The sequence below is a fragment of the Capsicum annuum genome, chromosome 1 (assembly GCF_002878395.1).
Source record: "Capsicum annuum cultivar UCD-10X-F1 chromosome 1, UCD10Xv1.1, whole genome shotgun sequence".
NCBI lineage: Eukaryota > Viridiplantae > Streptophyta > Magnoliopsida > Solanales > Solanaceae > Capsicum > Capsicum annuum.
This window is the reverse complement of record NC_061111.1, coordinates 160,360,264-160,432,352: the sequence shown is the minus strand read 5'-3', so window position 1 is coordinate 160,432,352 and position 72,089 is coordinate 160,360,264. Positions and strand designations below refer to the sequence as shown.

General features: G+C 35.8%; 2 protein-coding genes across 2 annotated transcripts; one reads left to right on the top strand and one right to left on the bottom strand.

Annotated features, from left to right (window-relative positions):
• Window positions 1–13,433: 13,433 nt before the first annotated feature.
• LOC107840826 (vacuolar protein sorting-associated protein 51 homolog) lies at window positions 13,434–41,255 on the bottom strand. Its single transcript, XM_016684762.2, has 20 exons — window positions 40,910–41,255; window positions 38,831–38,970; window positions 38,410–38,464; window positions 38,163–38,270; window positions 36,339–36,437; window positions 36,172–36,249; window positions 35,855–35,932; window positions 34,870–34,965; window positions 34,414–34,514; window positions 34,205–34,272; window positions 24,654–24,727; window positions 24,480–24,546; window positions 23,818–23,936; window positions 22,747–23,013; window positions 22,555–22,668; window positions 15,188–15,259; window positions 15,037–15,087; window positions 14,611–14,841; window positions 14,356–14,532; window positions 13,434–14,056 (listed from the first exon to the last, which is right to left on the bottom strand). The coding sequence occupies exons 1-20, from the start codon at window positions 41,087–41,089 to the stop codon at window positions 13,943–13,945; spliced, it is 2,289 nt and encodes a 762-aa protein (XP_016540248.1). The 5' UTR covers window positions 41,090–41,255; the 3' UTR covers window positions 13,434–13,942.
• Window positions 41,256–70,269: 29,014 nt separating this feature from the next.
• Window positions 70,270–72,054, top strand: LOC107840817 (bZIP transcription factor 53). The gene is made up of 2 exons (XM_016684750.2): window positions 70,270–70,398; window positions 70,967–72,054. Exon 2 carries the CDS (start codon window positions 71,314–71,316, stop codon window positions 71,746–71,748), a length of 435 nt encoding a protein of 144 aa, XP_016540236.2. The 5' UTR covers window positions 70,270–70,398; window positions 70,967–71,313; the 3' UTR covers window positions 71,749–72,054.
• The last annotated feature ends 35 nt before the right edge of the window (window positions 72,055–72,089 follow it).

The following is a 72,089-nucleotide window of genomic DNA, read 5'->3' as shown; positions in this document are numbered from 1 at the left end:
AGTATGGAGTTGCTTGGGTCGGTGTACGGTAAGTTGTCCTATACGCCTATAAATCTTCTTCCATTCGCTCATGTCAGTCTCGTTTGGATTTGGAGACGACTTTCTTCAGCAAGTTGCATAAAGTCTTATTGAACGCTTCGGCTAGACCATTGGTGGCAGCATGGTGCATAGAAGACTTGCTTCTTGAAACCAGAGAGATCGCAGATTTTGTTCATCAGCTATTATCAAATGGCTTTTTATTATCAGTTATTATTTACTGAGGAATTCCAAAGCGGTAGATGATATTCACTCGGATGAAGTTTGCAATATTTTCTTTCGTTACTTCCTTGAGAGCAACAATTTCAGCCCATTTCGAGAAGTAATCTGTTGCGGCCAAGATGTATAGGTGTCCACCAGAAGATTTTGGTAGTGGACCAACAACATCTATTCCCCAAGCATTGAATGGCCAAGATGCTACAGTTGGGTGTAGTACCTCTGGAGGTTGATATATAAAATTTACATGGAATTGGTAAGCTTTCTATCTTCTAGCATAGTCCAAGCAATCTTTCACCATCGTTGGCCAATAATATCCCATCCTTTTAATGTGAAAATGGAGCTTTGGTCCAGACTGATGCGATCCACAAACTCCCGAGTGCGCTTCTTGCAAGGCTTGGATTGCTTCTTCCTCTGCCAAACACCGTAAGAGTACTCCTTCAAATAATCTTCGGTATAGTGTGTCTTTGTAGTAAAGGAAGCGAGGTGCATGACGACAAATGTCAGTCTTTCTCCTTGGATCTTTTGGAAGTATCCCATAACACAGGTAGTAGATGATAGGTTGTCGCCAATCTTCCTTTACAACTTTGGAAACGGTGACGAGGTATTCAACCTTACCTTTTATGTCCTTATCCTCATTTGATGGTGGTACTACCCATTCTTGGCGGATAGTAACTCGTGTCTGATTTGGAAGAGTTGGAGTTGAGGCCAAAGCAGCTAGGGCATCAGCTTGCTTATTTTCTTTCCTTGGCACATGCTGGAAGGTTGCTTCTTCAAGCCATCCCATCAACTTCCGTGCATAATCATGATATGGTCTCAACTCAGGCTTTCTGACTTCATAACTTCCCAATAACTGCTTTATCACCATTGGGAGTCACCAAGAACTTGTAATTGCAGTTGCTTCATGTCGACAGCCATCTCTAGCCCGAGTATGAGCGCTTGATACTCAGCAACATTATTGGAGAAATGATTCGTCAAGGTAAAAGAGTAGGGGATGACCTCTTCTTGTGGAGTGATAAACACTACGCCAGCACCAGCTCCGTCCCGATGTGCAGCACCATCAAAGTACATCTTCCATGGGGATCTAACTTTAATATCCATTTCATCTTCATCAGGGAGTTCATCGCTCAGCTCCCGGTCATCAGGTATTGGGTGATCTGCCAAGAAGTCAGCCAATGTTTGTCCTTTTACAGCTTTTTGAGGAACGTACACAATCTTAAACTGTTGAAATTGAAGGTACCACCTTGCAAGTCGGTCACTTAGGACTGGTTTTGACATCACAAACTTGATGGGATTTTCCCTAGACATGAGACGTACAACATGAGCTTGAAAGTAGTGTTTCATCTTTTGGATAGAGAAAGTCAATGCCAAACATAACTTTTCAATTGAAGAATAGTTCATATTATTTGGTGTCATCATTCTGCTCAGATAGTAAAGTAAGTTTTCTTTGCCTTCACTATTTTCTTGAGCGGGTAGTGCTCCAACTTACCTCTTTTGTGCCGCGATGTAGTGTATCAATAGTTTCCCAGGTATGGGTGCCGCAAGAACTGGTAGCTTCATTAAGTATGATTTGATACTCTCAAAGGCGTTACTATAAGCTTGGTCCCATTCAAAGGGAGTATCCTTCTTCATGACACGACTAAATAGTTGACATTTTTCAACCAAGTTTGAGATGAACCTCCTTAAATATGCTAGCCTTCCTTGAAGGCTTTTTAACTCATAAATGTTGCGAGGCTTGGGCATCTTTAAAATTGCATCAATTTTAATTCCTCAGTGTCGCATAATAAAGCGAAGAAAATTTCCGAAAGTAACTCTGAAGGCACACTTCAATGGATTCATCCTAAGTTAATATCTTCGAAGTAACTCGAATACCATTTTTAGATCTTTTAAGTGGCCATCTCTCTTTCTTGACTTCACCACTAGATCATCCATGTAGCATTCAATATTCTTATGGAGTAGGCCGTCAAAGATGTTTTGCATAGCCCGTTGATAAGTGGCGCCAGCGTTCTTCAAATCAAAAGGCATCACCTTGTAGCAATAAATACCTTTGGGCGTACGAAATGCAGTAAGCTCTTCATCTTTTGGCGACATGCGGATTTGGTTGTAACCGGATGAACCATCCATGAAGGACATTCCTTCATAACCAGTGGTGGCATCAATCATCAGCTCTGGTATAGGGATTGGGAAATCATCCTTAGGACATGCATTGTTGAGATCTCAAAAGTCGGTACAAACTCGAATTTGGCCATTCTTCTTCTGTACTGGAACAATACTTAAAATCCACATGGGATATTTGACTTTACAAATAAAGCCAGCTTCAATGAGTTTGTTAACTTCGTTTTCAATCAGTGGAACTAACTTTGCCCTAAAGCGTCTTTGAGCTTGCTTAACAGGACGAGCACCATTCTTGACCACCAACTGATGGACCGCTACTTTCGGATCTAAGCCAGGCATTTCCTTATAACTCCAAGCAAAGACATCCATATATTCTTTGAGTATATTTATATACGCGACTTCTTCCTCCATCTTTAGAAAAGCACTCAAGTAAGTTGGTCTTGGGTCTTCAATAGTTCCAAGGTTAAATTCTTTCAAGGGATCTATTGTGGCCTTCACTCCTTATTTAAGTTGAGATGGAGAATCTCCAGCATCTTCCTCTTCTTGAGGATCATCGCCGTTGATGGATATGTGGTGACACCAGAAAATATCTTCCATCTCTTCATCAACCTTCATTTAAGATGAGGCCTCATTTTTATTCTGGGCCGTAACATGATATGAGGATCCAACACTTTCTTCATCTTCCTCACTTTCCTTGGTATAAACCATAGTATGAGCCTTTGCTTTTAACACCTTGTTACATGAAACTACCAGTTTCGTCTGTCACTTCATTCTAGAAGGAATCAAACTTTGGAAATCCTTCTGAATCTTAGGCGAGGAGTGCACTATCGTATTTTGATAACTTCTTCGACGCTTGTTACTTCTCTTCATATTTAGAGGATCCAACCTCTCAAATACAAAAGTTCTTACGGTTGATTCTCCAAGTCGGTCAAAGATAGAAGGCCTTTTGTTGGATGCGGTAGACTCCTCTTCTACAGTGATGTAGTTACTAACCATCCTTCTTATGGAGATGCAAATTAGATGTGGTTGTGTGTATCCTAGGACTTATGTGCCTGCCTTGTTTTACCTTTCGATGGAAGTTTAACTAACCTTGATGGCTCATTAGGATTATATCCAGCCTTTACAAATAACTTGTATGCATTTGGGTCGAAGCCCCCCTTTGTCCGCTTCGTAGGGAGTGTTATATCTTGTGGCAGATTTTGAGCCACAGCTAGCCTTGAGGATGGATTTATCACGTTAATCTTCATAATAGGTAAAGTTAGACCATTTAGCACATTATCTTGGGCATCATACGAGTGATCTTTCTCTTTTTTTACCTTTGGCACATAGCGAAGAACAGGAGTAGCTTTCTTTTTTATAGGAGCGACGCTTTCTTTATTTAAAGTAGAGAGAGGCTTCTTGGTGGCGACCTTTTCAATAGTCACCACGATCTTCTTGTCTGCAAGATCATCACACTTGGTATTGGTGACATCATCAACCCTTTTCTCATCCACAACATGCTTCTTTAAGTAGAATTTTTCATCGACAAAATATGACTCAGCTTCAGTGAATGGCTTATCATCGGCAACTATCTTTCTTTCCACTCCGCCTTTGAGGTACTTCAAGCATTGATGGTAAAAGGACAAGATAATTTTGTTTCCGTGCACCCAAAGCCTATCGAGCAATATATTGTATGAAGTTTTGGCATCGATTATATACATCAATGGGTTTGATTAAAAATCATCCATACGAATCCCCAACTTGATACATCCCATGGCCCTCTGGCCCCTTGGTTGGAGACTTGGATCATTATACAACTTTTGTCCAATTCGTTAGTAGTGATGCCAAGTTCCTTCATCGCGCGGATAGGCAGGATGTTACTCCAGAACCCTCATCTATCAAGATTTTATTGATCTTATTTCCTAGAATTTGACCCACCATGTATAAGGGACGGTTATGTAGGGTCTCACTAAGCATAAGATCATTATTTGTGAATGTGATTTTTGTATCACACACATGTGCCTCTTCGCCAAGAGTTTTAGCAAGCTTTTCGGAATGTGAAGGAACCTCCATGGGTAGATTCTCACCCTTTTCCCCCTCTTTGGCGATATTCAAACAAGACGCCTCAAGGTTGACTTGGGCAGTCTGAAACCAACTCGATAAGAATTCTTCTAAAGTCATCGAACGCCGAGGTTTTTGGTGGTGAAGCTCCGTCACCCTCGTCTTCTTTGGGAATTCAACCAACTTCTATTTCCTTGGTTTCTTTACCATTCTCCTTCTGGTTGGATTCTTAGACGACTCCTTTCGCAGACTCATCCTCCTACGTCTGTGCCTCGTTACCAGAGTCCAACCTTCATCATTACCTTCATCAACTGAAGACCTGTCAGGATCTAATATTTTCTCATTATGCTCTTCGATACATATTTGGACTGGGTCAAGTGAGTCAAAAGTAATAGAGATTTGATGAGAACTGGCCGTCTCATCGTCAAAGAAGATCTTCTTCTCTTTTGCTAGTTGCATGAATTTATCTTTAAAGACAAAGAACTTTTACAGAGAATGACTTACAAGCCTATGATATTTACAATAATTAGGGTCATTGTTCCTTCTAGCTTCGTTGGGATGCTTCATCTCTGGGAGTTCAATGAGCTTATACTCAAGGAGTTCATCGAAAATCTCAACAACATCATAATCAAGGAAGGGATATTCCTTTTCTTGCATTTCCTTTAAAGTTTTCTGATTCGGATGTGCTCCAGAAGTTGTCTTCACACTTTGGTTCTTGCTTACATTTGTGGTGACCTTCACAGAAGACACATCAACATTCATGGACTCCTTGTTTTCATTTTTGGGAACAAACTTGACCCATCTTTTGGGTTCTTGGGTTTTCTTTCCCCTTCGAGGGTCATGAATAGGCGCTCCTTCCTTTCCAGCAGAAGACATGCTCAACTCCATGTCGTGAGCATGAGTATCTAACTCTTCAAAGAATTTTGATTTAATTCCTTGCAAGATATAGAGAAGCCCCCAGTGCATTCCTTGGATGCACATCTCTATTGCAGAAGCTTCACTGAGTCTATCTTTGTAGTTTAGACTCGCATTTCTGCATCGATTGATGAAGTTGATGACTGGATCATCTTTTTTTCTCGAGTATTTATAAGCTCTATCATGCTCACTGTACGCCTTGTGTTAAAAAACCAATTTAGGAACTCGTGTTTCAATTGCTCCCAACTATCGATGGAGTTAGGCTTGAGGTCCGTATACCAATCAAAGGCATTTCCCTTTAGGGAACAAAAAAACTGTTTGACAAGATATTCACCGTAATTTCCAGCATTATTATATGTCTCAGCAAAGTGTGCGACATGTTGTTTTGGATTACCTTTTCCCTCAAATTGTTGAAATTTTAGGGGTTGATAGCCGGCAGGCATTTTGAGGCTATCTATTCTCGCAGTGTAGGGCTTGGCATATGCAAGGGAAGACTTGGTGACAACATCATACTTGTCTTTAAGGGTCCCTTCAATAAATTCCCTCAATTGCCCAATCGGGATCATTCTTTCAGCAGAAACTTGCACCTTTTTAGTCGGTGGTGTTTGTTTCACAGAATTTTCTATCTCATGAACCTCTGGAGATTTTCTTGGTGCATGGATAGATTCTCCATCTATCAAGCCTTCCACCCTATCTACTATCTTATCAATCCTAGCCTTTTGATTTTGAACATAGTTGGTCAGGCCTTCAATTGCCTTTGTCAGATTCGCAAGTTGCTCCTCCATAGATGAGACATCAGTTACCATTACTTGCATGATCACCGGAGACTTCAAAGAGTAACATGGATTATCGCGTAGGTTAATATCTAAAGTGCTTAACTTATGCGGTATAAGTGGAGATGATGCGTTTGTTGAACGACCATCGCTCTTTGTGCTAGAGTATTTGGAACCAGAATTCTCAAGTAGAGAAAGAGTCTTCTTAAGTGATTACACGACACTGCTTCCTCCTTCCGAAGAACTTGTATTGGACTTCATTCCTTTTGGGGTTGAAGATCCAAAAACTAGAGTTGGCGCGGACGACACTAGATGTGTTTGTTGTCCTAGCAAACCTGCCTTGCTCCTTGTGACAGATCCTAAAATTCTGAAAGTAACACCAAGGATACTTTACACTTCGGCAGAGAATCTTGAATCAGCAGCCTTGGAAGCAGTTGATTGAGAGTTGATCTTCTTGGAAGTCATTTCAGCGTTCTTAATCTTCAAAGTCTGAAAAGTTGAGATAAGAGGTAGAGATCGTCCCACTGGGCGTGCCAGAATTTGTTGGACAATAAAATTCTCGAGACCAAAAATAATAATCAAGACAAGAAAATATTGCAATAATCGATTTATTGATTTCAATAAGTGAGTGTTACAATCTCTATGATTTCTCGAATTCACCTTTTCAATTATAAATTCAAGGTCTTCGAGCTTGATCTTGAACTTTAAATTGAACTTGACGGACTTGATCTTGACTTGTTCTTGAATCCAAGGGCTTGGTAGCTTGTTCTTGAATCTTGCGGTCTTGATCTTGAACTTGAACTTGATTTGAAGACTTGATGAACTTGATCTCGACTTGTACTTGAATTCAAGGGCCTTTGAGCTTGTTCTTGAATCTTGAAGTCTAGATTTTGAAGCTTGAACTTTGTTCTTGAATCTTGAACTCTTGATCTTGAAACCTTGAGCTTGTTCTTGAACCTTGAACTCTTGATCTTGATATCTTGAGCTTGTTCTTGAATTTGTAAAGAAATCTGCTGCTTTGATCCACTAGCTCTCTCTTGCTTCTTGTTAAACTTGTTCCTCCTTTTCTGAATTATGAGGCCCCTATTTATAGTTGTAGGAAGTAAAGAATCATGATAAACATGAACTTTCTTTGACCAATCAGATTTAAGTGACATGTCATTTCTTATGGGCTTTTAATTTACTGCATCATTTTGACACGTGGCATGGTCCCATTGTCTCCTTCACTTGACTTAACATGCCACATCATTTGACACGTGGCACCAAATTGGGCCTCTAAAACATTATACATCTTGGGCTTGCTAAAGTGGGCTTAGTCATCTCTAGCCCAAATTAATGGACTAGACCAATAACAATTGGACTTTAATTAAATCCAATCAGATTTAAGTGACATGTCATTTCTTATGGGCTTTTAATTTACTGCATCATTTTGACACGTGGCATGGTCCCATTGTCTCCTTCACTTGACTTAACATGCCACATCATTTGACACGTGGCACCAAATTGGGCCTCTAAAACATTATACATCTTGGGCTTGCTAAAGTGGGCTTAGTCATCTCTAGCCCAAATTAATGGACTAGACCAATAACAATTGGACTTTAATTAAATCCATGCATGTTTGGACTCAAATAATTAATCCAATTATATTAATCTCCAATATTTATTTGAGATTAATATATTTTAATTTTAATATTACCCAAATTTTGTACGGATAATATTTTATTGCTTACAACATTATTTTTTTCTTCCTTTTAATATGTCTAATCTTATGAAATCTGAGTTCATTGTCCTTCAAAATGCGGACAAGAACTACCTCTCATGGATATTGGATGTTGAAATCCATTTGGATGCTATGGGTCTTAGAGACACCATTAAAAATGAAAACAAAGAAACAAATCAAGCTAAGATCGTGGTAAGGCTATTATATTCTTGCGTCTATTATATTCTTGCGTCATATATTGACAAAATTTCAAAACTAGAATATCTTACTATTAAAGATCCACTTATTTTGTGGAATAACCTGAAAGAAAGGTATGCCCACCTGCAGATGATCATCCATCCAAAAACACGATATGATTAGATGCATATGAAATTTCAAGACTATAAGTCTGTTCATGAGTACAACTCTGTAATGTTCAGAATTTTTTCTCAGTTGAGACTATGTGGAGAGACAATTAATGATATTGATATGATGGAAAAACATTCTTCACCTTTCATGCCTCGAATGTGCTCTTGCAGTAATTATATCAAGAGAAAAGTTTCAAGAAATATTATGAATTAAGGTCTCATCTTCTTGTGGCTAAATAAAATAATAATTTGTTAATGAAAAATTAAGAGCTTCAACCAACTAAATCTACATCATTTCCTGAAGTGAATAAGGTGTACCCCTGTCATGCTAGACATGGAAAAGGTCACAAATCTGACCGTGGATGTGGATGTGAACGTGAATGTAATCGTGATCGTGATTATAATCAAGAAAGAAATCATGTTCCCTGATTTCTAAAAATCATGTTGATATCGCACGCTTAGATGTAGCAGATTTCTTCAAGCACTCTGAAGAAAAGATAGATCACCTGATTAGTGATGGTTCTGAGGCTATGAAAGAGTGAACAACTTTTAATATTTGTTAGTAATAGTAGTGTAATGAATAAATGTTCATTTAAAAGTAGTTATTCTAGTCTTTTAATTGGTATTTTTATTTTAGTTATAGTATCGTAAGTTTATTAGTAATTTATTTTTTATTTGATCTTATCACATTTTAATATTGCGATGCACTGTCTACTTATGAAAGAAGAAGAAAATTACTTGTTGAACTATATCATTAAATTATAGTCTTAATTCTTGCATCTTTTTGTGTATCATGAAATATAGTTTACCGGGTTATGTGTATAGAGAAACATTTGATCAAATAACCTGTAAATTTGCTTTTACATGGATTAATTATCAGTATTGTTATTTTTTTCAACAAGTATGTGCAAAAAGAATCTCTGTACTTGTGAGTTTCTAGTTGAACTTAACAATACTTACCGTAGAAGTGGACATTACTTGTTTAATTGCTTAAATTTTTTATACCACTTAGTGTTGACTTTGCAGTTTATTTTATCATCATTAATAGTTAATATATATTTATTTTGTGTATGTCATTTTATTTGAAGATATGGATAATTCTCAAAGCGAGTTATTTAATTATGAAGACATTTGCTTGATTGATTCTAGTACAACACATACAATATTTAAAAATAAAAATATTTTTTTATTTAAATATGGACAAGATAAATGTTATTACAATTTCTGGTGGTACTAATTTGATTGAAGACTTTGGAAGAGTCGTTGTATTTTTGCCTAATGGGGCTAAACTCATCATAAAGAATGCTATATTTTCTCCTAAATTTTTGAGAAATTTGTTGAGATTTAAAGATATATGTGAAAATAGTTATCATATCAGCATAGTGAATGAGTTGAATCTTGAATATCTTGGCATTACCAAACAGACATGTGTTATAGAAAACTTTTTTACTTTATCTTCTGGCTTGTACTGAACAAAGATTAATGCGGTTGAAGCATATTCTATAGTAAATTAGAAGTTTACTAATTTCAATATTTGTTGAATTTTGGCATGATCGAAATGGGACATCCTGATTAATAATGAAGAGATAAATGATAGAAAATTCAAAAGGGCATCCATTAAAGAACTTGAAGGTTCGTTCAAATGATAGATTTTCTTGTACTACTTGTTATGAAGACAAGTTAATTGTGAGGCCATCACCAACTATGATTGAGATTGAGGCCCCTGCGTTCTTATAACGTAAGCAAGGAAATATTTGTCGATCTATTCACCCACCTAGTGGGTCGTTTAGATATTTCATGGTCCTAATAGATGTTTACTTTAGATGGTCTCATGTGTATCTATTTTCATCTCGCAATTTGACATTTACAAAATTATTAGCACAAATAATATGATTGAGGGCACAATTTTTTGATAGTCAAATTAAGTCTATTCGTCTTGATAGTATCACGGAGTTTTAATCTAAGCATTTAATTATTATTGCTTATCGATTGGAATAAAAGTTGAACATCCTTTAGCTCATGTTCACACTCAAAATGTCCTTGCAGAGTCATTAATTAAAATGTCTACAATTGATAGCAAGGCCATTGCTTATGAAAACTAAGTTGTCCGCTTCTGTTTAGGCCATGTGATTATGCATGTTGCAATACTTGTTTGCCTCTGACCAACAAACTATCATAATTTGCTACATTGCAGTTGAATTTCGGTCAAGAACCCAATATATTCATCTAAGAATTTTTGAATACACTGCATATGTGTCCGTAGCACCACCATATCGCCCTAAGATGCCCCCCAAATAAGGTTAGGAATATATGTTGGGTCTGAATTACCTTTCATTATTCGCTAGCTTGAACCATTAACTGGAGATATGTTCACTGTTCGATTTGCAGATTATCGATTTGATGAGCAATTTTTCAAAATTAGAGAGAGAAAATAGTAAAATCAAAAGATAAATTTTATGAAAAAATTCATCACTGTCTCATCTTGATCCACGTGCTTCTGTCTGTGAGTAAGAATTATAAAAGAATATTTACTTGTAGAAAATTAAAAATCAAATGTCAGTCGCATTTACATATTGAAAAGGATTATTAAATCACATATTTCAACAATGAATGTCCCAATTCAAATGAGGTCCATGTAAGATCATCTACTAGTGTCATGACTAATGAGTCCAAAGCACGTCTGAAGCGTGGTAGACCATTAGGTTATAAGGATCGAAATACTAGAAAAAAAGGTCAAGATGACACTATGAAAGAATCTCATATGGAAGTTCAAGATTTGAACAATGTTGATATCCCTGAAGGAATCAATGAGCCTGAAACTAAATAAAATGAGAAACTATCCATAGATTCAAGTGATGTTGAAACTAATTTTAGTCTATCAAAAATAGTGTTGGATTTTGTCTTTGCATATAATGTTGCAACCAATTTGTTACACAATGTCGATAAAGAAATAATTGGCCAAAATGGCATGAAACAATCCAATTAGAGTTGAATTCACTTGTCAAGCATGAAGTTTTCGAACCTAAAGCTCAAACACCAAATAGTGTTAAAGTTGGCTATAAATGATTTTTTGTGCGAAAAAATAAAAAATAAAATACAAAGGTATAAAGCACGCCTTGTTGCACAAGAATTTTCACAAAGGCCTGGTGTCGATTATGAATAGACATATTCACCAGTAATTGATGAAAATATCATTATCTCATTAGTTTCACTGTCTACGAAAGACCTGAAATGCATTTGATGAATATAGTTACAACCTATCTTTATGAATCACGTGATAATGAGATATACATGAAAATTTTTAAAGAATATAAAATTCCTGAAACATATAGTTCAAAGTCTCAGAAAATGTATTGAATTAGATTGCAAAGATCATTATAAGCTTTGAAGCAATTTGACAGCATGTGGTATAACCATCTTAGTGAGCATTTATCTAAAGAAGGTTGTATAAATAATGCAATTTACCCATATGTTTTTATAAAGAAAACAACATCAGAGTTTGTTGTACTTGTTTATATTGATGACATAAATTTTATTGGAACTCCAATAGAGCTTCAAAAAGCAATTGATTATTTAAAGAAAGAGTTCGAGATGAAAGATCTTGGAAGAATATGATTATGTCTTGATTTGTAAATTAAACATTTGACATAATTATCCATCAATTTACCTATACAGTAAAGGTGTTGAAAAGATTTTATATGGATGGAGAGAACATTCATTAAATACTCTGAGGTTGTTTGATCACCTGGTGTGAATAAGAATCCATTCGACCTCAAGAGAAAAATAAGAAAATTCTTGACCATGAAGTATCATATCTTACTGCAGTCGTTGTATTAATGTATCTTACTAATACTATAAGGCCTGATATATTATTTTCTGTTAATTTGTTAGGAAGGTATAATTTTGCTCTTTCTAGAAAACATTAAAATGATATCAAACACAATGCGGTATCTAAAAGGGACTATCGACATGGACTTATTTATTCTAATAATTGCAGTCCCGATTTTGTTGGTACGCTGATTCAGTGTATTTATCTGATCCACATAAGGCTCGATCTTAAATAGGTTGTGTGTTCATATGTGGGTGTACCGGCATATCTTGGAGATCTACAAAACAATCTATCGTGACCACTTCATCAAATCATACTGAGATAATAGCTACTCACGAAGCAAGCTGAGAATATATGTGGTTGAAGTCCATGATACATCTTATTCGAGAAACATATGGTTTGAAATGTAACAAAGTACCCACGATTTTATATGAAGATAATGCAATTAAAGTGAGGATTCATAAAAGGAGATAGAACGAAGCACATTTCGTCAAAACTTTTTTACACACATAAGCTCCAAAAGAATGGTGACATCGATGTGCAACAGATTCACCTAAGTGATAATTTAGCAGACTTGTTCACCAAAGGATCGTCAACCTCAACATTTGAGAAGAATATTCAAGAATGGGATGCAATGTCTCCGAGATGTTAAGTGATGTTTTAATCAAGGAGAATAAATGCACACTGTATTCTTTTTTTTTTCCGTAATCAATATTTTATTTTACTGAATTTTCTTTGATATGGTTTTTAATGAGACGGTTAAAAATGTGTATTACAAGATATGCATTATTAAAGTCTCCCTTTATTTTGTGTTACTTATAGACACATTCTGGACATTCAAGGGGAGTGTTAAGTAAATTTGTGGAGTGAATGTCTTCTCCATTAGCAATATTGCCTTGTTTTTCAATGTAGAACTTTCATGCATAAACCAATCATTTCCATTGGTTGGAGTGATTTGGTTGGAGTGATTGGCGAAATTACCTATAAAGGCATGTCTTTGCTTCCATTTTAAGTAAACCAAAATAACTAAAAGTTTTAGTATCTGTTTCTTATTTATTCTATTCTGTTATTTTATATTATAACGAAAGTTATAAGTTGAGTGACTTTATTGATATATAAAAATTTTAGTGATTTTTTTGATACAAAGCTAAGTTCAGTGACTTCGCTAAATAATTTCACATATTTGAGTGACATTTTAAGATATTTACTCTACATTGTATCAAACGATCCCTAAATGACATTATTATTAGTATTCTGAGATTGGGAAGCCTTTAATTCCTACTTCTGAACCTTTTCATCCACTTTGAAGCAGAGGGAGTATAAATTGTGATTTAACTTAATAGTTGCGAAAAGACAAAATATGTTACGAGTAATTTGATGATTAGAATTGTTAATGTTGATAATGTGAGTCAACCTGAGCAGTCAATTTGGGATTTAGGGAATAAAAAATAAACAAATGAGCCATTGATTATACTTTAAATGAGGTAAATAAAATGAATCCACAAATTACAAAATCCACCGTACCTCATCTTTCATTTTGAAATTTCTGCTCCTCAATAAACTCAGCTGCAATGGGATTGGTTACCAAACAAGAAGAGTTGATTGGCAATGCTTCTATTCTATCAACAAAGAGATGAATATGCTATGGACCTATGATGCATGCATATCTATAGAGGATTCAACTGGTTCAACTGAATCCACTACTTGCAAGTCGAATCACTTATATGTATGTAGATCAAAATTAAAAAATGTGAACATATCACATCCATTATGAACTCGGCGACTCTAAATCATTGAAATCGTCTCTACCTAGAAAGGCCTAAAGCAAGATTTTTCCTCTAATAGGTACCGGGCATTGTGTGTTATGCTTTAGCTATCAAAAAAGCACATTGGGTATTATGCTTTCTGGTTACTGCAAGCTCAGCAGTTGCAGTAGCACGATGTATTATTATTATGTAGAGCCCTGGTCCGAGTTCTTTGCCAACTTTGCTTGGGTAAGCCTGTCCAAGATGGCTGGCTCCAGAGGAATGGGATCAAGACAACGTTCAGCAGCAGCAACAATCACCTGTTCAGCAATAAACACCGTCACATTTTGCTAAATAAAAACGGTTGAAGCATTCACCTTTCAGTATATGCAGTGACAACCAACTGGATGATTTCTACTACAAAGTCAGCTATTAGGGAGAGGGGGAAAAGAGATGGGGAAGAGTCTAGGGAGGAAACAACTGATGGATAGCAACTAAACACAGATGATAGGGAACCTTTTAGGACTGCTTGAAGGCGGTCATTGAAGAGGACAATATAAGTTGAAGCCCATTAACAGAGTAGCTGTTAATTATATAGCTCCGGAGATTCTGTCTTTACCTCATCAAGCAAAAAATCAACAGCTGCTTCATCTTCAGCAGTATCCTTAAGAGTGGTCTTAAGAAATTGAATGTCCAACTGAATTTGTTGAAATCCACTCCGATTAAAAGTCTGAAGTCGGACAAATTCTTGTAAACTCTTCAAGAAAAGTTTTATAATCGTAGTTATGACTGATTCCTGCACATTAAATAATTCTTACTCCACTGTTCTCCAAAATTAGTGCAGATTGTTCAATTACAAGCACTAGAACCAAACCTGTGTGTGTTCAACTTTAGTAAATATTTCCATCTTCTGCTTGAACAATTTTGCTAAATGGGACTCAAGAAGCTGACTCCTAGCCTTTTGGGTATTTGATCGTACCAGTCTATCATCTCTCAATGGATTACTACGAGAAGAATTGGTACTTCCATTGCTGTCTGTACGCCGATGCTTAGGGTGGAGCCCTTCAGGCAATATTTGCTTTACTTCATTACGGATTGTGTCCAGCTGAAAAATGAGATCAAACAAAAAAAGATTAATTTTTTAATGAACTAGTCATATTAACTATTATTGGAGAAGAAACTATATTATATATTATATGAAGTCAAAAGGTGCCATTTTTCTCCCTCTCGGTGCTGCAACTTCCTATTACCAAAACCTCATACTGGAGCAGGAAGAGAAAATGAAAACTGTAGAAGTTACCTCTTGGAGTAGTAGGTCAACAAACATATGAACTTCCCTGGGCTCTTTATGCTACACAAAGAGAATATTAAAAGAAGGTAGGGCAAAATTAGGACAAGCCATCATCTTGATGTTTACAAGTGATTAGTGTTAGCTGACCATGTCTGCTTACCTTAACCCAATTGGGGGTTGTAAACCTCTTCTTCAACACAATCAAGATCTTCTGAGTTTTCAAGCTTATATACTGAAACAGGAGATCGAATTAGAGTTAAAATTCAGTATTTTGATTGAACTCTAACTACTAGTTATCTACCAAGGAAGGTAATAACAGAAAGTATCATAAGTGAACATATGGATAACATTAGTCATAAAGGAAAAACTAGCATTGTATACTCGAGTATTTAGATCCTCCAATATTCACAAGAAAATTGGAGAAAAGCAATCTAAAATCAGACGTGTATTTTTACAACTTCAAAAGCTTCCATAATTAGTTAAATCCAGATTTTTGTTTAACTATCAATGCAAATGTTGTGTTCTCAATGGTGAACAGATCAAGTTCAATGTCCAATCATAACACAGAAATAACATAATCTTTAACTTGAGTGAAGAGAGTTCATCATTGCAAAAAGATAATATGAAATTCAAGAAAGTCAACAAACCTACAACAAGCATAAATGCAAGCCAACAAAAAAATCATCATAAATCCCATATAACTAAACATCAAGAGAAGTATGCTCTCAGACAATAGAAAGACAACAGATGTGTTCTTAACAACCTGCCTGAATAAATAAATAATGGCACTTAGCAGTTCACTACAGATTCCTTTTTTCAAGAAATGCCACGGTTTGTGTATCCGGAGTCAGAATCAAGGAAATAAGGAAACTAACTGAATTAAAGGAGAGGCACAACATCAAACAAGTAGAACTGTATTGATGGCCGAATAAGTAGAATGCTGGTCATAAAGGATAATTTTTAAAAAAAAAAAGGTAATGCAGAACTTGGTTTCATTGAACAATATTCATAATCCTTTTTATCTGGCATTATCTTGAAACCACGTGCATCAAAAGAAGTTTTAGTAAGATCAATGTAGTGGTACATTACAGAATTCCCCCAAATGATAATAAGGACAATCGGCATATGGAATTCAAAGAGATCAAATAGAAAAGGATACTTTGAATCATAGAACTATAATGAAATATATGGTCACATTAACATTTGGAGGTAGACCTATATACTGTATATGTCGCTTGGTTCTTTATTTCATAATATGCAAGTTTCTAATTTATCTATGAATTTAGTTCATTGTTTAAATCACAAGTCGTCCAATGAATCACGCACGTTGACTTTATGATTGCAATCAATTTCTCCTTTTTAATAAGGAAGTAATGTGAAATTGATCGTGTGAGAATTAATGGAGAAAATTATTATTAAATTGTGTGTTTGCATAATTACATCGAGACCCTATTTATAGACAGTATAGTACAATCTTTTTCCGAGTAGGATTTTTATATACTATTCCTATTTCTACTCATATTCTAACATTCCCCCTCAAGCTGGTGCATACAAATCATATGTACCTAGCTTGTTACAAATGTTATTAATACGAGGATCGGTGAAGGACTTGGTGAAGATATCTGCAAGTTGATCACTTGACTTCACAAATTTTGTAACAATATCTCCAAAGAGTATCTTTTCTCTGACAAAGTGACAATCAATCTCTATGTGTTTAGTCCTCTCATGAAATACTGGATTTGATACGGTATGAAAGGCTGCTTGATTATCACACACAAGTTTCATCTTACCGGTTTCTCCAAATTTTAATTCTCTCAGCAACTGTTTGATCCAAATTAGCTCACAAGTTGCTACAGCCATTGCTCGATATTCTGCTTCCGCACTAACTCAAGCAACCACACTCTGTTTCTTACTCTTCCAAGACACTAAATTACCTCCTACTAAAACACAATATCCGGAACTAGAACGTCTGTCAGAGGGTGATCCTGCCCAATCAGCATATGTGTATCCAATGATATGCTCGTGACCTCGATCCTCAAAGAGTAGTCCTTTACCTGGAGCTGACTTTATATATCGCAGAATACAAACAACTGCATCCCAATGACTATCACAGGGGGAAGTCATAAACTGACTTACAACACTCACAGGAAAGGATATGTCAGGTCTTGTCACAGTGAGATAATTCAATTTTCCAACCAACTGCCTATACCTTTCAGGATCACTGAGTGGCTCCCTCTGTCTTGGTAGAAGTTTAGCATTTGGATCCACAGGAGTGTCAATGGGTCTACATCCCATCATTTCTGTCTCCTCAAGAATGTCTAAGGCATACTTGCGTTGAGAAATAACAATACCTGATCTGGACTGAGCAACATTAATACCTAAAAAATATTTCAGTCTGCCGAGGTAGAGATGTTGCTTCAATTTAGTGATACCATCTTGATCATTGCCGGTGATAACAATATCATCAACATAAATGACCAAATAAATACACAGATTTGGTTGAGAATATCGATAAAACACTGAGTGATCAGCTCCACTACGAATCATGCCAAACTGCTGAATTACTGTGCTGAATTTTTCAAACCAAGCTCGAGGGAACTGTTTCAGACCATAAAGTGACCTGCGTACCGACATACAAGGCTACTAGACTCCCCCTAAGCAACAAAACCAGGTGATTGCTCCATATAGACTTCTTCCTCAAGATGCAGAAAAGCATTCTTCATATACAACTGATAAAGAGGTCAATGACGAACGGCAGCAATGGATAGGAAAAGACGGACAGATGCTATTTTAGCCACTGGAAAGAAAGTGTCACTATAATCAAGCCCAAATATTTGCGTGTATCCTTTGGCAACAAGGCGAGCCTTAAGCCGATCAACTTGACCGTCTGGACTAACTTAGACTGCATAAATCCAACGGCAACCAACAATAGATTTACCTGCAGGAAGGGAAACAAGCTCCCAAGTACCACTCGCATGTAAAACAGACATCTCATCTATCATAGTCTGCTTCCACCCTGAATGAGAAAGTGTTTCACCTATACTTTTAGGGATAGAAATAGAGGACAAAAATGATACAAAATCATAATGGGGTGATGATAAACGATGATGACTCAAGAAAGTATAATGTGGGTTAGCATTATGGGTGGAACGCATACCTTTTTGAAATGCAACTGATTGGCGAGGAGAAGGCAAGTCCGCAGTAGGAGCAGCGTCCGATGCATGACATGAATCATCTGGGACTAATAGTGGACGCTGACGACGATGATAAGTCAGAAGTGGTGGCACTGTAGCTGGAGACGTAGAAGCAACTGTTGATTCCTCAAAGATTGGTTCGGGTAAGTCTAGAGACGGGTAAGACCAAGGATTGTGCGGGTAAGACGGGAGATACAGGTAAAATCTTAGAGATATCAGGATGATCAGAAGATATATAGTATGGTCGAGATTAAAAAAAAAGTGACATCAGCGGACATAAAGTAGCGACGAAGATCTTGTGAATAACAACGATACCCTTTTTAAACTCGAGAGTAACCAAGGAAGACACATTTGAGAGCACGAGGGGCTAATTTATCTTCTCCAGGGGCTAAGTTATGAACAAAGCACGTGCTCCCAAAGACACGAGGGAGGATAGAGTAGAGATGTGACTGTGGAAACAATATAAAATGGGGAACCTTATCCTGAATGGAAGATGATGACATTCTATTAATTAGATAACAAGATGTGAGACTGCATCGCCCCAAAAATGCAGCGGAACATGGGATTCAATGAGAAGAGTGAGCAGTCTCAAAAAGATGCCTATTTTTTCTTTTTGCTATACTATTTTGCTGAGGGGTGTACGGACAAGATGTTTGGTGAACAATTCCTTGATGAGTCATAAACTCCTGAAACTGAGAGGATAAGTATTCTAAGGCATTATCGCTACGAAAAGTACGAATAGAAACACCAAATTGAGTTTGTATTTCAGCATAAAAACTTTTGAATGTAGAGAATATCTCAGAACGATCTTTCATTAAGAAAACCCAAGTACATCTTGAAAAATCATCAATGAAACTAACAAAATAACGAAAACCTAAAGGTGAACCGACTCTACTAGGAGCCCAAACATCAAAATGAACTAATGAGAAAATAGACTCTGAATGACTCCCAATACTACGTGAGAAAGTAGCACGGGTGTGTTTCCCAAGTTGACATGACTCAATCTAATGTGGATAAACTAGACAAACTAGGCACCATCTTTTGTATCTTGGATAGACTCGGATGTCCCAAACGTTTGTGAATTAGGTCTGAAGGGTCTGTAACGGAGCATGTTATGAAGGAATTTGAAGAGGTAAGATGATAAAGGCCTTGTGATTCATATCCTGCGCCAATCTTCTGTCCTGTACTGCGGTCCTGCATTAGAAAAGAGTCATCAAAAAAGGTTATGCTACAATGAAGGACACGTGTCAAACGACTAACAGATGCAAGATTGAAAGGACAACCAGGGACATAAAGAACAGAGTCTGGAGGGACAGAAGATAGGGGTTTGGCTTATCTAACTCCTTTTGGTTGTGGTTGGATCCCATTGGCTAAAGTAATAGCAGGAAGAGATTGTGAATAAACAATATCAGACAAAAGTGAATTGCTACCATAAATATGATCAAAAGCACCTAAGTCCACAACCCATGATCCAAGAGTACTAGACAATGAAACACAAAGCAAAAGGATTACCAGCAACAAAAGCATCAGGTTGGGCAACCGAGGCTACTTGTGGAGATGTCTGCTTACTTGCTTGATACTGAAGGAACTCATCATATTCTGTTTGGGCAATATGAGCATTATTGGATGGTCGATTAGGCTGTGGAGATATCTGCTTACTTGCTCGATTCCGAAGGAACTCATTATATTCCTTTACAGCAATAGGATCATAACTGAGTAGTGGACCATGCAAACTATGGCATATATCCTGAGTGTGTCCAACTTTATGACAATAACTACACCTCGATCGAGATTTTCCAGAAAGACCTCCTCCTCGCCGATTTTTCATAGGCTGATATGTTCGTTTTTCTATGGTTTGAGATGCAAGAATAGAAGAGTCAACAGCAGGTGATGAAATTACTTTGTGACCGGGAGGCACAGCAAGACGAAGCAAACGAGAGAATAACTCATCAATTGTAGGAACCGAAGGACTAGCTAAAATATGATCACGTACAGTATCATAGTCAGTAGAAAGTTCAGCAAGTGTAAGAACTAAAAACAACATCTACCTATGCTCTTGTTGTTTATCCACATCCGCAGTGTCGGGCATCAATGTATCAAATTCTTCCATGACTGCTTGTACTTGTCCCAAGTAAGTAGACATATCGGATTTTTGTTTCTTCAAGTTGGTCATTCGAGATATCACATCATAAAAACGAGATATGTCATTAGTGTATAAAGCACGAGCCTTTTCCTAAACTAAATAACACGTCTGGAATGGACGAAACAAGGGCATCAACTTGGAATCAATAGATCGCCATAAGAGACTACATAATTAAGCGTCAACTTTCTCCCATTGTTCTTTAGCTTTCGCATCTTCCGCGCTAGATTTTGCCTTTTCATCTACCACATTAGACTTGTTCATTAAGTGATCTTGGACACCTTGACCTTTGCACCACAACTCAACCGAGGAAGCCCAGGCTAAATAAGTTGAACTTCCCATTAATGGTTCGGAAGTGATCATAGGACTTGAACTTCCGATTCCAGTAGTTTTGGGGCCAAAAACATAATACCCAAAAGACATCTTGCAAATTTTAACTTGAAAACACCAAGAAACGGGATTTGGATGTCTAAAAGCTTGCAGAAAGGAAAAAATAAAATCTGATGTCGCCGGAATTAGGGTTCCGACGGTCGGAATCTTCAAATAATGCCGGAATCGAAAAAAAGAAATAACTGGTCGGAGCAAAATGGATCGGCGACCCCAACAAAAAAAGAACTCAAAAATTCGACCGAAAATGGGTTCACGCGCCGGCGCGTGACCAGATCTCGTCAGAATTTCAGATTTTCCGACAGGCGTGTGTCAGCGCGTGGTTGGTATTTTGCCGGCAGTTTTGGGCGGGTTTTTGTCGCCTGATCTTCTCGATCCTCTTGGTGGTGTTGTATTTTTCACACAACCCACAAAAAAGGACACATTCTGTCACCGGAATTGACGCACGGTGACTAAGTTTTCTTTTCTTAAGTTTCTCACCAATGCTCTGATACCATGTGAGAATTAATGGAGAAAAATATTATTAAATTGTGTGTTTACATAATTACATCGAGACCCTATTTATAGACACTATAGTACAATCCTTTTCCAAGTAGGATTTTTATTTACTATCCCTATTTCTACTCATATTCTAACAGATCGCAACCATAAAATCAACATGCATGAAAAAATTTACAGGTTTTCATTGTTGTTTAGTAGTTTATTGGAATACGTAATATTTTAATTTTTATAACATTAGCATTGGAAAATGGAACATATATGTGAAGCTTATACCCTTAACCTTTTATTGCCCACATCATTTATCTTTTTTAAGGTCATTTACTCTAATGTTAGCATTACAGATTAAAGCCGTACAGCGGTCATTTGGCACTTTAATATAGAGAGATGCATTGAGAAGATAGACAAATGTCTTCCAATGTTTGAGAGACATATATAAAATGAATTTCTTTTGTTTCTTCTTTACGTTTGGAGGAGGATACAAATTTCATCAATTCTATGTGCAGTTGAAGTTAGAAAAGGAAGGGCAAATTTTGTAGTTCTTTTTTTTTTTGGATAGTTAAAACTTTTATAGTTATCTAGTTTATAGGTTAATATATGTTTTATAACTATGCAACTAAATCCATTTGAAATCTGAGTTTATAGCCATTTGATCATAAAGCATGATAAATTTATTCTTACCGTTTTATACTGAATTTTATAGATCGTTCTGTCACTCTACGAATTAATTAAAATTAGCAAGCACAAATTTGCTTCTAGTTAAATATTTTATACATTTGAGTAATCATGATTCATGAACACAATGCATACAGGTTCAAATGAAAACAGAATATTAAAGTTGTAACTTAAGCTCTCCAACTGACTAGGGAAACATGAATAATAAATGGAAATGACTGAAAAGTTTGTATGCTGGAGCTAGACACAAAATTCATTCCCTGAAAAACAGAAAGTTATGTATGCAATATAGGAAAAGATAAATTTTGCAACTCGTCAAATAATATAAGAATAATGGTTTTGCAAGTTATCAGAAAGACAAAAGAAATGTTGTTTTTGCATGCTGCACTACTTCTCCGTCACAATAAAAGATCTCTGGCAGTATACATTTGCAATGGCACACGTTTATCGTTGAAGCCTAAATGTGTATCAAATCTACTAAATACAAGCATGAAAACAACGAAGATTAGACATGGAAAACTTCCTCTTTAGAGCAAAAAAAACAATCCATACACCTCTAGCAAAAGCCAACCAGTAAAACAAATAACAAGATGTTTGCAGAAGTACGAAAACGTTACGAATCCAGATACATACATGCTGCAAGAGTTCTTCACCGGCTGATCGAAATATGCGACAAATTTCTGCAGGAATAAAAGCTGGACTATTTTCATAGCCTCGAGTCCCACCACCAGAAAAAGAAGATATTTCCTGAAATTTTGAAAAAGGCATATTTAGATGGCCCAGATCAGGTAACTATACTGAAGTAACAATCAGCCAATTCCTTGCCTCAGTGATTCTGGTAATGGCATTTTGCTCAATGAAAACGGAGAGTTGAGCCAACAAAAGAACAAGCTCAGGAAGTACTTTATCACCCTGCATTCCCTCCCCAAAGGTTAGATCCTGATTAACTAAATATTTCTTTCCTGAAAGCACGAGAAATTGATCATTCAGCTTCCTGAAGAAGTCCTGAAATCCTTCTTGCACCCACTCAATGACCAAGTCTGTCAATCTTGATAGCACTTCCAAGTCTTCATCAAGAACTCGACGGAAATCCTGTTATATGAAAAATCAAAGTAAAGTAACAATAAAAAAACACAATTGACTGGACCCCTGGAGATTGTATTCTGATGGGCCGAAATCATGATACTATGGTGCTAGTTTTAGCCGTTGCTTTTTCCTGATTTATAGACTTTCCATTTTTTTTTTCTTATTGGGAGGTAAGCTCACTGATTTTCACAACAATTTTATTCAGTTGAGTCACCTTCCTGATATTTTTGGCATAATAAAAACCCTGTCAGCTACTTGAGATCAAATCTGAGTGGCCAGTTATAGCAGCAAAAACCGAAGTAGGTCAGTAGTTATAGCGGCAGAAAAATGTTAATGCTCACACATTTCATTTAGTAACATAACGTCATCAGTAAAGACTTTGGTTCACAGTAATACACTTTTCCAGAAGTTCTAGATGCATGTCATAGAACAATCCGGTTGAGAAAGAATTCTCTTGATGTTACTAATGCATGGTTATTACCTATCCCTTGTAAAACAAAATAGTTTGGTTCCCAAGGGGTCAGAAAACTCTTTAGCTCCATTCATAGGTTTGGCAGGAAACCTTTTTAATCTTTTAATTCCACATGTTTCTACAATACTTAATCATTCCCTGGTTAGAATCAAATAGTGAAAGAAAAACAATATGGAGGCCAGGGTACGGAAACAATCAACAGATACCAACTACTATAAGAACCATTCCCAGTGAAAACTAAGAGGACAGCTTTGATAACTTTTGAACCAACACATGAATTATTTGATACAAAGATTCATGAGAACTTCTTAATTTATATAAAGCCACAGAACTTTTACCAGCAACGCATCCATGCTGCCTTGAATTAGTGCCCTTTTGTTGGTCTCAAGGGAAGCCTGCAAAGGATATTCTTCTTCAGTCACCCCCTTTTGATTATCATGGACTTTTACAAGAGCGTCTGCCAATTTAAAATAAAGTAAAGCAACAGTTAAACTCAGAATAGTTTAGAGTTCATGTAAAATAAGTGGTTTGAGAGTGAAGGTCATTTTCTACTAAGGAACTAATTTATCCTCTAAGGGTAGTTAAGAATTTGGATTATCACAAATAATATCATAAGCAGGTAGTTACAAATTGTGCATTAAGTCCTGAATGCCAGATGATACAACATATAATAAGATAAGACCTCAGACTTCTGAAGAACCTTACCAGTTTTTATCCTCTGAAAGACAAATGATAATCTGAAATATTTTGAATTATCTTCTTAATAACCTTTGTTAAGTCAAATGACTCACACCATAGTTAACAAGATCCAATACAGGAGAGAGTAGATATCCAAGAAGAAATAACAAGGAGGTTCTGTGTTTACTTTGTGCAAATTAGTAGTTTTGTGTTTTCTACATCCTTCTTAGAGATTCCATTAAGTCTCAAAACGTACTAACAAATTTAGTTTGGGTCAAATTGCAAATATTTTAGCCGGCAATACCAATTTAACAAGACATACCTGAAATATCTAGCAGAAGATGACTGAATCTGCCAGCAACATATTGTTTGATAACATCATGAGCAGCCTGAAACCACACAGGATTTTTCAGATACTCCAAACCCATCACTGTAACAACCAACCACAATTGAACAACATGAATCCATAAAGTGGTAGTTGTCTATTATAAGCAACCTCAAATGTAAAATCACGTAGACCGGCCTCTGGCAGCACTTCATCCATCAGAAGCATGTCTGTCCAAATTACTCCTGAGGAAAAAATGTGTGTAAAAGAATAATTTATAATCAGACCAAAAAATTAGCATTCATTAAATGCAAAAGCGTGTCCACAGAGAGCCAGAGTAACCAAAGGTGAAAAGATAGAAAAGCGAGGTGTAGTAGGTTTTGAGTGCAAAGCCTAAAGAAAGACCAGTCGGTGAATAAAGGTCTAGAATAAAGAAAAAACTAATAGATATATATGCGCACACACACATCAATCAATAACAATCAATAACTAAGAACAAGAACAACAATTACAAAGGTAGAAGATTGACAACAACAACAACAACAACAAACCCAGTGTATTCCCACCTAGTGGGGTCTGGGGGGTAAGATGTACGCAGTCCATACCTCTACCTCTGATGAAGTAGAAAGGCTGTTTCCGAAAGACCCCCGGCTCAAGGCACGAGATAGCACGCAAACACATAGTAAAGCACAGAAGCAGATTACATAACATAAATACGGCACCCATAAGGAATATAAAACAGAGGAAAGCAGAGGAAAGCACACAGATTCGTAATAAACATGGAACACTGAATACGGAATCATAACAGGAATAAAACCCCCACCAAGTAATTCCCTACACTAGCGACCCAAACTGGCCCTAATCCTCTGCCGTAATTCGTGTCTTCCAGACCTTCCTATCTAGGGTCATGTCCTCGGTGAGCTGTAACTGCTCCATGTCCCGCCTAATCACCTCACCCCAGTACTTCTTCGGCCTACCCCTACCCCGCCTAAAACCATCCAAAGCTAGCCTCTCACACCTACGGACCGGGGCATCCATGCCCCTCCTCTTCACGTGTCCGAACCATCTCAATCGTGCTTCCAGCATCTTGCACTCCACTGAAGTCACACCAACCTTCTCCTGGATAGTCTCATTCCGAACTCTATCCCCTCGAGTCAGTCCACACATCCAGCGCAACATCCGCATTTCTGCCACCTTCATTTTTTGGATGTGGGAGTTCTTAACTGGCCAACACTCCGCTCCATACAGCAAGGCCGGACGGACTACCACCCTGTAGAATTTGCCTTTAAGCTTGGGCGGCACCTTCTTATCACACAGCACCCCCGACGCGAGTTTCCACTTCATCCATCCCGCCCCAATACGGTGCGAGACATCCTCGTCAATCTCACCGTTACTCTGGATCACGGACCCGAGATACTTGAACTTATCCCTCTTACATACCTCCTGTGCTTCCAGTTTCACTACTACCTCATTCTCCCACCTCACGCCATTAAACTTGCATTCCACATACTCTGTCTTGCTTCTGCTCATCCTGAACCCTTTAGACTCAAGAGTTTGCCTCCACACCTCTAATTTGTCATTCACACCCCCTCGAGTCTCATCTATCAGAACTACATCGTCTGCAAAAAGCATACACCACGGCACCTCCCCTTGAATACGCCGCGTCAACACATCCATCACTAACGCAAACAAAAAGGGACTAAGAGTAGATCCCTGATGCAATCCTGTCAGGACAGTAAAATGCTCTGAGTCTCCTCTCGCCGTCCTCACCTGGGTTTTCGCTCCCTCATACATATCCTTAATTACTCTGATATATGCCTGCGGTACTCCACTCACCTCCAAGCATCTCCAAAGCACCTCCCTGGGGACTTTGTCGTAAGCCTTTTCCAGGTCGATAAACACCATGTGCAGATCCTTCTTCCTTTCCCTATACTGCTCCACCAACCTCCGTACCAGGTGGATTGCCTCCGTCGTCGAGCGGCCGGGCATAAATCCGAACTGGTTTTTCAAAATAGACACTATCCGTCTCAGCCTCACCTCGACCACTCTCTCCCAGATCTTCATAGAGTGACTCAATAACTTAATCCCCCTATAGTTATTGCAACTCTGAATGTCTCCCTTATTCTTATAGAGAGGGATCATGGTACTCCACCTCCACGCCTCGGGCATCTTTGCCGTCCTGAAAATTTCATTAAACAATCCAGTCAACCACCTTACACCAGCCTGTCCAACGAACTTCCAAAACTCCACCGGTATCTCATCCGGCCCCGTCGCCCTACCCCTTCGCATCCTGCGGACAGCCTGTCTAACCTCTTCTACCTTAAAACGTCTACAATAGCTAAAATTCCGACACTCCTCTGAGTGCTCTAGTTCCCCTAACACAATAGCTCTATCCCCTTCGTCATTCAAGAGCCTGTGAAAGTACGACTGCCATCTCTTCTTTATGTGGTCGTCCTCCACCAACACTCTACCGTCCTCCCCCTTAATGCACCTCACCTGATCGAGGTCACGACCCTTCCTCTCCCTAGCCTTAGCGAGTCTAAACAACTTTTTCTCCCCTCCTTTCCCCTGTAACCCTGCATACAAGCTCTCAAAAGCGGCCGTCTTAGCTGCCGTGACCGCTGACTTCGCCTCCTTCCTCGCTAGCTTGTACTCTTTCCTATTTACCCGCTTCTCTTCTTCGTCCTTACTTTCCACCAACTTAGCATACGCCCCTTTCTTGATCTCCACTTTCTTCTCCACCTCTTCATTCCACCACCAATCCCCCCGATGGTGCCCGGCCCGGCCCCTAGAAACACCCAACACCTCCCTTGCATTCTCCCTGATGCACCTTGCCGCCCTGTCCCACATACTATCCACGTCCCCCCTACACTCCCACACCCCCATTCCCGCCAACCTCTCCCCTATCTCCCACGCATTCACTGGCGTCAGGCCGCCCCACTTAATTCTCGGTCTACACTCCTTACTCCTCCTCTTTCTATTCTTCTTTATACCCAAATCCATAACCAAGAGCCTATGCTGGGTCGAAAGATTCTCACTCGGAATGACTTTACAGTCCTTACACAACGCCCTATCTCCTTTCCTAAGCAACAAAAAGTCAATCTGAGTCCTGGCTATCGCGCTTCGAAAGGTGATCAGGTGCTCGTCCTTCTTCGGGAAGCCCGAGTTCACCACCACCAGCCCAAAGGCCCTCGCAAACTCCAATAGGGTCGCCCCCTCTTCATTTCTCTCCCCAAAACCAAAACCACCATGAACATCACCAAAGCCTCCCGGTAGCGCCCCGATGTGCCCGTTGAAATCCCCTGCTACAACAATCTTCTCCGAACTGGGCACGCCTCTCACCACCTCCTCCAAAGCCTCCCAAAACCGCATCTTCTCCTCCCCCTCCGATCCCACTTGCGGCGCATAAGCACTACACACGTTCAGGGTAAACCCGCGAATGACCAACTTAATAGTCATCAACCTATCGTTGATCCTCTTCACCTCCACTACCTAACCTCTAAGCTCTTCATCTACTAAGATGTCAACTCCATTCCTACACCTCTCGCTCCCAGAGTACCACAGCTTGTAACCATCCACAACCCTAGCCTTAGACCCTACCCACTTGGTCTCTTGGACACACGCAATGTTGATCCTCCTCTTCCTAAGAATCTTCACAAGCTCAATGGACTTACCCTGAAGGGTCCCTATATTCCAAGACCCAACCCTCAGCCCACCGTCGCTATCCACACGCCCTCCACTACCTCCCCCGCGGCCAAACCAAAGGTAGAAGATTGAAACAAGGGAAACATATGAAGCTAATAACCTAGTCGATCAAATTCAAGGACCATTTTAAATTTCTGATGTAAATGCATTGAAGCACTCTGATTCAGATTCTTATATATATATTTTGAAAATAGCTGCAAGACCAAAACCGAAAGCCCTTCTTTTGATTTTTTTTCCTATAAATGAAGATTTGCTGGTTTTCTCGTACTAAAATTTCTATTACCTATACCAAATTAATAATTACAATCGTACTTATCCATAATGTTCCTATCAATCAATATATCATTTTCTTGGCTTTGTTGACCTATACAACAACAACAACATACCCAGTGTGAGAGCATTCCACGGGTGGGATCTAAGGGGGTAGGGCGTATACAGACCTTACCCCCTACCTTGTGTGAGGTAAAGAAGTTGTTTCCGGTAGACCCTCAGCTCAAGAAAAGCCTTTCCAAAAATAGGTTTGACAAATACAAGGGTAAAAGCTATAGTGAAAATACTGTGGAAAAAAAGTACTGCCAGCAAAACAATACAGATAATCCAAGTAAAAGAAACAACAATGGTAATATAGTTGAAGAATAAGATAAAATAGAATAACAATAATGATACTGATTAGTAGAAAACGGAGCAGACAAGGTGCGGTAAACTAGAACCATGCTCTCCAACTAAAAGAGAGAAAACGCTCGACTACTTAATAACCCTCTACCCTAATCCTTGACCTCCACGTTTTCCTCTCTTGGGGCATGTCCTCAGTGAGATGAAATGTGTCATGTCATGTCTAATCACCTTTCTCAATTCTTTCTTGGTTTACCTCTACCTTCCTTGGACCTATCACTGCTAACCCTCGCACGTCCTCATTAAAGCATATGTGCTCCTCCTTTTTATATGCCCGCACCATCTCAGTCTCGCTTTCCGCATCTTGTCCACCACTAAGTCCACTCTCACCTTTCCACGTAATATCTTTGTTCCTAATCATATCTCTCCTCATGACTGCAACACCTCGGATTTTGGCCCTTGAAAAATCCCTGAGCTTTGAGCTCACTGCCCTGACTACGACTGACCATACGAGTCGTAAAGTCTCTATACGAAGCGTATGACCCAAACCGTAGCCTGACAAGTGTAGGGTCCTTGAGCTACTGCTCAGACAACGACTTGTCCATACAAGTCGTAATGACTCTATACGAGTCGTAAGGTACCAATCGTAAGGTGACCAGTGTGATTACCCAAATATTTTGTCTTGAGTACGACTAGGACTCTACAAGTCGTATGGTCACTTGACGAGTCGTGTGATGTGAGTCGTAGGGTCAACAGTGTGGGTGCCCAATAACACTACCTAGACTACGACTCGTGGTGACGGAGTCGTAGTGTATCCTTGTGAGTCGTAGGGAGACCCGTAACGACTGGCGACATTTTTTAGTTATTTATTTAAAGCGCACTTTAGACACTTCCCCTTTTCACCAATAATAACCCACAACCCTAAATCATATTAGGGCCTCTATTTTCAACACTTATCAATCATAAACACTCTCTCCACACTCTCAAATTCCCCATTCAAAGACAAGGCTAGGGTTTCAGGAGTTTGGTCTTTTAGGGCTCAACGATGGTTTCTTCTCCAAATTTCTTGGTGATTAAGGCATGTATCTCTCTCCCTAAACTTGTGTTTTAATATTGGCATGATTTGGTTTATTATTTACATGGTTTTGATGTTGGGTTTTGAACGATGGGTTGAGGGTTTTGGATTTAATTGGTTTAAATGCTTTTCCCACGTTTATTTTGGATTTATTATACTTGAATTGTTGATTTGTACACTCATTAGGGTGCATGGGAATGGTAAATGAAATTAGGGGTACAAGGATTCCCCAAATTTGCAAACTATGAAAATATGGGTACAAGAATTCCCTCAAACTTGTGAGGGGTACAAAGATTTCCCTTGGCATTGAAATTGATGAGATCTCAACCAACTTGCATAATTGATTTTAGAATATGAATTATTAATTGGTGTGGCCTACTTCTTTAAAATTAATGCATAACATAAATGGTTTTATGCCTATCTCAGGATAATCTTCAGAAAAGTGGTTTTACATTAAATAATAGATGTCACTTATGTGAACAAGAGGGTGGAGACTGTGAATCACCTTCTTCTGCACTGCAGAATAGCTAGACAATGTTGGGAATTTTTTTCAGTATTTGTGGGACTTCTTGGATCATGCCTCAGAGTTTGAAGGAATTATTGGAGAGTTGGCAGCACCCAAGAATGCATAAAGCTTTGAAGCAGATATGGAGAACAATACCTTTGTGCATATTCTGAACTATTTGGCTAGAAAGTAACAACACTTGTTTTGATGGTCCAAAGGTTCATATTTCTAGAGTTAAAAACAAGTGTTTGCATAATTTATTTTGTTGGCATAAAAGTAGTTTCACTGATAGTATAGATCAATATATGGACTTTGTGGAGTTGCGAGGGATTGCATCAGGGATCTACTCTTAGTCCCTTTTTGTTTGCGTTAGTGATGGATGTGTTGACGCGGCGTATTCACGCGGCGTATTCAAGGGGATGTGCCGTGGTGTATGCTTTTTGCAGACGATGTAGTTCTGATAGATGAGACTCGAGGGGGTGTGAATGACAAATTAGAGGTGTGGAGGCAAACTCTTGAGTCTAAAGGGTTCAGGGTGAGCAGAAGCAAGACAGAGTATGTGGAATACAAGTTTAATGACGTGAGGCGGGAGAATGAGGTAGTAGTGAAGCTGGAAGCACAGGAGGTATGTAAGAGGGATAATTTCAAGTATCTTGGATCCGTGATCCAGAGTAACGGTGAGATTGACGAGGATGTCTCGCACCGTATTGGGGCGGGATGGATGAAGTGGAAGCTCGCGTGGGGGGTGCTGTGTGATAAAAAGGTGCCGCTCAAGCTTAAAGGCAAATTCTACAAGGTGGTAGTCCGTCCGGCCTTGTTGTATGGAGCGGAGTGTTGGCCAGTTAAGAACTCCCACATCCAAAAAATGAAGGTGGCAGAAATGCGGATGTTGCGCTGGATGTGTGGGCTGACTAGAGGGGATAGAGTTCGGAATGAGACTATCCAGGAGAAGGTTGGTGTGACTTCAGTGGAGTGCAAGATGCGGGAAGCCCGATTGAGATGGTTCGGACACGTGAAGAGGAGGGGCATGGATGCCCCGGTCCGTAGGTGTGAGAGGCTAGCGTTGGATGGTTTTAGGCGGGGTAGGGGTAGGCCGAAGAAGTACTGGGGTGAGGTAATTAGGCGGGACATGGAGCAGTTACAGCTCACCGAGGACATGACCCTAGATAGGAAGGTCTGGAGGACGCAAATTAGGGCAGAGGACTAGGGCCAGTTTGGGTCACTAGTGTAGGGAATTACTTGGTGGGGGTTTTATTCCTGTTATGATTCCGTGTTCCGTGTCCCATGTTTTATTACGAATCTGTGTGCTTTCCTCTGCTTTCCTCTGTTTTATATTACTTATGGGTGCCGTATTTATGTTATGTTATGTAATCTGCTTCTGTGCTTTACTATGTGTTTGTGTGGTATCTCGTGCCTTGAGCCGGGGGTCTATCGGAAACAGCCTTTCTACTTCTTTAGAGGTAAAGGTATGGACTGCGTACATCTTACCCCCCCCAGACCCCACTAGGTGGGAATACACTGGGTTTGTTGTTGTTGTTGCATAAATGGCTAAACGGTTAAGAATGGTTTTGAAAACCTTGTGGGGGTACAAGGAATCCCCCAAGTTAATTTTAGTGATGGAGTCTGGGGGTACAAGAATTCCCCCAAGTAATGGCTTAATGACATTTGCTTGCAGCTATAGTCGGTATGACGATACCACTTGATGAGGCCTTAAAAATTGACTACTGGAATTACTGGAGGGGTTATGTGCTAAATGTTTTAATTGGGGTTAAAAGAGGGTTGTGTAGCTAGTCGTGAAGGTGGAGGTCCCGAGGGACCGATACTGGAAACTCACATTTGCCGACGTGAGGGTTGGTCTTGATGACCGTATGCTTGTGTCACACTATATATATATTTGTATCATGAATGACGTAAGGTACGAGGATTCTCTGGCCTTCTATGATATCTCCGGTTCTTGCAGCTAACACGCACTGGGGCCTGACCAGGGGGTGATACTGAGACCCATATAGCTGTGGGTAGTCTTTAAGACAGTCGAGCTACACAGTCCAGGCTAATGATTTAAAGTTCATGTTAAACCTTGTTCTCTCTCCCTGCATCATATATATATATATATATATACATGCATGGATTTGTACATGTGCATTGATTTTAAATTGGTCTTGGATTGATGGCATTATTTTATCCCTTATCCCTGAGTTACATGCTAGCGCTCAACCCGCTAACCATCTCTGAATATTGTATCCCCACGTGATGCAGGGAATGGGGACACTTCTACTTTTCCTGCGCAGTGATAGGTGATTCTTGGATTGTTCGTGAGTCGACTTGAAGTGGCGAACCTCCTTTCGGAAGGCCTGTTACTTCATGGTATAGTTTATGTCTTAGACTATTTCTATTGGATTCTTTTGCCATTCGTCGGGGGCTTGTCCCGACTTAGATTGGTTTGGTTTGTTTAGAGGCTTTGTGGATTACTGTGGAATGGGAATTGACATTATGGATTCTTAACACATTCTTATTTTTGATTATTCTATCTTGTTATATGTTCGGAATTCATCTGCCGCTAGGTGTATTGTGTTTTGTTTGGCTAGGTAAAGGGGGTGGTCTCCGGTCCACGACGGACTTGAGATAACCGTCACGGCCAGGCCCTGGTTCGGGTTGTGACAGTGACCTGTGAGCTTGATAAATTTGACCTTTCAAAAAAAAGTCGTTGATTGACAGGGTTTGTTAAGCACACGTTGTAACACCTTGGCGTCTTTGTTGAAGCACCACCAAATCTAAGGGAAGAGCCTAGCTTGCATTGCACCTCACTTTAAGGTTCAAGCGCAACAAAACCCTGATTAGCTAGGTTACTACAGTAGCAATTTATTAAAAAATTGTTGTGACAATTAAAAAGTAAAATACACACAGAAGATAACACCCAGTAAAAGAATCAAGAGTTAATCAAGGCTTAAATGATCCTTAATAACAAGTGAGAAACACTGGAAGGATCACCTAGAAAGGATAACTACAAATTCTGAAAATAATTTGATAATTTGTCCTCCTGATATTACCTGCTTCTCTTATTGTCCTTCTGCATTCCATGTCACAATATTTCTGACCCCAACTACAGTCAAAGGAAAAAGAAGACAATATCCTCCCTAGAGACATGTTTCAGCCATGTATGGATCAATATTTCCGGGAGGAGCTTTGCTTGTTTGGTATGCAGGATGGATAGCAATTCCATGAGATGAAATGCATGATTATTTTATCACACGTTTTGTTGGTGGGATAAGGGCTGGGATATCTCATGGGATGTAGTAAAATGGTGGGATTAGCTATCCCATATAGAAGGTGGGATAGCTAATCATATTGGATATCCTTGTCTGTCCCATCCCACATACCAAATGAGCCTTAGAGTTCAAATCTTGAATAAACATTGTTCTCCTTCTGATATGAGTCAAATAGGAACAAAAGTAAGAATTATAAGTCAAATAGGACTAGAGTTGCATCGCAAGTTGGAAGATGGTAAAATGGCCTCCAGTGCATGATTATTTATAGTCAAATGAGAGAAGAAACAACAGTTCATTTTGACAAAAAAGCAAAGAAGCATACTGAGAATTTAAAACCTTCAGCCCCTGGTCCTAGATGGCTAAACTAACCAAGCAATAGCATTTAGCAGGTTGAACATGTGTTTTCCTCAAGTGCTAAACATACATAGCAGGTGGCAAATGCTGAAAGATACCTACGATTCTGAATCCCTAGAGAAAGGCGAAATAGAAGGACCTACATCGAAAACAACGTAAGATTAACACAACAAGTGATACTGAAGTAATGGTTAGTGGAACTTACGCAGCATGGCAACAAGGTCTGCTGAAGAGAGCTGCTTCTTGATGTGCTGTTTTGCGGCTTCAAAGTGCCTAAAGTTTTCGAAAGAGGTGCTTTCTTAAACTGATCAGATGTAGAAAACTAATGGAAAACAATATCCAGAAGGCAAGATCAACTCCAGCTGTGAAGGGAGGCTTCCCAGGAGAGAGGGAAAAAAATAAGTGCATCCATACTTTGTAGCTAAGTCTTTTGCAAGTCTAAAGAGCTGTTGTTCGGAATCAGGGAAAATAACTCGATAAGCGCGGACAGCCTCAGCAAATTCACGAATAGAAGCCTAAAGTTGTGAATATGACAATTTGTCAAGTACAGAAAGATAACTGGAACAGAGAAAAATAAGTGATACTCCAAAAGGTTTCTGTCCGAAGCATTTTCAAGCTACCAAATCTGTTCTCCTTTTGTATTGCCGCACACTGACAAAAATCATTATTTCTTTTTTGAGTGTAAATATGTGATACTGGCATGAGTGGACGCCACCTTTCTCAATTACAGTATTCTCTTTCATGCCAATGTGTAGTCATGTCAGATGAAGTTTATTAGATGTTTATAGATGTTAAATGTTTTGGCCACATTGTGCACATCGCTACAAGCATAGAATTTCCAAACATGTTAATTATATTTCTTTGAAATACCTCATGAGCACTAGAAGAAGCCGACTTATATTCTAGATGGAGATCCACGAGGAACTGTTCTAACTTTTCAAAGAGTTGCACCTTCAAATTATTAACCTGCAACACAGACATATAATTCCAAAGGCAAAGTCACAAAAACAAGACAACTGAACTTCCATCCCTTATAGTGCACTACAACCTGAAGAATATAAGATATCAAGGTTGTATCATGAAAGGTGCACTCAATTTTCTGTCCCTCAATAGTTATTCTCAAGTTGTGTCCACCAGACTGAAGACCAACCAAGGTGGGTTTACTCTTCTTTTTATTTCTCTCTTTTACCATTGAGAGAAATTATTTTTGTCACGAGTCCGTAACATGCTCCATGTTATGCAACCAGCATATGAAACAGTTGTAGTTATCCCTATCCCAAGTCTCCAACTATAGTAATTGCCTCGCAATACATTGAGCAGTTCTGGTGTTTCCTTTACTATTATTGAGATATTCTTTGCATTCTCTAACCTCTATTTGGGAAAGACAGAAAATAAAAACAAAAAATAATGCAATGATCTGTGTATATAACACAAAGAAAGATATTCTACTTTTGAGGCGTTGAAGAATGATGGGAAGCCTTGGCTCAACGGTAAGGGTCGTCACTATGTGACCAAGAGGTTACAGGTTCAAGACAAGGAAACAATAAGGTGGCGAACAATAGATCCAATGAGATATGCCCCCTCCCAAGAACACGTGCAATGCAGGAGCTAAGTGCATCATGTCACCCCTTTGAGGTTTCAGGTTGACATCTCGAATTAATGAATGCCACCAATAAATAAGGCTAATTTTTCCTCCCGCTGTTGAGGAACTTTTCAGTTTCATATTTGCTTCAATAAAAAGAGATGGAGATTCTTATGAAAAATCAAAGAATTAATCTCAAATTAGTTCAAGACTAAAGTGAACCATGTGCGAGAAGCAAGAAGTAGAGGAATCTAGGGAGAAAGGGGTACAGACCGGAAAATCTAATTGCTTAAGGAGCATAATGGCCTCAGCCCTGGCTTGTATGGATTCAGAATCTGAGAACACCTTTCCCTGAAAAGCAAACGAAAATAAATATGCATCATGAGTCCAACTCAATAATTTCTAGACAGCAACTCCAAATAAGAAGGTTATATGTCCAGAAAATTGCATTCCCTACTTCATGTTTTTCCTCTGCTCCTTTAAAAGTAGTTAGAGGGATCTACGTGGTGTGTAGTAATATACAAACACTATAACTTCCTCTACCAAATAAAGTGTCCATCCCCAATCAAGTAATCGGGGCACTTACAGACCTGCAAAGCTTTGATAATGATGGCAATTGCTTCCTCTGAGGCTCGTTTGCAGTCTAGGAATGAAGAGTTCCCATATATCTAGCACAAATAAACACTGTCAGAAAAAATTATAAATACAATTATATCATGAAAAGGTAAAAGGTGTGGACCCAAGGATACCTACAAACCTTGAAAATGGGCATAGCTCCTATATAGTATTTTACTGCATCAGCATAGGCTTCTGATTTGATGCACTTTGCTAACCTAGCAGGTAGATCGTATATGAACTGTTCTTTTCCAAAGAAGAGAAAATTTGTCACTCAACCATGGGCAGGAACAATTCTTACATTATACATAGCACCTTAAATATAAAACTGAGTTTTATCTTGTCAGCAAAGAAAGTGATGTGATGAGAGTTGAGACTGAATCAAAAGTCTATACCGGTGCCAAATAATAAGGCATTCTCACCATCCCTGTTTATATGATATTTTTGTGATTTTGGGATGTCATTATACGTTTGACATTATACCATTTCTATACAAGTTTATCAACTTTTAAGAATTCAAGAACATTAAACTCTTCAGTCATTAACTTTGATATGATATTCTCTCAAACTAACTATTCAAACATTTCACTTTATTGTTTCTTCCACTAATATAATATAATAAATACGTGAATTTAACATTTTAAACTCCAGTAAAATGGAGATATAAAATAGGATTGAAGGAGTATTATGTTGTTCGATTAACATCAGGCACAATTTACAACTTCATCAATCTTTTTATTGGCAATCACCTCCTCATACCCCTCTTACAATCATGCCATCACATACCATGAACAAATTAACCAGCTCCAAAGATCAGGCCAGTAAAAATAAATGGTTGATTATTTTGTTCCACTTTCTCATCAGATACGAAACGTCATATTACTTTGGTTACATTGATAAATAAATGGACCTTGAAACCAACTCAACCCCAAAAGCTAATCTCATAAGGTGAAAGTTGTCCAAAACTATATAAGAAGACAATAACTCATTCCCTCAACTAATGCGGGAACATGCCCCCGTCGTCCCTGTACACGACATGCCCAGGACTGGTAAACTAGAACGTGGGTAACATGAGGACCAAGACTTATAGTTTAGTGGAATTAGTAGCATTTCCGATAGAATAGGGTGGGTTCGATTGTCACTACCCTTTCCCCCTTCCCTTTCCCTGATCCCCTATGTAATTGAATAAAAAAAATTACAGAAGCATGTGGGTCCAACATTGCAAACACAACAACATGAATCTATATACTTTGATACCATGTTAAAAAATGAATATTTAGTCTAACTCAACCAGAAAGCTAGCTCATGAGTGAGGAACTGATGATTGTCAAAGAGCATACGAGAAGGCATCAGTCCAACCTCTCAATCAATGTAGGAGACTCTAACATATAATTCACTGCCAATCACCATCTAATGCCCTTCAGTCATAAACATTCCATAACCAACCGGCTCGGAAATCAGTACGGTAGATATTCATTATTTTATTTTTTTGATAAGGTAAATAATTTTATTAACAATTGGGGGAAAACCCCTGTATACAAGCCGTATGCAAAAGATACTAATACAGAGAACGAACATCAAAACATGATTCTCAAAAAAGGAGACCCAATCTTCTATACAAATCGGGGTCTCATGGGAACACCAAAAGCAAACTAGAAACACAAGACTATTTTGCAAATGTAGCGAATTAGCACCCAAGGGTGTGTCATAGTGGTTCAATGAAGTTGGGTTGAGCACCATGAAGTCTCAGGTTCAATTCCCAGCAGAGACAAACACTAGGTGACTGTTCTAGCTCGCGAACAGAGTTACCCGGTACCTGTTATCTGTTGTTAGTGGGAGGTGACAGGTATCTCGTGGAATTAGTCGAAGTGCACGCAAGCTGGCCTGGACATCATGGTTATCGAAAAAAAAAAAGAGAGAGATGCAGCGAATTTAAATCTTCTACTTTAGTACCTCACTTTAGTACCTGAACTTTCCGTAGAAGATTGCGGGTCCGATGCAATTTCTCAATGTGCTCTCTCTTATCGAAAAGAGAAGTATTAACCCCATCACTTCGAGATTGAACGGATATTATCTGCAAGTAATTGAAAGAAATCTAACATTTCCCACACAATTACTTTTCATCCTTTTAATTTGGTCAAAATTAAAACCAAATAAAACGTATAACTCTATGGACAACTAAAAAAGAAAAAGGAAAGAAAGAAACTACTGACCTTTTCAAGAAGCTGTTCCATATTTGTTTCCATGCCAACAATATTGTTCTTCATCCTGAAACAGTAATCATTAAATGAGTTCTGAATCAATATGCCAAAGGAGAACACGACAAAATAAAACCTTGCCAATGGTGATATCAACATATGATCTGAGGCCAAGAATAACAAGTGCAAGAAACTGACAATGTTACTTTAATTCTTCTGAATTGGTCAGGATCAATAACAACAACAACAACAAACCCAGTGTATTCCCACAGCGTGGGGTCTGGGGAGGGTCAGGATCAATAACACGTCCAAAAATGTCATAACAAGGTAGCCACACTGAGTTAGAATTTAACTTCAATTGTACCCCAAGTGTCTGCTGCCATTAACAGGATGAAATAGCTCATATTTTAGAGCTACTTTCAAAGAAAAGGTTTACCTTTTAATAGCATCTGTGGCACTTACAAACTTGTTGTAATTTTCATATACCAACATCTGCAGGTCGGTATCCAGATTCTTTATCTCAGCAGCCATATCAACATGCCTCTGAAGCAGACCTTCCAAATTGGACTTCTGGACCTGTATATTCAGAAAAATCACATTTTCTACTCAACTTTTCAAAGACAATGGCATCATTAAGAGAATAGCTCACTCTAGAACCAAAAAAATACGATCACAATCTCTCTGATAAATATAACGTAAGCATGTAGTGTGCGCACCAGAAGTTTTTCAGACGAGCACATTAGGTTAAAGGCTAATAACCATACTCTCCGCATAAGGTTCTAAGTCATATCTTTAAAGAGTTACAACAGTTGCTTTTCCAGGTAGATTTCTTTTTTCATCAGTAAAAGTATGTTTCCAAATAAATATATGTTACGCCCTCTCTCTTTTTTTGATAAGGTAGCCCAAATGTGACACTTAAATGCAGATAGATACGTTGAAAGACATCTTGTCAGTCATAGTAAAGGGATTAAACATTGTATCATAACATGGTCACATGTAGTATAGGGAACTATACTACAGAGATCATAAAAAGGGGATCCAGACTATATGAAGAAAAGAGTCACTATAAACCACCTTACACAGTACACTTTTCATTCCAATTTACATAACACTCTTTGATTTTAGCAGATCTGTACAAGCAAAGACACACAATGAATCGCAATAAATGGACTAGACATGAGATTATAACATGCTCGCAAAGTACTACAGAGAACTCTAGCCCTGCTATAACAAAAAGGGTCAGTGTAAACCACCTCTCATAGTACTTGCTCCAATCCAACTTATGTCACACTCTTCCATTTCAGAAGACTGCTACTAACATCGAAAGGACGACACATTATGAAGCAAAATAAGAGGACTCAACATTGAATGACAACATGGTGACATAGTAGTATAGGGAACAATACCATTGTGATCTCAAAAAGAGAATACTGAACATGCTATGGAGAAAGGTGCTACTAGACCATCTGTCATAGTATTCCACCGTTCCAACAACATGCATATTTAAGAGAAAATTACGCTCAATGTTTACTGGCAGAAAATATTAGGCCACATAGCCCAATATAAAATACTACTCCTTGTTCAATTTGTTTGGCCTACTTTTCTTTTTAGTCCGTTTCAAAAAGAATGATCCTTTCCCTTTTCAAGAAACTCTTTAGTTTGAACTTTCCACATGGCATGTTTTAGACCACAAGATTAAAGGGCTTTTTGGTACAATTTACATATCTTAAATTTAAGACCACAAGATTCAAAAGTCTCCTTTACTTTCTTAAACTCCTTGCCAAGTCAAAATAGGCCAAACAAATTGAAACGGATGAAATATATAACATTATACCCAGTCTAGCCCGCATAAGCACATTTTATATACTATTATACACAAATACAAGGTTGACACATTACGTACAATGCTTTCCCACAAATATAATATTGTATATTGTGCTACTTGATGTAATATTTTATGTTGGCCATATATTTTTTAAAATTACCAAAAATATATCACTCGTTCTCCACTTTGGGATGTAGATAGCTAAGTTGCATAGATTCTTCACTTACAACGCCGCACCCGTGTCGGATTCTTCAAAAATACACTAGTTTTGGCGAATCCGACATGCACCCATTGACATTTTTGAAGAGTCCGAGCAACATAGGTTGTCAGATATTTTACAATATAATGCATACGTCAAATTAGCATCTAAATTCACTATCACTCAAAAACAATCATATGAGATGGAACTTAATCAAAACAATAGATGAGAGGCATACGAGAAGGTTCATATATTAATTATATTCAAAGTTGATATAGTAAAATTGTCATTATATATATCACTGCTTGAGCACTGAGCAGTGTGCCGCCAAGTCCATACCGAACAAGTAAAAATGGATGGATGGAGTATTTTACAATATAATGCATACGTCAAATTATCATCTAAACTCACTATCAATCAAACAAGTTCATATGATACGAAACGTGAGCAAAGCAATAGATGTGCGAATTGAAGGAGATAGAGAGGCATACAAGGAGGTTCATGTATTGATCGGCATCGAATGCGGTGGTGTTGATGGTGTCCAATGTAGCGAATCTGGAAGAAGTATTGGGGGACTTTGAAGGAGAAGTGGGATCAGGAGAGTAGAAACTTGATAACAGATCTCTCATTCTCTTTGATTTATCATCCAGCGGCACATCCTCCACTCCCATTTTTGTTTCTCAATTTCACAATCAAATGTTTCAAATGCGCTGAGAAGGAAATCTGAATTGATCAAATCTGATGATTTGTGATTTGAAAATTCAATCGCCCCTGTTATTTATACTTGTACACTCACACCATAAAACTAAGCGGAGCTGACAAAAAACATTTTCCAATTAAAAATGGTGATAACTTGACGTCAAAGCTTCAATTAAATTATGATTAAATTAATTGAGCTATAAAGTATAATTTTAAAAACTTTTAAATTTTTTAAAAAGTCCTTCAACTTTAAATTTCAAATTTTAAAATTTTAAAATTTTTTCCATTTTCTTTTATCTTTCAATCTTTCTTTTTCTTCTTTTTCTTTTTCTCTTTCCCCATCTTTTTATTCTTATATTTTTCTCTTCTTCTATCTTCTTTTCTTCTTTTTCGTTCTTTCTTTTTTTAATTTTTATGGATTATTTTTATAAAAAATTAAAAAAATTGAGAAGAAATTTTTAAATTCTTTTTAAAAATCAATAAAGAAATAATTTAGTAAATTCAATAACTACAAAAATTGCTTCAGTAACATACTTTTAATTCAAACTAAAACATAGTAATTCAAAATTAAGAATAACCATAAATTTAACTAAACATTATTAAATTAAGAATTTATTAAAATAAGAAGTAGATAACAAAACTAACAATATCATAGAGCATCAGAAAAATTGAAAAGAAATATATGTTTTAGAATAATATTTATTTCATATAAGTTGACTAATTTCATTAAAGTATAAATTTGTCATTTCTTCGTTAAATAATTTTCTTTACTATATTCGTTTTTGTTTTTGGGTACAATTGTTATAGTATTCATTAGTTACATAGTACTAATAGCATTTGTAAAAATAAAAAATTAGACATAAAAATATTTAGTAGGCGTTTGAACATGCAATTTTATTTCGTGATTTCAAATCAGGAGATGGAATCTTGAGTTCTACAAGAACCTCAATTTAAAATTTTCATATCATGATATCATCTTTTTAAAATATTAAATTTGACTTATAAGTTTATTTTTAGTAAAAAAAAATAGCCATCATTTTAAATTTTTTGTGCAAAAATACTCATGTTCGACGTGAAAGATTATAAAAATTACATTAAGAAATAATTAATCACTATTATTATTAATTAATTAATCTTTATAAAATTGTGTACTTAAAATTTTTAACTAGCCAAATAAAATAGGTAAAGGAGCACAAAGGCTAATTGGTCAAATTTAAAAAATTTCAAACTAAAATCTCAACCTATTGAAAACTTATTAATCTCAAGCCGCCACACCAAAACTCCCCCCTAAAGTTAAAAACAACAAAAACCAAAATTCCCCCCAAAATTTTAAAGCCCGGTTTAATAGGTCAAGTTTCCCTCCCCACTTGACCCAGGCCCCTTTTTCCCCCTCCCCCCCCCCCCCCCACCACGTCCCTTGCTCGGCCCTCACCTTTTTCTTATCCCTCATTCTGATTCATTTTGAAATTCTTATGCGATGTTTTGTTGATTAATTGTTTTTTATTTCTTATTAAGTTTGGCGACATGAAATTCTTCGAGTATGTGAGATAAGTTTTGCAATATGAGTATTGCATTGATTTATATTTATTTTTGTTAATGTAAAGATGGTTATTTATTTGTATGAGTTTTAAATTGATAATAAAATTTAAAATATTTCACTTTTGGGATTATACTAGGTATTATTGTTGTTGTATTAAAATTGAAATATATATTACAGATTTTAAGTTGCTTTACGACTTTCCTTATTTTTATTTGTTAAAGTTTTTAGAAAAAAAATAATCTAAGACATATTTTTCTCCTTGACATTCTCTATATGCACGCACTTGCATATATAATCAATTGGTCTTGATCTTCTTGGTACTAAAATACTTTACCATTATTCATAGGTATATCAATAGAGTAAGAGCATATAAACGAGAAGAAATTAAGATGAATGTTGATCAAGTTGAGGTGCAGTTGAAGATCATGAAAGGATGATAGAAGGGTATGTCAGTTTTGGACTCAAACAAGATGATGTCTCAAGAGAATTGTATATTATAACTATTCTCAAAATTATAAAATGCAATTATATGTAATTTGATAATTGTAATAGAATTTAAAAATGAATTTGTAGCTACATTATGTAACTTTTTCTATAAACAAAGCTTGTAGAAAATTCCTAAATTCTTGTGATTAAAAATGTTTTATTACAATATTGTTCAATTAATGAATTTTGTAGTTATGGCAAAACCTATATATAATTATAAAAAATATACTGTATATTTTCACTTTCATAGCAAATTTAAAAAGTAGCTATATGTAACGCCCCAAGTCTACATCCCAGACGCCACATGGTGCTTACAATTCCGAAAGACCATAAGTTAACCCATGACTAGTACCTACTATGAGCACTGAATAATAATACTGAAATAATGCGGAAGTTAGGCTGAAATGCCATAAGGTTCATAATATGAATACTACTAAATATAACATCTGATAATAATATCTGAAACTGAATATTGTCTGAACTAGTCTAATCTGAAAAGCCGCTAACTGGACTGTCTGAATGTTAAGTTGATGGGAAAATCCCCCAACTAACTCCGACTACTAAGATACTGAAGCTTCTGAAAATACTGAAATAAAAGCATATCCTCAATAGATGAGGACTCACTACTAAAACTGCTGCTGCTATCCGAATCTGTCTAAGTGCATTCGAGAACCTGAGCGTCTGGACCTATGATATGAGATATCATAGCGCAAAGAGAAAGTATGTGTCAGTACGTGGAATGTACTGGTATGCTAGATGAGGTAAGACTGAATGCAAGGGTTCATATGCATGAACAGTAACTGACTAAATAATATGAAGTAACTGAATGAGGGCACATGGAATACTGAAACTACTATAAATACTGAGTATGTAATGATGCATATATATATATATATATATATATATATATATATATATATATTGTAGCTGAGATTATTACTGAAATTGAGTCTGAGTTCTGATAACTGAGTTACTGATTACTAAGTAACTGATATCTGAGTAACTGATATTTGAGATTACTGATAATTGTATTAATAATAATTGGGTGACTGTTTCTGATAGTCCTGATTCTGTAGAACTGGACTGAGTTATATACTGAGCTGGATGACTGTGTCTGACAGTCCTGATTCTGTAGAACTGAACTGAGTTCTATACTGAGTCGAATACTGAAACTGAAATTGTGGGAGGTAATCATCTAACCGATATGCCCCTCTTTGAATAGATTGGGGTCCAATCTGTAGCCCCAGTTGGAAGGGTATCAGTACCGTGCCACGGGTAAAGATAAGCTGAAGAGTCACCCTCATCTGGCAGGTGTCCTAAATGAAAATGGTGGTACCCTTAATTGGCAGGTAAAACACCTTATCAACCCCCAACTGGCAAGTTGATATCTCAACCTACGGTAGCTACATAGTTCTGAAATGCAAGGACTGCTACTAGGGATCACACCCTGTACTGGCAAGTGAACCCCCATCCTTGGGTTCACTCGGTGTTGAATCCTACTCCCAACTGAAGACACTGATTATTATACTGAGTTGAACTAGACTAATACTGAGTTTCACTAAGTTCTATAACTGTCTGAGTACTACTGTTCATGAAATTACTGAGATTATTCTATAACTAATGTAGCTCTAGGTAAACAATAAGATTTTCGGGTATTGAATACCCCAGGACTCGAAAGCATCGAAAGTAAAGCATGGCATAATCTTGAAAAGCATAATAGTAGATACTTGTTAACAATACATTCACCTAGGCATTTTGTCAAAAACTTGAGATACATGAACTTGTACATGAATGGGACCACATGATGACATGTCATGATTTCACTATTCAATTCACATAGGCATTCTATCAAACACTTGGGGAGCATGGTTATTTCACATAATAATAGTCAACACATAAACATCATGGATACAATAATCAATTGTAATTTCAAAGGTTTAACATGAAAATCATATAATTCACCACATGCTATTTTAATTTCATGAAACTTGTAGTAAATCATGGATTGAAATCCAAATAATATCATGAACATGAATATAATCAAATTCAACATGAAATTCATGAAAGCAATCAACTTATAGTTTTAAAAGAGGTTCTTGAACTCCAAGGGTGGAAGGAAACCCTTGGATGAACACCTAACATATCTTGGTAATCAAATTCGTGAAGATTGATGGTGTGTTTTTGAAGCTTGAATTTGAAATTGGATGCCCTAGGGTTTGTTCTTGAGAAAATTGAGAGAGAATAAGTGACTTTTGCCCTTAGGATAGTTTAATTTCGTATTTTAGAGCTGAATAAAGATGGGGAAAATGACTCAAATATCCGTCTGGATGCGGGTTTTTAATTACTGAAATCGTGTCCAGCGATGCACAGACCGATGCACAGCGTCGACAGCTCACTGGAATTTTGCATTGAATGCTGGGAAAAATATTCATTGACACATCGAGATTGCATCGACCCACTATTTTGGTCACCCAAACACGTTTCAAATGAGGTATGAAAAATTCAAAACTCACCTAAAGTAACCTATGGACACACCTGATTATGATTCAATCCAAGGATTGACATTTTAAGTCATAAGGGTCGCAAAATAAGATCGCCAAATTATGAAGGCTAAAAATGTTTCTAAGTATAAACACTTAGCTGAAATTTCTTAGTCTGGGACCTCTTTTTATGCTCTAAAGGACTAAATTAAGCTAGGATTTTTTGGGGTCTTACGAACATTCGTCCTCAAATGAGACTGACTAAACTGAGAATACTAATAGACTAAGTCTACATACTGAACATGTATAATTGAAGCATGACTGAATTTCGATGACATGAAACATAATTGAGCTGTTTCATGATGGTATACATGATATGAGGATGTTATGCAATTGAAACCGCTACCAAGTTGTAAAGGTAATCTGAGCATGAAACTGGGTAAATTCAAGAAAAACTGTTACCCTGAGCTGAGTCTGAGTTTGCGGAGAAGAGGTGAGGATACTTGGTCCGCATATCTGCTTCTGCTTCCCAAGTAGCTCCCTCTACAAACTGATTCCTCTAAAGAACTTTGACTAGATGAACTTCTTTGTTCCTCAGTCTACAAACCTGAAGATCAAGTATTTCAATTAGGACTTTCTCATACGATAGACTGTTCTGAACATCTATACCCTTTATAGGGATCACAACTGTTGGGTCACCAATGAATTTCTTAAGCAAGGAGACGTGAAACACTAGGTGCATTGAAGCTAAGTCTGAAGGCAACTCAAGCTTATGAGCTACCTTTCCAAAAAAGTTGACGATTAGGTAAGGATTGACATATCGGGACTGAGCCTCCCCTTCTTGCTAAACCTCTTCACTCCCTTCATAGGCGAGATTTTCAAATACACATAATCACCAATCTCAAACTCGAGATCTTTTTTTCGCATATCTGCATATGATTTCTGTTGGCTCTGAGCTGTCTTAAGCCTTTCCCTAATCAACTGAACTTTTTCTAAGGCACCAAATACCAAGTCAGGCCCTACTACTGCAGCCTCACCCATTTCAAATCAATCGATGGGAGATCTACATCTCCTCCCATAGAGTGCCTCAAATGGAGCCATCTAAATGCTGGAATGATAGTTGTTATTATATGCGAACTCAATCAAAGGCAAATGGTCATCCCAACTATCGTTAAAATCCATGGCACACGCTCATAACATATCCTCTAGAGTCTGGATGGTCCTTTTTGCTTGGCCATCTGTCTGAGGGTAGAAGGCTATACTGAGGTAAACTTGGGTACCAAGACCCTTTTGGAAGGCCTTCCAAAAGTGATAGGTGAATTGCGTACTTCTATTTGAAATGATGGACAAAGAAACTCTGTGCAATCTAACCAACTCTCCAACATAGAGCCTGGCATGTTCCTCGGCTGAATAAGAGGTATGAACTGGTAAGAAATAAGTTGATTTGGTCATCCTATCCATAATGACCCAAATCGAATTATGCTGGTGACGAGTACGGGACAAACTCATCACAAAATCCATGTTCACCTTCTCTCACTTCCAAGTGGGAATACTGAACTCCTACATAGACCCACTAGGCTTCTGATACTCAATCTTAACCTGCTGACATGTTGAGCACTTAGCCATAAACTCTTTAATATATCTTTTCATCCCACTCCACTAATAGACTTCCCGCAAGTTGTGGTATATCTTGGTAGCCCCTGGGTGAATCGAATAGCGCACTCCATGCATTTCTACAAAAATTTGCTATCTCACACCATTCATACATGGTACACATAGTCTACCCTGGCAACGCAACACACCATCTCCCTCTTGTGAGAAAACCTCTACTTTCTGATCTCTGACTAACTCTTTTAGTTTAACTGAAATGGGATCCCTTTTCTGCTTTTTTTTACTTCATAAACTAGAGATGATTCCGAACTATTCTGAACCCATACGCTACCCCCTGCTGAATCGACTAAGCGGATACCTAGTCAGGCAAGCTGATGAACTTCCTGAACTAACTTCTTTTTACCATCCTCCACGTGAGCAACACTACCCATAAACATCCTACTGAGAGCATCAACCACTACATTGGCCTTGCCCGGATGATACAGAACACTCATGTCATAGTCTTTCAATAACTTTAACCACCTTCTCTGATGCAGGTTCAGGTCCTTCTGAGAAAATACATACTACAAGCTTTTGTGATCTGTGAACACATCAACATATACTCCATACAAGTAATGCCTCCAAATCTCTAAGGCAGACACTACAGCTGCTAACTTAAGATCATGTGTGGGATAGTTCTTTTTATGGGGCTTAAGTTATCTAGAGGCATAGGTTATGACCTTACCTCTCTGCATTAAAACATACCCTAGACCAACTCTAGAAATATCGCAATATACCATAAACCCGTCTGAACCATCTGGTAAAGTCAAAATTGAGGCTATAGTGAGTCGAGTCTTCAACTCTTGAAAACTCTCCTCACAAGAATCTGACCACTAGAACTTGACTTTTTTTTGAGTCAATCTGGACATGTGGGATGCAATAGACGAAAACCCTTCCACAAACCGTCGATAATAGTTAGTCTAACCCAAAAAACTCCTGATATCTGATGGAGAGATAGGTCTGGGCCAATTTTTCACTGCTTCGGTCTTTAGAGGGTCAACTCTAATACCATCACCAAAAATGATATAACTAAGAAAAGCTACTGACCTTAGCCAAAATTTGTATTTACTGAATTTGGCGAATAACTGATGGGTTCTAAGAGTTTATAATACTATTCTAAGATGGTATGCGTGATCATGTTCACTGCGAAAGTAGACAAGAATGTCATCAATGAAGACTATGACGAACATATCCAAGTACTGCTTGACCACACGGTTCATCAAGTCCATGAAATCTGCTGAGCCATTGGTACGACCAAATGACATTACTAGGAATTTAAAGTGACCATACCGAGTTTTGAAAGTTATTTTCAGAATGTCACATTCTCTGACCCTGAGCTGATAATAGCCTGATCTGAGGTCTATCTTAAAAAAATAGCTGACACTCTGAAGTTGATCAAATAAGTCATCGATTTTGGGAAGTAGATACTTGTTCTTGACCGTGACTTTGTTCAACTGACGGTAGTCAATACACATTCAGAGAGAACCATCTTTCTTACGCCCGAATAGGACTGGTGCACCCCAAGGAGATACGTTGGGTCTGATGAATCCCTTATTTAGGAGATCCTTCAACTGTTCTTTCAACTCTTTGAGTTCTACTAGAGCCATTCTATATGGCGGGATAGAGATGGGTTGAGTATCAAGAATAAAGTCTATTTTGAAGTCAATTTCCCTTTCAAGAGGAACTCCAGGAAGATCTTTAGGAAACACATCTATAAATTCACATACTACTGGAACTGACTCAAGACTAGGAGTCTTGGAACTGGAATTCTTAATTCAAACAAAATGGTAGACACATCCCTTGGATATCATCTTTCTTGCTCTAAGGTAAGAAATAAGCTGACCCCTGAGTGCTGAAGTACTACCCCTCTATTCAAGGACAGGTTCATTCAAAAACTGAAAATAGATAATACTATTTCTGCAGTCAACTGAAGCATAGAATGCGTGGAGCTAATCCATGCCGAAAATGACATCAAAATCCATTATTTCTAGCTCTATTGAGTCTGTTGATATAACTTTTAAGATACGATAATCGGACAGTTCCTGTATACCCGTCGGGCTATAATAGATTTACCCACTTGGGTAGAGACTGAGAAGGGCTCTGCTAGGATTTCAAGACTGACTCCAAAATCAACAGCTATATAAGGAGTTACAAAGTACAAAGAAGCTCCTGGATCTATCAAAGCATAAACATATAAATAATAAACTTGTAATGTACCAGTGACCAAATCAGGAGAACTTTTTTAATCCTGTCGGGACTGAAGTGCATAGAGTCTGTTTGGGTGTTACCCACTAGTGGCACTAGAAGTGGCGCCCTACTAATTCGGGTGATCGAAATGAGCTGAAGGACGATTGTACTGACTCTGAGAGCCTGACTGAGGACAATCTCTGATTCTATGGTCTGGCTTGCCACACCCAAAATAAACATCATTGTCAGCCCTACAGATACTCTGATGGTTTCTGCCATATTTCTAACAAAGAAGATTTGTTCGAGTAGAGCTTGGCACCCTATCTTTGTTGCCACCTCTAAATTTTGGCACTGGAGCACTGGCTGAGGATGGAGCTAGAACTAAAGATTTTGGGTGAAACTGAGAATGATTTCCACCGTCGGACTTAGGCTGAGTAAAGTTGAAACTACCTATTCTAGCTCTTTTGTTCTCCCTCTCATTCTTCTTATTCTTAGCCTTTTCTATCTGCTGAGCATAGAATATGAGCCTGGATATGTCTATCTCCTTAATCAGTATTGCAGTCCTACACTCATTTTCTATACTGTTAGACATACCTGACGCAAACTTACTCATCTTAGATCTGCTATCTGCTACCATATGAGGGGCATATCTGGTTGACTAAGTAAACTTAAGAGAATACTCTTTCACTATCATGTTGCCCTATTTCAGATTAATAAACTCTAAAACATTAGCTTTCCTCAAACCCAGTGGGAAAAACCTATCAAGGAAAGCAGTAGAAAACTCTTCCCATTCTATGGGCCCTGCATCTGCGTCCCTATCTGTCTTCCACTACTTAAACCATGTATGAGCCACATCTTGTAATTGATATGCATCTAACTCAGCACTCTTACTGGAAATTACCCCCATGATATTTATGACTTTCTGCACCATGTCAAGGAATTTTTATGGGTCTTTCTCAGTCTTAAACCCTATAAATGATGGAGGATTCATACGGGTAAAGTCCTAAATTCTAGTTGCAGCAGTACTGGCCACTAGGTTGGCCTGAACGGTAGTTGGACATTCATTCTGGGCTTCCACAGAATGAGCTAGAGTGGTGAAAGCTTCTTTGAATTCTGTGTGAGAGACATGCTCGCCCAAGGGATCTACCTGAACGGGCGAAGGTGCTGGCTGATTTCTAGTTCTTCTTTCGTTAGTTCTTTTGGGAGGCATACTCTACAAACGAAAGGGGAAAACTGGATTATACTTAGAGTTTAACTTGAGCTCATGCTCACCTGCACGATATGAATAATGAAAGAAGGGAAACTTTTCCTAAAAATGCCTCATAGCCTCTTGTCCATAAGTGTGGTGCGCTACACACCCATGCACAAGACACTACTAGGTGTGGCTTTCAAAATCCCTAGGACTTTGTTGAACCTTAGGATCTAATACCAAGTTTGTAACACCCCGAGTCTACACCACGAATGCCACACGAAGCTTACGACCCCGAAGGACCACAAGTTAACCTATGACTGGCACCTACTGTGAGCACTGAATAATAATATTGAACTAATACAGAAGTTAGGCTTAAATGCCATAAGGTTTATAATCTGAATACTAATAAATATAATATCTGATAATAATATTTGAAACTGAATATTGTTTGAACTAGTCTAGTCTAAAAATCCTCTAACTAAATTGTCTGAATTTGGAGTTGATGGGATAAGCCCCCAACTAACTCCGACTGATAACTAAGTTACTGATAACTAAGTAGCTGATATCTGAGATTACTGATAACTAGGTGATTGTTTTTGATAGTCCTGATTTTGTAAAACTGAACTAAGTTTTATACTGAGCTGGGTGACTATGTCTGACAGTCCTAATTCTGTAGAACTGAACTAAGTTCTATACCGAGTCGAATACTAAAACTGAAATCGTGAGAGATAAACATCTAACCAACATGCCCCTCTCTGAATGGATTGAGGTCCAACCTGTAACCCCAATTGGAAGAGTGTCAGTACCGTGCCATGAGTAAAGACAAGCTGAAGAGTCACCCTCATCTGGAAGGTGCCCTAAATGAGAATGGTGGTACCCTCAACTGACAGGTAAAACACCTGATCAACCCTCAATTGGCAGGTTGATATCTCAACCTATGCTGACTATGTAGTTCTGGAATGCAAGGACTGCTACTAGGGATCACACCCTCTACTGGCAGGTGAGCCTTAATCCTTGGGTTCACTGGTGCTGAATCCTACTCCTAACTGAAGACACTAATTATTGTACTAAGCTGAAGTAGACTAATACTTAGTTTCACTGAGTTCTATAACTGACTGAGTACTATTGTTCATGAAATTACTGAGACTATTCTATAACTACTGTAGTTCTAGGCAAACAACTAGATTTTTAGATATTGAATGCACTTAGGACTCAAAAGCATGGAAAGTAAAGCATGGCATGATCTTGAAAAGCATAACAGTAGATACTTGTTAATAATACATTCACCTAGGCATTTTGTCAAACACTTGAGATACATGAACTTGTACATGAATGAGACCACATTATAATATGTCATGATTTCACTATTCAATTCACATAGGCATTCTATCAAACACTTGGGGGCATGGTTATTTCACATAATAATAGTCAACACATGAACATCATGGATACAATAATCAATTGTAATTTCAAGGGTTTAACATGTAAATCATATAATTCACCACACATGCTATTTTAATTTCATGAAACTTGTAGTAAATCATGGATTGAAATTTAAATAATATCATGAACATGAATATAATCAAATTCAACATGAAATTCATGAAAGCAATCAACTTGTAGTTTTAAAAGAGGTTCTTCAACTCCAAGGGTGGAAGGAAATCCTTGGATGAACACTTAACATACCTTGGTAATCAAATTCATGAAGATTGATGGTGTGTTCTTGAAGCTTAAATTTGAAATTGGATGCCCTAGGGTTTGTTCTCGAGAAATTTGAGAGAGAATAAGTGATTTTTGCCCTTAGTATAGTTTAATTTCGTATTTTAAGGCTGAATAAAGGTGGGGAAAATGACCCAAATACCTCTCTGGATGCAAATTTTTAATTACTGAAATCGTTCCCAGTGACGCACAGACCGACGCACCGTATTGATGGTATCGATGTATTGGCTGATGCGATACTTCGATATCGTATCAGGTCACTGTTTTGGTCACGCAAACACGTTTCAAATGAGGTCCAAAAATATCCGAAACTCATCTGAAGTGACCTATGGACACACCTGATCATGATTCAATCTAAGAATCGACATTTTAAGGTCATAAAGGTAGCAAAATAAGATCGCCAAATTATAAAGGCTAAAAATGGTTCTAAGTATAAATACTTAACTGAAATTTCTAAGTCTGGGACCTCTTTTCATACTCTAAAGGACTGAGTTAAGCTAGGATTTTGTAGGGTCTTACACTATAATTTATATATTTCATGGCAAAATGAATAAATTCTTAGTTAGGTACAAAAATGTTCGTGGCAAATACCTCATTTTATAGCTATAGATTTTTTTAAAGCATAGTTAAATATAAGTATTGTTATTATGAAACTAAATATAAAATAGCCATAAATTTTAAATTCTCATAGCAAACAAACCAATTCTTTTGCCATAATAGAACCATTGTAGCTATAACATAAAAATTTCTATAGATTTTATTTATCGTGGCAAGAGTGTAAAATTATTTGCTATAAATATATATTTCGTAGAAAGAAGTTTTAATTGTCACAACTACAATGTGCTTTTTTCTTGTAGCTGTAAGTATTTATTCTTAGCCACAGACTATGTAAAGTCTGTAGCTACTTTTAGTTACGCTACTTCTTGCTACAAATGTTATGGAAAAAAAATTGATGGTCAAGGCGTTTAGCCACAGAACTTTTCATATTTAGCTACGACTTATTTAATAGCTATATATACAGTTTTTTGTAGTGTTTCCTTTTCTTTCGCAACATAGACACTAATCTCACATTTAAAGGTGATTGAAGGACTTTGGGTGATCAATTTGTTGGGAGAAATACGTATTAACCTAATAGTAGAGGATTTTACAGGTTAGGGTTTTGTGCATTTTAGTTTTGTTGTCTCTAATGTTTGATGGCTTTTTCGAAGTTGTGTTTTTTGGGGGAAAAATATATTTTAGGTCATTATTTAGTGAAATTGATATAAATATGAACTTATTGACTTATGCATGTGCAACGTGTTTGTTGGATTTTTATCGATTTTTCGCATATATTGTTGTTATTGTTACGGTGTTGTAGTAGCATATGTAGTTATAGCTTAATTCTTTTTGGGTGTGTATCAAGTGGGGGTGGGTTGGGTTGGGGTGGGGTGTTGGGATTGCGGGGCCCACTTGTTTTATTTAATATACAAAAAGTAGTGCTCTTAAAGTTTTGACTATTGAGTTTTTTCTCCTTGTTTATTGATTTCAATGTGTTTGTGTGGTTGAATTATTGCTTTTTTCAGGTATCTTTCAATGTCTTTTGTTCTGTTAACTTTAATATGGTATCATGGGGTGAAATAGAATTTGGTCCCCCACCTGAATATATTGGTGGGTTTGTGACTGAGTTTTTTGATAATGATATTGATATAATGTCCTACTTTGAGTTAAGAGACTACATAAAATATCTAGGATATACAACCCAATGTGATTTCTTTGTTAAATGGGATGGTTATTTGGTAGAAATTAAATGTTATAAGGTTATTTGTGACATTGTCATCAAGTTAAAATGGGGATAAACTTGAGGTGTATGTTTCACATAGGGTGAGTGAACCTAATCATGCCCCACTTGAATTTAAGTATGTCCCCAATAAAAGTGGCAATGAGGTAGGTGAGGAATATTTGAATCCTATTAATGAGGGTAATGCTTCTAGCCCTAATTTTCAGCCTTGTACTCTCAATTTTCCTTCCAACCCTCCCAATGAGCCTCCTCCTTCTAATATACCTTTCAACTTTTTTGACCCTACAATAGATGAGGATCTAAGTGATAATGATTTAGAGGATGATTCAGATTTAAAAGGGAATACTAGTGAAGACAGTGATGTTGACAGCAATGTCCATCAAGATTATATTAATATAAGGGCTAGTAAAAGATATTTCAATAGGTCACAAAGAAAAAGTAGAGGCACAACAGATCAACATATTAATGTTGGTGAAAAATGTCCAGATATAAGATACGATGAGTCAAATGTTAGCATTGGGGATAGCCTAGTTGGTAAACTAGGAGGCGATGAACCTTACTACCTAAGTGATGAAGCTCCTTACTTTGAATTAGATGATGAAATAGGTTGGGGAGATGGTTAAGAGGTTAATGAAGTAGTGCAATAACCTGTGAGAAGAAAGAACAAAAAAAATAGAGTTGTTTTTTATGAAACTTGTGAAAAAATTATTTGGGAATTAGGATTAATTTTTTCAAGTGTAAAGGAATTTAGGCTGGCAGTAACCAGATATGCAATTCAAGAAAAGATTTAAATTGAAAAGTATGTGAATGAGCCTGGCAGAGTTAGAGTGAGGTGTTGTAAAGACACTTGTCCTTGGCTGCTGTGTGCTAGCGAGGATAAGAGCAGTAGAGATTTTATTGTTAAAGATACAATCCTATTCATATTTGTTTAAGATCAACTTTTAACTATCTTTGCAACTCAAAGTTTCTGGAAAGTAAGTATAAAGACAAAATTAGTCAACTACCAAACATTAGAGTTGTCCAGTTACAAGAGATTATTAGAAAGGAGTTAGATATCCATTTTGGTAGGTCTAGAGTGCTACAAGAGATTATGGGTGATCACATTATGGAGAATGGTAGGATTATTGATTACACGAATAAGATTTTGAGGACTAATCCAGGTAGCACTTGTGTTGTCAAAGTTGGAGATGTTGATGAGACTAGACAGTTAATCTTTCAGGGTTTTTATGTGTGCTTTCATGCTTTAAAGAAATCATTCTTTGGAGGTGCTAGAAGGTTGATTGGTTTGAATAGTTGTTTCCTCAAAGGTGTATGCAAAGGTCAATTGTTGGTGGTTGTTTGCAGAGATGAAAACAACCAAATGCTGCCTATTGCCTGGGCAGTTGTTGAGGTTGAGAATCAATTACACGGGGATGATTTTTTGAACTGCTGAAGAATGACCTTGAGCTTGGAGAAGGTCATCAATTGAGCATCATATCTGATATGCAAAAAGTATGACTCTATTCTTAACAAGTATTTGCTTTTTTTTTAACAACTGTTGGTATAGCTGGTATAGTTATAGATTAATATACTTATTTTGTTTTGTTAAGGACTGGAAATAGCTGTTAGAGAGTTGCTGCCACTGGTTGAACACGAAAAATGTGCAAGACATGTTCTTGCTAATTGATCTAAAATCTGAAAAGATATTAAAAGAAGATGAGTGTTTTGGAAGATTGCAAAATCCACATTTAAAGTATAATTAAAGGAGAATATAGAAGCAATGAAGATGTTGGAAAGGGATTGTTTGGATGATCTTTTGAGGTATAATTTGGAGATATAGTGCAGAAGATACTTTAAAGAGCATTGCAAATGTGATGTTGTGGATAACAATATGGCATAGAGTTTTAATGCATGGGTACTTCCAGCAAGGTTCAAAACAATCATCACAATGCTTGAGGAGATTGGGGTGAAGATGATGAAAAGAAATGGTGAGTTGAGACAATTTTCAAATACTTGGATCACTGATATTTCTCCCATGGCTTTGAAGATTTTACAAAAAAATATTGACAAATCAATGCAGTGCAATTTGTCTTGGAATGGGGAAAGGGGTTTTAAGATTATTGACAGGGGTTGTACTCATACCGTTGACATTGTTAGTGGGAGTTGTAGTTGCAGAGCTTGGCAGCTTAGGGGCATTCCTTGTCCTCGTGGTGTTGCTGCCCTTCACTACAAGGAATATGAGCCCATTCATTTTATGGACACCTGTTATCACAAGGATACCTACCTTAGCACATATGCTCATTTTATTCAGCCAATGAATAACATGAAAATGTGGCCAACATCAAATAATCCTACTGTGAAGCCACCAAAGATCAGGAAGTTTCCTGAAAGAACAAATAAAATTAGAAGAAAGGGGGCTGATAAAAGTAGAAAAACTCAAAAACTTAGCAAATGTGGTACACAAGGACATAATAAAAGAATATATCCTACAGGAGATCAACTTGGTATAAGTTAATTAGCTGGAACATCTTCTCAGGCACAAGTGTTTTTATAATCATTATCTAATGTACATTTTACTAAGTACAAGGAATAATCTCTTAAGAAACAGGCTAGAGCTTCTACTGGTATAGGAAGATGGAGAGCAAGGGGCAGCAGTCCAAGTCATGCAAACGAAACATCTTAACAGCAAGAGGTATATTTATTTATTTGTTAGTATCAATTTTTTTTAAGTATATGTACTAATATTTCAATAATATGGCCACCGCAAGCATTGCAAGTGCTACTAGAGAAATAAGTCGAGGAAAGGGTAGAGGAAAAGACAGTGTTTTAGGTGGTTCAAGTGTTCCAAATGTCTCAACTATTTCAAGTCAATCAGAGGGAACTTCTGAACAAACACAGGTTATTTTATGTAATCAAATAATTATTGTTTGATTGAAATATATGGTGATTTGAGTGTCCATATACATGCTTCAATAAGTGGTCGAGGAAGGGGTAGCAGGAGAGGAAGAGGAATGACTCAAGAGAGACAAACCAGTTCTGCCAGTGAAAGGGGCATAGAAAGGGGAATTCCTCCTCAAAGGCAAGACCATGAGGATAGTAGTAGAGGACGTACAAGACCTTTGAAAAGACCAAGGATGGTGGGGATTGGAATATACCAAGCTGAAGATGGATTTACCACTCTTAATATAAGTAATTTGTAGAATTTTTGTTTGTGCAGCCTGGAATTTTTGAAGATAGCCTTATAATTTCTATAATATATTTGTGCAGCCTGAAATGCCAAGTAGAAGAGTCATTAGCACTGATGCAAAGGTCACAAAAAGGTCTGATATTGTGACTGGTGATATTAGATACACACCAAGACAAGGATTTAAATGGAAAGGGAAGTCGGCTATTACCAATAGCAAACTTGAAAGAATGAGGGCAGAAAATGTTATTCAAACGAGGTCTGCAGCTGCTGCCAAAACTCAAGGCAAAAATAGTTCAACTAGGAAGACTCATGTGCCATGAAATTAGGATATCTTGTTGATATGACGTGTATATTTTGGTAAAGATTGTTAATATTGTCTCAAACAATTAATTTTTGTATATTTTGTTGATTTTGATAGCATTTTGATCTTATTTTGTAGCAATCAAAAAATATTTTGGGCAGTTTATTTTGTTAGGTATCTTTAGGTATTAAGGTATGTTTTGTTAGGTACCAAACAAAACAAGCTTTGTAGTTCAAATTGAAACAATGAATGTGTTGAAATGAAGTCCTCATTTTCTTTCATTATGGTTTCCTTGTTAGTTTATTTACTGTATAATACATTTTGAATGCTCACAAATGTCATCAATATCACAATATATTGATACAAAATAGATTGCATAGGTCTTACACAACCAAACAAAATTACATCTTGTTAAGCAACTAATATTTCAACAAGAGAGAAGACGAACACTATTTTGTAGAACAAGAGAATGACTATGACAATTTCTATTGCACACAACTCCATTTATCATCCGTTCTCTTGGTAATGCTTGTCTAAAATAGAAAAAACACCACGACAATCATGACAATGAGCTTCCAATTACAACATTTGATCATCTTCTCCTTCTTCACCATCCATTTCCCATTACTTTCATAAAATGCCAATGCTTCTTGTAACTCCTTGATTCTCTTCGCCAATCTTGGAATAACTGTCTTAGATTGTAAATCAGTCTTTTCAAGAGAAAAAATGAGAAAATATGTATAGGACATACAAGATAGTGTGGACAAGACCAAAATCTTCTAGCTGGATTGTCCTCCGACCATGACATTTGCATAGACAGTAAGTCTCCATGTTCGCATCGCATTTTTACACGCAATATAGAATTGTTCTCGTTATTACAAATTCGATTCAAGATTGCATTTGACATTATAAAACTATTTTTGATAAAAACCTAGTCACAAAATTTAACATGATTTTTAAAAAAAAATTGAGTCAAAATTAAAGCTTTTACGATTGATTTTCTTTAGAAATTACAACATAAATGAAAACATCTTACCTTTTAAGGTTGATTTTGTTGACAAAAGATTAAAAAGAGACATAAAATTTTCCTTCAAAAATAGCCAACGACTATATTAATGGCAGAAGAGGAACGGCTTTTAAAGTGGAGAAGAAGAAGGGATTTTTATTTTTTTTGACAAATAATTTACACGCGGCAGGTTTTAATTGGTAGATTAAGTTAAATTTTAACCATTCATGCGCCGGTATGCGTGTCTACACGCCGAGGCAAAATTTAAGTTAAAATGGTCTATTTACAACGGATTAAGTAAGAATCGTGGGGTAATAGCTCAAAAGTAAAGTTTAAGTATCTTTTTGAAAAAGTCAGACAACATCAGAGGGTACTTTGTGTATTTTCTCTTTTTATAAATCTCTCTCTATATATATATTAAAGGAGACTTATAGGCAATATTTATCTTTTTTTCTCCTATTTTGAGTTTTTTTCAATATTTTACAAGTCATTATATTAGTAAAAAAAAACTGCACATTGAATAAGAAAAATGAATGACTATTAAGTGGGCAATTTATTTTTGCCTATGCATATTCTATTTTCCATACTATATATAGTCTTCTCATTTTTTGAGAGGGTCTTGTGGCAATTTATTTTTGCCTATGCATATTCTATTTTTCATACTATATATAGTCTTGTCATTTTTTGAGAGGGTCTTGTGGTATGTTTTTCTTCATTCTCCTTTATTTTCTTCTTTCTTTTTTGCTTTAACTTTATTTTATATCTTTGATTTTAATGTATATTATCATCATCTAATAAAAAGGTTGCTGAAGATGAAGTTGTTTGATATGAAGAGGTAAGCCAATAATTTATTTTATCAATATCATTGTCATTTAAATTTTTATAAGATTTATTTTAATTTTCGTGATTCAAGTTTTATTTTTTTGGAATTGTTAAACTTTGAGAAGGTCTCATGGTATATTTTTCTTTTTCCAAAATATTTTGTCCTTCTATTTTTTTTTGGATTTTTCCTCTTTATTTATTTCTTTATGTTATTTTAATTGGGCCAAAAAATGTGTAGATTCAATTAATCAACTTTTCACCTTTTATTATGATTATATTCTTAATTGAATATCTTAATATGTATTCATGTATGACCTTTGATGTCCTTTTCTATCTTTTTATAACATCATCATAAATATAAAGCATTTCACAATATTTTCATATGTATACAAATGTGTGGCTTAAATCTCATTCTTGATATGTTTAGTGTTTTGTTGGCATATTTTATTTTTGATTGACTTTGATTCTGTCAATATTTAAATTATAATGCAAACTTTGGATATTGATCACAAAGATCTAATTTTTCCCTCTTTTTGCAGGTTACTTATTGTCAAAATAATAATTTATTTTTAAGTTGAAACTGTTTATTCAATACAAGGTTTAGTAATGCAAATACAATTTATTCGGTTAAACATTAAATTTTTCATTTGTTCACAAGTTGAAATTTGTTGTTGGAGGGTTTTCTCCTTAATCAGTCTCTGTTTAGAGCTCTTAATGTAGAAAAATCTTTAGTAGGAGCGATATCTTCAAATAAATTCTATCTGGTGTAAATCCGTATTAATCGAACTCAAATTGAGGTTTCAAATACTGGGTGAGAAACCTTAAAAAAATACACTTATCGCGGGAGATTTTTAGGTCAAATGAGTTCGTAATTATCTAATACTGAGATGGTACATATTCTTCGATTTTTAGAGAGCTCAAATGAAACATAAAGAGAAATATTAACTTATCAAATTATTGCTCTCCATAGCTTTTACTTGATGTTAGGCATCTCAACAGTCTCTTTTTATAAAGAAAAAGATCTTCTCCATCTTTGTTCCAATATATATGTTATAGGGTTAAACTTTAGTCTTCTTTAATTATTATTATAATTCATTACCTTGTTATGATGGGAATATACCGCTTACATTATTTTATAGCATTCTTCTTTATGCCATTTTTAGAAACGCTTAAAGTTTTACAAAAGACGAATATATAAGAGGTGACGTGACATTTCTTTACGACCTCCATTTGTGTCTATCTTCTTTCTTATTTTTTTGATATTGTTGTCTCCATTTCACTATATAATGATAACATAATAATCTATTTTAAAGTATTTTTATTTTTTAAAAATAATTTATTTAATAAATTATTTTCATAACTTACACCACTTCACATTCCCATAACTTATATTCTAATAATATCCATTAATTTAATGCCTTTTGACTCACATATTGTCATCTTTTTAACTCATGCTCTTAATAATCTTCATTACTCAAAAAAAATTAAGAGTTGTAAATGGACAATTAAGGATCATCATATACAATAATTCAATTCTATATAAAAGTCTTGTGTAGTTATTCTTGCAAGGTATAATTGTACACTTCAGAAACATATGAAGAAGGAAGTTATGAAATGTTGGAGAAAGTTTTGAATTTTATTAATAATTCAATGCAGTGCGGAGGAATTATGGATATTTACACAACGATCTACTTGATTTAATTTTTTCATGCTTTTTGATTGAAAAAAAGTAAATTATTTCAAATTAAAATATCAACTTCATTGAATGTGAAACAAAAATGAAATAAAATTGTTATTAGAAAATATATTTTAACTTGGTGATACATAATATGCTATCCATCATTTAATAAATATTAAATTATTAAATTTTATTTTCTTTTATGAAAAAAAAAACGTTCTTCATAATATAATTATAATAATTTATAATATTACAATTAGAAATCTAAAGTGAATATAAAATTAATCGAATAAAATAATTAATTTTTTAACACCACGTGAAGCGCCGCTAATTTCTAGTTTTTTTAATAAACCTAAGTATTAAAATAATTACTACTCTTTTTAGTTCAAAGTAAATAATTTTTTGCCTTAATTCACGCCTATTAAGAAAAAAAAATTAGGACATAAATTGTACTTTATTTTTCATGTTTATCTTTTTAAGATATTATCAAACTACTTTTGAATTTTTTGTCACATTAAAATAAAGTCAAATAAGTTTCTTGGAATTCATAACCTAGAAAGTGTAAATAAAGGGTAAAATTGAAAAACATTTCCAGCATGTCTCTTGAAGAATGAACAATTCATTTATTTTGGACATTGAAAAATAATTTAAAAAGTTATTTATTTTGGACTAGAGGAATTATAATTTTACTTTTTCCGCTTGAATTTATTTGTCACATCTATTAAGAAAATAATGATTGGTGTAGTATAAAAATAACTCACAAAATTAGCCACGCATCGCGCGGTGTCAAAAAATTATTATTTTTCGATTAATTTTATATCCACTTTAGATTTATTGTCTAATCGTAGAATTATAAATTATTATAATTATATTATGAAGAATGTTCTCGTTTCATAAAACAAGTAAGATGTGACCTTTGAATTTTTGTTAATAAATATAACATAGAAAAATGTAAAAGAAAAGGCAAAATAACCACCAAAATCTAAGAAAAAAGATAAATGACGATCTTGCTCTATGATAATGCCACATAAGCAAGCTTAATTTTCTCTTTTATTTTATACAAGCAAGGAAAAAAAGTTTTACTTCTCATTAAGACATATACTTCTTTTGTTTCATTTAAGTTGAATATATTTCATTTTACATGGTGATTTAAAAATTATAAATTGAGCAATGAATTTTACTATTTTACCCTTTACAATGTCAAATATTCATTGAACATAGAAATAAACATTAAAATTGTATTTGTTCACATTTAATGATACAATTAATTATAGGGATAAAATAAAAAAAATAATTAAATTATCCTGATTTAGTAAGATGATCAACTAAAATAAAACAAAGAGAATAATCAACAAAATATAGGCTATAACATTTTGAAAATTAATTTATATTAAAATAATTATAATTGAATTAGTACATTAATTATATTAATTAGTTGTAATAAAAATTATTTTAAATGGTAAACTGAATAAAATTTTAAAAACTTTTTGGAAAAAAGAGAGAAAAAATTAAGGACTTGATAAATACTAATGTGATAAAAGAGAGGTGCATGTCTTAGAGGCCTCCAAAACTATTTTTTTATGATTTTTTTGGCCATTTTTTCATATTATTTGAATATTTTTCTTCTTTTTATATTTAATGTCTTTAATAAAAGTAACAGAAAAGGCTCAAAAATACCCCTGAACTATTTGAAATAGCTCAAAAATGCCCCTCATTTGATTTTTGGCTCAAAAATATCCCTCCGTTAAATATTTGGCTCAAAAATACACCTCCCTCTAACGGAATTCGGAAAAGAATCAAAAATACCCCTGAACTATCTAAAATGGCTCAAAAATATCCCTCTGTTAAATATTTGTCTCAAAAATACCCCCCCCCCCCTTTATCGAAATTCCACCAAGCATACCACCTAGATTAAAAAAAACCACGTGACTATGCCACATTACCATCCACATGTAAAATGTTAGTATTTTTTAATTATATGACATTCCTTTCTTCTTTGTTTTATTTTTATTTTTTTGCAAAACAGTGAAATGGAAAAACTAAAAAACCAATTTTTCGCTAATTACTTCATTAGTGTTTTAAAAGTTCTAGATTTCACCTTTTCATTAGTGTTTTAAAGTTCTAAATTTCATCTTGTTATTGTCGTTTGGGATGAGGGACAACTTGATCTTGATCTGATGTTGACTCGAATGAGGAGCTGAAATTTTAACTTTTAAGCTAGCAAATGTTGATGTACTAATAATTGAGTTGAATTTACTACATGCAAATTATTTTTCAAAATAAATGAATTCCTTTTAACACTTGTTTAATCATTCGAAATGAATTCATTTTTCTAAATTCAGTTTTGATGAATAATCTTATTATTTTTAGAACAAGTTTGAAAAAGAAGTAAAATGATACTTAATATTGATAAATTATTCTTTAATTATGTTATTCATTAACTTTTTGAAGATGTGTGCCACATTCAAAGATTTATTAATTTTAGATTAGAGGAGGTATTTATTAAATTATTTTAACATAAACATTTTGAGTAAAAGCTAGCAAAGCCAAACACATCTTTTGAGTAACGAATTTGAAGTTTAGTTTGAAATTTGTTACTTGTACGAGTAAATCTTAATTTTAACTTTTACGCTGGCCTAATAATTAATGAGTTTATCAGTTTAATAAGACTCTTTTGTTGAGTTTCACACTTTTAAACCTATTAACAGAAAAAAATTTATTTTTTAGATGATCAAAGGAATTTAATAATAACGATGTTACATTTAATAAATCCAACATTTTAATCTTCATAATGTAATACCCTGGAAAATTTTTCGTTGAAATTTTGTGCGTAAACGTGTTAGGTTCTATCTTCTAAAATAAATTATAAATTTTTCGTGCGGAATATCTTAGATTATGACCCAACATTGCGTATAGTATCAAATAAGCTTTCCAACGATATATGGATCATCCAAAACAGACACCCAAACGACGAGTTATGAACATTCCGATCGAATCGTGAATAGTAGTGAACAATAAAACGTGCAGGAAAAAGTACTGAGGCCTGGCGTATTTTTGCTCCAACTTTAAACGATCATAACTCCTTGTACATAATGATCTGGGTGATCTACTATATATCAACGGAAAGCTCTGCGAGTCCTCTTTCCGATTAAATTGGTTTCATCCAATTTGTCTATCGGAGAAAAAAGTTATGGTCAATCTACTTCAACCTATCAAAAGTGAATTTTTAGGTCAACTTCAAACGATCATAACTCCTCGTACACAATGATCTGGGTGAGATACAATACATCAATGGAAAGATATGAGAGTCCTCTTTCTAATGAAATTAGTTTCATCCAATTTAGATATCGGAGTAAAACGTTATGGTTGATCTACTTCAGACTATCAAAACAGTCCACCAAAGGACAGATTCGAGAATTATTTAATTTTTAGGGGCGTTTTGGTCATTTTCCCTTACCTAAAATCCATCCAAACCCTATATTAAAGCCTATTAGAAGCATTATATGTTATATTTTATCAAATTTCCTCAAAAAAAAAACCCTAAGCTCCTACATCCAACTTCAAGAACCTCCAAAGTTCACCATTAATTTTGCAAATTTATTCAAGATTCCAAGTTCCTAGTTCAAGAACTCCAAGAACCATCATTCAAAAGCACGATTAACATCTCAAAAATGAGTATCGATCTAAAGTTCATCATTCAAGGTATGTGGAATTTTTCAACAAGAACTCTCTTTCGTTCTTGTGCCCAAAAGTAATTTTCTTTACAAAGGCATGATTTTTATTTGATTTTTATGAATGTGAAGCATGAACTTATATCTTATGATAATTATTATGAAATCTTGATGTTTGTGATTTTGAAAGATGAATTTACATGTGTGGTGATATAAAGCATGAATCTTGAACGATATTTATCATGATTTTGATATTTGGGTCGTGAATCCCCATTGAAAATTGTATTTTTTTATAGAAAGTGTGTGTTATAAGCACGTTGATGTTGAATATTTGAGATATTTTGAATGATTTGACCTTTTGGTCTTAATGGAGTTGTTTTGAACTCGAGTGTGAAAGAAATCCACAACGTGGTTGGTTTTGATAGATGGGAAGCATGATGGCTCCCGATGTATATTTATATATTACTAAAATTATTTTGTTGTGGATTGTCTTTGAAATGATCTGAGCTAAGTCCGGGAGAAATCTTTAGCACCGAGTGGGAGGTATAAAATGACCTTACTTCCCTAAAACTACGTGCCCCCGTAGGAGTCAGCCTGAGTCTAATTTATATAGTGATCACTAGTTTGTGTGGATTTGATATCGATAGTCCTACTCTGATGGCAAGGATAGGACGGCTCTCCCCAACGTGGGTTGTACGTTGGACTCCATGTAGCTCACATGGTTTATGCCGGTTATAGGATTTCCCAGTGTGTGTGTGTTTCCTTGTGTCTATGGTGAACGGTGAAGTGATTTGAAAGTGGAATTGTGAAAGTTATTCTTTCGAAAGATTTAAATGATATTTACATTATGAGAATTGATATTCTTGATGAACTGAAAGTGATTGACAAATTATATGATGGCTCACATGTGTTATTATACTTATTTCATCCTCTCATGATTGTGATGATTTTCTTCGGGCTATGTGAGTCTTTCATACATCCTGCATATTTCTTATAAATATTTATAATGATGATGTTTATAAAACTACATACACCCCCATATACTCGGTTCCTTTCCATGTTTATAAAACTGCATTTTCTCGGAATGTAGGTTTAGGTGCTCAGTTCCAGGTTCGACTGTGATTCTTCGGGCACGCTGTTCTACATCCTCTGTTGTGGTGAGTCCTCATGTTCCGAGAACGTGATGTCTGATGTTGGTTTCACGGAATTATTTACATTTGATAACTGAGTATGAGTCAGTTGAGGCATGTCTCAATGGCTCGCTGGTTTTATTGATTTTCTTAGAGGCTTGTCAGACTAGTATAGATGTCGGGAGTTGACTAATAAGTCGTATTTTGTTATCTTTTTGAAATTCTTTTATTCTTGGATGATGATTGCTCTGTTGATATTTGAGGGTTATTTATGGAAACCCCGTTGATTTGTGTTGAACTGAATGAAAATGGCTCAAAGGGTTAGTTTGGGGCTACTCGTAGCCTCAAGCACCGTGTGACGCTCCGGGACCCATTTTCCGAGGCATTACACATAACCCCCAAAATTTAATTTATAAGCTTATGACACCTTATGGTATTCCTCCATTTTGCCTATATAAATTCATATTTTTTATTTTAACTTTATTATTATTATATAAGTACAAATATTAATATGAAATGAACTAAAAATGAAAAGAAAAAACAAAAAAGGAAATTTACAATTAAATTCAAATCTTCCACGTCTCTTTTTATTTTTGTTTCTTTATGCCATTCGTTTCTATTTTTATTTAGTTTCCTTCTTCCTCACCCATTAATTAAGCTTATTTTTTGTTTACGATCATTATTCTGTTATAATTATATTATAAGAATGTTCTCATTTCATAAAAAAGTAAGATGTGAGCTTTGAATTTTTGTAAATAAATATAACACAAAAAAATATGAAAAAGGCAAAATAAACACAAAAATCTAAGGAAAAAGGTAAATGACAATCCTGCTCTATGATAGTGCCACGAAAGCAAGCTTAAGTTTCTCCTTTATTTTATACAAGCAAAGATTTTTTTTTACTTCTCATTAAGACATACTTTCTCTGTCTTATTTTACTTGGACATATTCCATTTTACGTGATTAAGAAATCATAAATTGAGCAATAAATTTTATTATTTTACCCTTTACAATATCAGATATTCATTGAACATAGAAATAAATATTAAAATTGTATTTGTTCACATTTAATGATACAATTAATTATAGGGATAAAATAAAAAATAATTAAATTTATCCTGATTTAGTAAGATGACTAACTAAAATGAAACGGAGAGAATAATCAACAAAATATATGCTATAACATTTAAAAATTAATTTATATTAAAATAATTATAATTGAATTAGTACATTAATTATATTAATTAGTTGTAATAAAAATTATTTTAAATGGTAAATTGAATAAAGTTTTAAAAACTTTTTGAAAAAAAGAGAGGAAAAATTAAGGACTTGATAAATACTAATGTGATTAAAGAGAGGTGCATGTCTTATAGACCTCCAAAACTATTTACCTTTTTTGTGTTTTTTTTTTTTTTTTTGGCTATTTTTTCATATTATTTGAATATTTTTTTTTATTTAATGTTTTTTAATAAAAGTAATTATTTATAACTCACACTTGTTCAATTATACTCTTAATAATATCAATAAATTCAACCTTTCAATCTTCATAACCCCCAAAATTTAATTTATAAGTTTATGACACCTTTTGGTATTCCTCCATTTTGCCTATATAAATTCATATATATATTTTTTTAACTTTATTATTATTATATAAATACAAATATTAATATGAAATAAACTAAAAATGAAAAAAAATTACAATTAAATTAAATCTTCCGCATCTCTTTTAATTTATTTTTTCTTTATGCCATTCTTTTTCATTTTTATTTAGTTTTCCTTCTTTCTCACACGTTAATTAAACATATTTCCTTTTTACGACCATTATTTTTTTTTTTTCTAAATTTCCTCTCAAATCAAAAGTCAATTCTTAATCTCTACGTATTTAGAATGGATATATATAAAACAAAATAAATGAACCATTATTCACAAATTACAATTTAATTTTGAAAACATTCTTCATATATTTCTTGTACTTTTCATTTTTTATCCTCCCAATTGTATGTAACAATTCACCAAAAATGAATTTTTTTCTAAAATATTGTCACTTTTTTTTTTATATATTAATTTAACGTATTTTAGTCAAAAAAAAGATAGAGACATTTGATGAAGAAAAATTAATTCATTCATACATAAGTTTGAAGTGAAAAATATATTCAATTATATCAAAATCATATAACAACAGTAGAAACTCTTTGTTGGTGGGCGTTTTATCTCTAATGTTGAACTTTTCAATGTGAATTCGAATTTAATTGAGTTGCAATACAGTTATCGAATACCGATTGAGAAACTAAAAATAACAATAATTAAAAAGATTGATGCAATATTATTGACATATATTTTAGATTATAAGTAAAAGTAATTCCTAAAAATTAGCAACAAATTGACACACAATTAATACAAATGTACTATATGGAGTAATATTTTACTTGACATAGGTCAGGGATCGGGAGGGGTGTGCAAACAGTGGAGCAGTAAGCAAACAAATTGAGCAAAGGTACCTATCAAATCATCTCAATTCTTCTTCTTCTACCCAATTCCCATCAACTATGTTAAACTTCACCAGTTAAATCGCAAAATTCATCCATCAAAAATGGAGAAAATCAACAGTTTACGTACCCGTTCACAAGCGGCACCCGACTGGACACTGCCAGTTCCTTTCAACACTACTCCATATTCTATTGTTGTTGGATTAACATGAGGTGCCATCATGGATTTCCAGTGGTGGACCCAGAATTTTATTCAAGTGGGTTCAGGTTACAATGAACCATAATGATAATCTAGAATAATAGTAATAATTTTTTATTTTCATAATATCTCCCAGAATTTTTTTTTGAGGTGGTATTTTTAATTCTAAAATAAAAAAAAAATTAAGCACAATAATAAATAAGCTATAAATATATAACCTAAAATAATTATTACTAATATTTTAAACAAATCTCAAATAATAAATTTGTAAGGAAAATTAAAGGATAACACTATCATTAATGTTGCAGTCTGGACCACCACTAGTGTCCTAAAAAAGTCTACAAAAATAAAGAGTATATACAGCCGTAACGGGAATCAATCTCAAGATCACTGGCACAAGGAAGCACACTTGAACCAACAAGTTGCGCCTTAACTTTAGATATAGTGGGTTCATTTTTATTACATATACAATTTTCAGAGAATTAATACACGTAAACGAAAAAAAAATCGACCAAGCAGGTTCAGTTGAACCCACTTGAACCAACGTAGGTCCATCCCTGTGGACCCCTATATATTAACCAAGAAAAACATATATAAGAGGTAATAGAATTTTAAGTTCATTGATTATATCATGAGCTTGAATAATGTGAGGGTCATTACCGGAGAGAGATGGATAAGGTAAGCGCTATTGTTGGATTGTTTTAGCGGAGAATAGTCATACTCGTCTATACCCTTGCTCCATCCATAATCATTCTTGAAATTGTGCTTCTTGCTGTAGAGATTGTATGTTGATGGAGCTTTATGATTCACACCCTTAACAACTTTTCTCTGTTTAATAGATTAAACAAAATTTTTCTCAATGACCATATTGATTCCTCCTCTCTGGGACTAGATGCTTTCCCAAAATTCGTACAAAGTTCAAATTTGGCTAATGAAAAATTGAGTTTGTCAGCTCATATTTTTTATACTTTTTAATTAATTTATTATTACAAGTTTTTCTTGTCTTTTCTATTCCAACATTAAAATGATCATTTATGTTCACCTTAAAATTATCTTTTCTAATTGCACAATAAAGAACAACATTAATAAATATATATTAAAATAATTTAGATTTTTTGTTACAATAAAAGGAATTAAAATAGATTAAAAAAAAAGGCCCAAAAAAGGAGAAAAAAAAATGGGAATGAAGATTATTGAGAGGTGCCACATCAGCACGCTCCAATATCTCCTTTATATATATATATATATATATATATATATATATATATATATATTTGAAAAATAATTAATTAATACTACGGCACAAGTGTCAAATAAGTTAAAATGTCAAATAAAAATAAAATTCATTTTAAAAACTAGCGACAAAGTAAAAATTGACCCAGTGAGTATTATATACTAAATTCATTCATATTCATTAAGTTGTTGCAACTCCTAACATAAAAAATAAACGTATCTAATTAAAAACAAATAAATTTGACTTAATGGTTGAAACTGATTAATTAAGATTAAAATTTTATTAAACGAAACTTTTAATTTTAAAACCAGCAAACATCGCCCACAGAATAGAGAAAGATCCATAGAAGATTCCTTCCTCTCTTTGGGATATACCGACAACACTATCTTTAATTTTTTGCTTAGCTGTCATCAATACTTTTTCAATTCATTACACCAATCGCACCAATCTTTTTCTTCATATATTTACCAAAAAGCCAACCTCATCTCCCTATATAAACCCCCTTCCCCCATCGCTTAAGACCTTCTTTCGTCCACTTTTGGTTCTACACCTGATAGGTATGTCTCAATTATTTTCCTCTTTATTTTTTTTTATCTATCTTTTCATCTGTTTCCTTTTTATTCTTTTATTTTTCCTGTGATTTTGCTTTTGTTTTTCTTTTTGTTTTTGAGTTTTTATTTTTCCTGCTGTTGTTCTTTTATTTTTATTTTTTTATTGCTCTTGCCGTGTATTTGTTTGTTAAAATGATGATGAACTGGGTTGGATTTTAGGGGTCGTTTGCTAGCTGAAATTGTCCCGGGATTATAGTCCTGAAATTATAATCTGTCCTTGAATTATAATTGTGGAATCCCACCTTCTATGTGCGATAAAATAATTCAAGGGATAAGATAAGATAGGATATCCATGATTAAGTCTGTCAATAAATAAATCTAATCCCAAATTTAATCGTGGAATATCCCACTTTCTTTTCCCTACCATAGACCCCATAAAGTTTTTGAAATTAGTCCTGAATCGTTTTAGACTCGAATAGATCTAGAAAGGATAAACAAGATTCATATAGGCGATCTTAATTTAATTGAGTTGATTGATTTATATATCCATTAATGTTCTGTTTCCATCTTGCAGATTGATTTGCGTTTAATTGCTGAAGACACTGTTTGGATTTGGATCTACAAAACGAACAAATTTGTTTAATTGTTTATTGACGAGGTTTCACAAATATTCTTTATGTTGGTCTCAAATACTTCATGATCCTCATGCGTCGTATTCGCATTATGCACTCTTTCTCCGTTGTATTCCTGTACTGGTTCTATGTGTTTTCATGAACTAGCCCCCATCAAACTTTGAACGCTCTTCCTGTTTGATTTAGAAATTAGAAGTACCAAATTTAGAAGCCAAATTTTATTGATTCCAACAAGAAAACAGTAGATACCCCTTCCCCTTCTTTTAATTATTATTGAACGACACAAGACATGGCTTCAGCTCAGCAACCAGCTAGTTCGGGCTCTGATGGCCAGAGATATGCTAATTATGATGAGAGAAAACGAAAGAGAATGGAGTCCAACCGTGAATCTGCAAGGCGGTCACGGATGAGGAAACAGCAGCATTTGGAGGAGTTGATGAGTGAATTGACGCAGCTGCAAAATCAGAACACTATTTGGAGCCAGAGGATTGATGCTGTTGGAAAAAACTATCACACAGTCGAAGCAGAGAACAATGTCTTGAGGGCTCAAATTGCTGAACTGACTGAACGCTTGGATTCCCTTAATTCGCTCACTCGTTTCTGGGCTGATGCTAATGGACTTGCTGTGGACATCCCTGAAATTCCAGACGCTTTGCTTGAGCCCTGGCAGCTCCCTTGCCCAATTCAACCCATCACTGCCTCTGCTGATATGTTGCAGTTTTGAGCATCCTCTTAGCACTATTGAACTACCATGATCTTAGCTCTGGCTTAACGGGGTGCTCCTTGTATTCTCTTTGATTCGATTACATGCAATAGTTGCAGCGGAAGGAGAACCTTGTCGCTGGTTGCTTGAGTTTTCCTTCACGCAGTCGCTACTTTTTGTTTATTTGCAATGTGAGTCTTAGTAGCTTTCCTTTGTATTAGCTTTGTGTTTAGCTTGGTCGATTAGCAGTTTCTCTAGTACTTTGTCATAATCTTTGCTCTCTAGTTTTATATATATATATAAATAAATCTCGAGTTGTGTGAACAAGATTGTTCTTTTTCGTTTCTGCAAGATTGTTTTTC

Coding starts and splice junctions, on each gene's coding strand:
- LOC107840826 (XM_016684762.2), bottom strand. CDS start 41,089: ATGGGAGTGGAGGATGTGCCGCTGGATGATAAATCAAAGAGAATGAGA. Junction 15,088..15,187: donor CAACCCCCAATTGGGTTAAG/GTAAGCAGACAT, acceptor CTCTTTGTGTAG/CATAAAGAGCCCAGGGAAGT. Junction 14,533..14,610: donor CTAAAGTTGAACACACACAG/GTTTGGTTCTAG, acceptor TTTAATGTGCAG/GAATCAGTCATAACTACGAT.
- LOC107840817 (XM_016684750.2), top strand. CDS start 71,314: ATGGCTTCAGCTCAGCAACCAGCTAGTTCGGGCTCTGATGGCCAGAGA.